Source organism: Pan troglodytes, chromosome 9 (assembly GCF_028858775.2).
Source record: "Pan troglodytes isolate AG18354 chromosome 9, NHGRI_mPanTro3-v2.0_pri, whole genome shotgun sequence".
Classification (NCBI taxonomy): Eukaryota; Metazoa; Chordata; class Mammalia; order Primates; family Hominidae; genus Pan; species Pan troglodytes.
Genome location: NC_072407.2, coordinates 42,976,972 through 43,049,060, shown reverse-complemented (window position 1 = coordinate 43,049,060; position 72,089 = coordinate 42,976,972).

The window sequence follows — 72,089 nt, the reverse complement described above, 5'->3', positions numbered from 1 at the left end:
AGTCAATAAATTTAAAGGAGTTAGAGAAAGAGAAATCAAGTTCGGAAAGAGGTTGGAAGCACATTTGACAGTGATGGGGCATGTACTAACATTTTGAGAACTTATTGGTTATTGAAGAAGGAAGGACACTTCAAATTTGAAGACAGCTTACAAAATACAAAATATGAAAAGGAAGAGATAAATCTGGAAAGTTACCTAAAGACAATTTAATAAGACTGACAACAAAGGAAAAGGAATGTGAAGGTAAATATTGAGTCAATGGATCATGATTTGGGAGAAAATAATATACTCATTAATGGAAATGAAAAAATAGAGAATAACTTTATGAGAAGAAACAAATAGACATATTTGATATAGTAAAATGAATACATGTTTGACAATATACCAAACGCAATTAGAAATCAGTACATTAATCAAAGTCAGAAATGTAAGTTTAATAGCCTCTCATAAGGAGTAATTTTTATTACAGAAAGAAGAGTAAATGATTATAATGGGGCCTGAGAAATTATCCATTCTAATAGAGGGAATACAAAAAGACAAAGAAATTTCAGAAATGATTATCAGGCAGAAAGAAAAAGAAATAGAAACAGGCTGGGAACAGTGGCTCACACCTGTAATCCCAGCACTTTGGGAGGCTGAGGCGGTCAGATCACTTGAGACCAGGAGTTCAAGACCAGCCTGGCCAACATGGTGAAACCCTGTCTGTACTAAGAATACAAAAATTAGCTGAGCATGGTTGCGGGCGCCTGTAACCCCAGCTACTTGGGAGGCTGAGACAGGAGAATTGCTTGAACCTGAGAGGCAGAGGTTGCAGTGAGCTGAGATGGCGCCACTGTACTCCAGTTGGTGACAGAGTGAGACTCCCATCTCTAAATAAATAAATAAATAAAAATAGTATCTTTAGCTCGGGCTCCATTAACAAAATCTGAGAAAATTCCAATCTCCATCTTCTTTCTGATCTTAATTTTTCAATTTAAAGTTATGATTCTGCCTGGAAATGGTCACCGGTCTTCCTCTTCATGGTGGTGTCTCTTCTTCTCGAAACCCAACGCATTGACTTCTGAGAGCAGATGCTGATACCGTCCTCCTCTAGGACCATGTGAAGCTGAGTATTACCCTAGGTTCCCATGTTCTTTTGGCACTTTTCAGTGGCATATTCTTTGTCACTTTTTAGTATGAGATAAATATTATCCACCACTTTTAAGTATAAGCTATCCCCAAATTACCATGCTGAATTCAGGGATAAGTCTCTCCTGTATCTGTATTCTACTCTTGAAAGATACCCTTTTAAATCTATATCTACTCTCTTGTATCTTTATCCTACTCTTTCTTGGTGTAGCAACTTTCTGTACCCTAAACTTTTCTTTTGTCTCTTGTTTAATTAATTCAGTAGTATTATACAGAGAAAATGCAGCCCTTTAGTTTGAATCTTAATTTTTTACACTTGTTTCTTGGAATCTATCTTTCAATTACCCATGGAGTAGGAGGCCGAATAGCATCTAGCAGGTTAAACTCAATACATTACTTCTTTCTATTGCTAGACCTAGCCTATATATCTTGTTTTGTGATTTGTTTCCCAGCTTTGGAGATAAAAAATGTTAATTGTTCTCCAGTGGGGTCACGCTTTAACCTGCACTCATTATCTTTATAATAGGATTAAGAAGGGGTATGTCTATGGGTTTTCAGAGTTGACATTTACGACATTCTTGCCAATAATCCATTTGGTGGATAGAGAAGCCAGAGGTGAAGGGTAGGGGTGAAAATTTTAGTAAAAAAATAGAGCTAGGAGTGTAGACCACCGGAATAATAAACTGAAAAGAAAGAGGCATCAACAAAGTTCATTTGGTTGTTGTACGGTTTATATGCTTGTAGTTGCAAATAAAAAAAAATCAGCACTACTCTAGCAAATAATACAAATTAAATACTATGATTATACAGTGATATTTCATGTATCCTAAAGAGAGGAATGCAGGTAGGTGACGGAAAAACACTAATAGGAAGGTTTAGGAAATTACTTAACCACTTTACCCAATTCTGTCTCACCTTTTCCCTCTCTTTTACTCTCTCTGGAGAATATTTTTTAAAAATAAAAAATTATTTTCATATAGTAAAAATGCTCACATTAATGTGAGAGGAATGTGTTGTTTGAAGCACCATAATGTCTGAATTCATTTAATATTCAGAATAAATCTATAAAGGTGGTATTGTTAACATCAACACAGATGATGAGAAACTGAGGTGTAGGAGACTCAAGGAATTTGTCCAAGTGCGCCAACTGGTAAGTGGTGGAGTAGTAAATACAATACCAAGCAACCTAACTCCAGGGCTTACATTATTAACTGTTTCAAAAGTTGAGAGAGCTTTAAGAGTATTAAAAAAAGGAAACATACATATGAAGAACATTATCTTTGGCCGGGCATTGTGGCTCACGCCTGTAATCCCAACACTTTGGGATGCTTAGGCAGGCAGATCACCTGAGGTCAGGAGTTTGAGACCAGCCTGGCCAACATGGTGAAACCCCATCTCCACTAAAAATAGAAAAAATTAGCCGGGCATGGTGGCAGGCGCCTGTAATCCCAGCTACTTGGGAGGCTGAGGCAGGGAGAATCGCTTGAATCCGGGAGGCGGAGGTTGCAGTGAGACAAGATCGCACCATTGCATTCCAGCCTGGGTGACAGAGCGAGACTCAGTCTCAAAGAAACAAACAAACAGAACATTATCTTCAGTAGATTTGGATTGGAAGTGTACAGGACACTGAAGATTTGATTGAGCAAATCTTCAGATACTAGTAAAAGTAAAAACAAATAAACCTTAATAGAATCATTAAATAAAATTGAGGGTCACTAAAGGAGCATTAGAACATTAATTCATTTATACATTCAACATTTCTTTTTTAACCTCCATCGTATATCAAACCTTGTCCTTGACACTGGGAATACAGCAATGAACAGGAGAGAAAGCTTTATTGTCTCATAGAGTTTATATTTATTTCTAGAAGACAAATATAAACAAATAAAAACTTAATAAAAGTGCTAATTATGAAAAATAAGTGGTAGAACAATGACATAGCAGGGTGCTATGGTCTTAATAATTGAAAAGGAAGAACACTGATTTACTTAAATAATGATAGAGTGCATCACTTTGTGGAAGGTATTTCAATTTTGACCTGATAAATGAAAAGGAACTGGCTTTGGGATGATCCAATGTGTAACTGCTTTTAATAAAGTAAGAGATTCAGTCATTAATTAAGAATCTGATGGCAGAAAAAATAAAAAATTTAAAGGAATCTGAAGCAGTTACAGTGGCGAGTGACACTGGTTATGTCCCAAATTTGAGAAAAGAATCATCTAGCAAAAATGAGGGACGACCAAAAGCTAAGTTGATTTGTCAATTTTTAATGGTTATGGTTAACAATATCTGACTTGTAAACCTCACAAGATAAAGGTCACATATGAGCATCAGTAAAATACGGAATACATTCCAATTTTATGTAAAAAGTAATGGATTAATTAAACTTCATAGACTGAAAATCTGACTACATCAATAACAAGTTTATGTAAAAAGTAATGGATTAATTAAACTTCATAGACTGAAAATCTGACTACATCAATAACAAGTGAATAACACTTTGGAGATATTATTGTGGAGGTTTTGATGGAACTAAAAAACAGAATAGTCTTAATAATATGTTTTGGAAGATATTTTTGTTTGTGTGATTTTATACATTATAATGCTTTTGGGGATTCAGACTTTTGAAAACACTAAAAACTTATTTATACTCACCAATAGAAATAACAAAATGTTAGATAACTTCATATGAAATTTGGAGTACTTAAACAAGTGCTCAATTTACTGCAGAATATTACTCATCCCAAATGACAGTAAACAGCATTTCATTCTAGTGTGGGATTATGTTACAATCATGCTAAAATTAATCAACCTTTCTTGATTAATCTAAATTATGTATCATTCTCCTGATTGCAATCACCTATCAAAGAATCATTTCCACAGTAATTTATATAAAATATAATCAGTGCCAGTGAACCAAAAACTGGAGGTCTATGAACCTAAAAAAACTAGTTGAGTATTTCCCATTACCCTCACCATAAAAACAAACAAATGGTAGGATGGACAGGAATAACCTAGTTTGGAAGTTCTAGTTGTTCTTCACCCCACCATGAAACCTATCAAGCACAATCAAACCAAAATCAGATGGTAATTATATTAGAGACCATATGCCGAGTCACATCATCATCAGATGATATTATCACTTTTAAAAAAATTTGCAGAAACAAAGCTGTTTTTATCACAATAGTTTGAAGGGCTTTAATTGTACATTGTTCTCACTTTACTAAAAAACAAGTTTAACAATGTAAATAATCTTATGTACTTGAAATGATTGAAATGAAGAGGTCCCTCTCAGCCTGAAGAATTCATTAAAGTGTGGTTCAAGACAGCCAAAATTATCCTGATCTTTATCACATAGGGTTTATTTGTCTAAGGATACTAATACCTCCATTTTGTTTAATTCACATCACCTATCCACCTGAGTTAAATTACCCCTTATAGAAATCTATATTCCTCCAATGAAAACAATGTGGTCCAGTGGAAACTGTTCTTAACCAGCTAGAAAAAAGTAAAATCAAGTTCTGCGATTAACAAGTTCTATTACCATTGTCAAGCAATGTTATTCCTTTGGGCCTCAGTTTATAGACAAAAGGAAATAATAAATTCCATATTTCTTAAATTATGTCACAATATGAAAAGGCAAAATAATGATTTGTCCTTATACCAAACCTGTTGAAAATTAAATATATGAACTTCCTTAAGATTCTTCCACAAACACATTACCTCTGTTAACATTTCGGCTTGTTGCTTACAAGACTGACAATCTATCATGGGCTGTTGTCTCCCTACAGTGAACATATCCCTGCAAAAATTAGAGAAGTGAAACAGAATTATATATTCTAGAACTAACAGATTGAACAGATTGAAGTCTATCTTGAAACTGGTGTGTGTTGAGTGGGTGAGGGTTGGTTGGTGGTACCTGCCACGTGGAGCAGATGGAAACTGGAGGGAACAGAGAGATAATGGATTGAAGGAAAACTGTTATGCTCTGCTCTTGACTTTGGCCCCTGGTGCTTTGGAACAATTACTGCACGCTTCTTCACCAGGGAAATCACTAGCAACAGCCCAGTTGCTTTCCTGTTAGTGACAAAATATTATAAGGGCAACACAAAAGGCTATCTGAGGGAAGAGTTGATGAAGATTGTTAGGGGTTAACTGGTCTCCCCAAGACAGACACTTCATCATCTCACCTTCCAATCCAACTTAGGATTGATAAAGTTTAACCAGAGAAGATTACCTTCTCCAAATGTTACTTCTTGTGTGTGTGTTTGTGTGTGTGTGTGTGTGTGTGTGGTAAGCCATGTAAAAAGATTTACCTGCTTTGTTTTTTTCTCTCTACATAGAATGAGAGCTGTATATTATATATTAAACTCAACTAAAGTTGGTGCTTGAACAATATGGTTGTTAGTGGTGCCAACTCCTGCACAGTAGAAAATCCATGTATAACAACTTCTGACTCCCTCAAATCTTAACTATCAATATAACCCACTGTTCATCAGAAGCAGTATCAATAAGACACAGTTGATAAACACTTACTTTAGATGTTACGTGCATCATATACTGCATTCTTACAATAAACTATAGAAAATGAATTGTTATTAAAATCAAAATAAAGAGAAAATATATTTACTATTAATTAAGTGGAATGAATAATAATAAATGTCTTCCTCCCCATTATCTTCAAGTGGAATAGGCTGAGGAGTAGGCGGAAGAGAAGGGGTTGGTTTTGCTCTCTGGGGGCAGGGGGCAGAAGCAAAAGAAAATTTGTGTGTAAGTGAGCTTGTACAGTTCAAACCCTGTTCTTCAAGGGTTGACTGTACTTACTTTTTAAGAACTGTAAGAAATAGTACATTTTCTTGCTTCTGGGATGCTGACATATGCAGACACAAAAGCTACAGCTACTATTTTAAGGAATGTTAATTAATTTATTTCATATTCATTAGGCATCGAATATAGACTAGGTTCGATACATGCAATATAAAAGAAAATAAAGAGTTTCCAACCTAGAGGCATTCACAGTAGTCAAGTAGTATAACTGCAATATCATGTGTTGTGCTATGTGGAGATACGTACAATTACTATGGAGTCCATAAAATAAAGCAAGTCTATTTAAAGAAGGCAGGAGAGACTCGCGAAAAAGATGACATATTGTTTTATTTGAAATAACTAGAAATTTTGTGAGTGACTAAAGCCCAATAGAAAAGAATTGCTTCAGGTAAAGGGAGCAATATAATCAATGTTATGAAGACAGAAAAAGGACGTGTATGCTTCACCTGAGACACTGATGCTAAGCTACCTATTACCTGTACATGAAAGCAGCAGTAAGACAATGCCAGAAAATAAGGCTGCAGAGGTTTAGAGAAAAACGTAGGATTGTAAAGGCCCTCAGATGCGGTACTGGTGAGTGTGACCGTGATCTTATAAAAACGTGTACATCAAATATTTAGGTGATATTTCTAAGTCTGATATTTGTCCTTGAGAAAAATTGACATGGAGGGAAGAGTAAAATGGAAGAATGTTAGAGAATAAAAAAGGAAATTAAAATGATCTAGGCAAAAGGTGGTGAGGAATTAGACAAAAAGAAATAATAGGGATGAATGAAAATGGCTGATTGGATGTAAAAGCATGCATTAAATATGGACCTCTGTTATCTACTGCAATATTTATCATGGAATAGACTATCAATATGTGCTGTAGGAAGAATGAATTTGGACTTCCAAATGGAAGGCAGAAATTGTCTAGTAACTCTTCCTCATCGTCCCACCTCCTAACACTCTTAAGATTTATGCCTACTCTTCTTTATCCTTAATTTCTTATTAATCTACCATTTTTTTCCTCTTTTTTCTTTTCCACACTCCAGAGTTTGGTTCCTGACTTGATGTAGTATATATGGTCATAGTCACAAGCAAGTCTCTGTAGAGAAAGACTTCAGAAACATTCCTTGGGAATTACAGAATGTGTTTAAAGTAGACTTTCCACATGGAAGGGATGAGGACAAAAATCTGAATCCATTTTCTCTGCCTCATAGAGGAAGGATGTTCCCAAACTTTAATACATGAAGTTCCCCACAATTTATCTTATGCTGTTGGAAATTTATTCTGAGAGTTGATGTATTAGCCATAAAGTATGCAATAGATTTTTATAGCTGTGGATAGCTAGCACGTTGGAAGTGTTGGTTTCAAAGCAGCCTGACAAATTTTTATAGCTCGAAAAGAAAGAAGGACATTGAGGTAATGTGTTTATTAGGCAAAGAGAATTATTAGTGGTAACCACAATATTAAGAAAATTTAATAAAATTAGTGACAATAAAAAAACACAATCATGTGATAGCTGAACTAAAGTGAAAATTCATATATAGAATTTCAAAACAGCTATTTAGATTTTATTTAGTTCAATCAAATTATGCATGCTTCAGGGTTACATTTTAAATGTTGTATTGATGCATAATACATGTACATATTTATGGGGTATATGTAATATTTTGATACATGCATATAGTGTGTAATGATTAAATCAGGGTTGTGTTGGGAACATTTAAAATCTTTAGCTATTTAAAAAGTATACAATAAATTTTTGTTAACTATAGTTACTTTACTGTGCTATCGAACACTAGAACATATCCCTTATATCTAATTGTGTGTTTGCACCCATTAATCAACCTGTCTTTGTCTTCCCTCCCCTTTCCTAGCCTCTGTTAACTATCTACCCTCTAGCTCCACGAGATTGACTTTTTTAGCTCCCACATGTGACTGAGAACATGTGATGTTTGTTTTTCTGTGGCTTATTTCACTTAACATAATGGCATCCATATCCATACAAATTGCTGCAAAAGACAGGATTTCCTTCATTTTTATAGTTGAATATAGTACTCCATTGTGAATATATGCTACATTTTCTTTATTTGTTTATCCATTGATGGGCACTTAGGTTGATTTTGTATTTTGGCTGTTGTGTATAGTGCTGCAATAAACATGTGAGTGCAGGTACCTGTATACATTTTTGGGAGGGTGGACAGGGTTTTGTTCTGCCACCCAGGCTAGAATGCAGTGGCATGATTGTAGCTCACTGCAACTTTAAATTCCTGGGCTCAAGTGAGTTTTCTACCCCAGCCTCCCAAGTAACAGACTACAGGTGTGTGCCACCATGCCTGGCTAATTTTTAATTTTTTTTTTGTCAAGACAGGGTCTTGCTATATTGCCCAGGCTGGTCTTGAACTCCTGTCTTCAAGCAATACTCCTCCCTCAGCCCTCCAAAGTGCTGGGATTAAAGATGTGTGCCACTGCACTCAGCCTACTTACATTTTAGACACAGTCATTACTTATTTCCAGATACAGTCATTCTGCCAAGGCAGAAAATAAGCCAGAGAAGTTTTACAATTTTTTATAATGTACTATTTCTAAGTTCTGCTATACAACTTTTGTGTCTTCCCAATTAACCATTTAGCAAAAACAGTTATTATATCTATCTTATTCTTTAATCTGGTAAAAATGCTGGATTTTATTCCTGTGCATATTTTCTGATAAATTCCTAAATAAATATTTTCAAAATAACATTTACTTGATTTTTCAGACATTTTTGAAACCTCTTTGGACTTCTTCATGTTATCACTTTTCAAGTTGTGAAATAAAGACATGAAAACAATAGCAACAAGCTAAAATGTGAAACTTGAAATGTAATTTGATCTGTGACAGTTCTCTGATTGACTGAACATCTTCAGATTGACTAAATATATTTAGAATATCTTTAGATGGAATGGTCTATGACCAAAAGCAGGACATCTTGACAAAAAATATAAGAATGCAAAAAGTAACAAAGTTAGTCTACGTATTTTTGAAGTAAAACTTCTGTCATTCCCTGCCACCTACCTTGTGTCTTAAATTTTGAAGGAGGAAAGGAGGGTGAGAAAATTATACAACATATTCTATGTCCTTTTAGAGATTATGATGGAATAAAACAACAAAAAAATCTGTATGTGGAGTCCTGCTTTTTAATTCACATTGATACTCCAATATCCTCTCCTATGAAAGGAAAATAAAAGCTATATTATTTACATGTCATATGTATGAAATGAAAAAATAAAGTGAACATTCTTTCAAACTATAAAGTGGTATACAAATAAAAAGTATTATAGAATAACTTTATGTAAATAATGTAATAATAATGTAAAATTTCTTCTTACATAGCCTAGATAACATTAAGTACATCTGTCTAGTATCCTTTCTTACATTCTTACCCTAAAGGTTTCATTCTGAGGACTCATTCCTAGAGTTTATATGATGAGATCAAACAGCTCTAACAATCCCCTTAAAAGCGCTTGCTGCTCAAGTAGATTATTTTTCAGCTCTTTCAGCTCCAACTGATATTTTTCATCACTTTTCTTCACCTTACTGAGTCCTACAGAAATTGTGGAATATTTATTTGGTACTGGTCAGGTATTTTATTCATTTGTTTTTATAATTTTCAAGAGTATGTTTTGAACTCCAACAAAATCGTGTAGCTCCACACATTCTCAGAGACGGATGAGAGGTCACTTGCATATTTCAAGTCCCCTGATTTCCTGGGTCATCTCAAAATATTTTTTATGTTGTCAATGAGGAAAATCCCTTCTGACTCCTTCTCCCCAATCCTTTTAACACATTGCTAGGAAACTGAATACTTCGTATGTCTTCGCTCTCATTCAAAGAACATGTTTTCCCCTAAGAATTAGTAGGCAAATGCACTGTTTTCCCATTTACTTCAATCCATTCAGAAAGAAAATCAAAACAAGCTTCTTGTGTTTTGTTACAGTTTTCTAGCCTCTCACCCAATATATCCATTAATAGTAAGTAACTTCTGCTCAACTCATAGGTTAACTAAGAGCATAGTTACTGGAACTTTTTGTCTTTAGGCAATCATTTTTATAATTACAGAAGCTACCTGAAGAGGATAAGGCAATGGAAAATCGAAACCTACCAAATATTTAAGCAGCCTGTGTCAACAGAAGCTGCCAACCCCTGAATTTTCAATTCTCTAGAGCTGTGCTGCTCAAAATGTACAGTAAAGGACCTTTTTAAAAAAAAAATAATAAAAAGATCATTTCTTTTGTGAACCAGAATTGGTCCTCTGACTCATGACTAGCACACAACTCACATCACATATCCCTCACCAGGTGACAACAAGGAATTATTCCGTAGTCTGTTCTACAAGAAGAATCCTCTAATAACACACATGGAAGTTGCAGCAATGAGAGCTTATTATAAATTTTCTATATATATTTTCTCAATTTATTTACTTGTCTTACATGGTCCAGTGATACATAGTTCACAGAGAAGTGCCATGCTAAGGACCATCTTTTCAGTAGCAGTGTGAAAGGGGAGCTATTCTAAATATTCCTTGAGGTAACTTAAAAGGAGTCTCATTTCTATTGAGATAACAGTTGACCAAAAAGTCGCTTTGATATTGTGATAGATATAAAGAGCCAGATGCTCCTGCAATTTTCCACATTTCCATCCTTGCTCTACATAAACAGAACAGTTAAGATTTTCAGATCACTGAAACACAGATAAACTGCCATAAGAACCCACTTTACAGAGCTGAGTAGGATTTCAGCAAAAAGTTCATAGCGAAGAGCCCTGGAGGAAAAATCAACAGAGGGTTAAGGACTCTACTGTGTTGGTCAATAATGGTGTAGTCTTTTCCCAGTCAATTTACCTCAGTGAATTACGCTTCCTTATTTATAAAATAAGATGATAAATCAGATTATCTGCCTACTAAGTCCTTTTCAGTACTATAATTATAAATTCATTGTTCTACTTAAAATCCACAGTCTCCCTAGCTACATTTATGATAACAAAGGTTTCACATCAAAATAAATAAATAACATTTTCTACATCCATTACTGGTGTTTCCCTAGAATAACATTCCATTTACAGAAGCAGTACTGAAGAGAATAATATAAAGTAGAAAATGCTGTCTATTATGTAATCATAGGAATTTACTAAAATGTCAGTTTCCTGATTAGGATTGTGAGTCATGTTTGAGTCTCTTAATTTCAAAGAGATGGGATAAAACACCCTTCAAAAATTAGAATTTATCTTCTTGTATGTTTAAATCTAGATCTGATTTCATGTTTCCTTAGTTAATTACAGTACAATAAATGGGGCTATGGAAACAAGTAGACTTCTTTTACTCTAGTCTTTCAAATAAAGGGCTCAGCTCCACAACTTGCCTTTATAAAGAAAGACTATATAAGACAGGAAAAATAATCCAGTTGAAAATAACTCTGAGAAAAAATTGAAGGATCAAGGTACTAAAATAAATTGTTGTCAAGACTGGGAGAGAAAATAAAGACTTCCTGTGAACACTAAAGCCATTAGGGACTCTAAGGCATATTGTGTTGAGCTGAGAGCAAATGAAGGAGAAAATGTATTGGAAGAGCTATTGGAAATTGTCCAAAAGGAATTAAAAGAGAATTTTGTGACTGTCCACAAAAAATAAGAGGGTTGAAACCAGAGATGGAAAAATTTAACGGATTTGAGGAAAGATTATTTTCTACACAATTTGTTGGCATAAAAAATATGTATCCAACAGAGCCATAATGATCTATAGAATATACTTCAAGCCAAGTTTCAACCCAAGTATATTAGGCCCATGCAGTTCTAGAAATAGATATTCTAAATATTCTAAGAGTAAGATAGGTAACATGCCTTATGTTTTCTGAATAGTATGATAATCTGCAATCTCATCCACTCCCATGTTGTATTTGTTTGTTGTTCTGCTCGACAGTTTAAGCTAGGAGACAATTCCAATAGCTCACCCCTTTAATGAGTGAATGAGGATTTATAGTGCTGACAATTTGGGCCAACAATCTTTCTCAGAGAAATCAGTGGAAATAATTTTACTTTTGTAAAACTGTTACATATAGTATGGATTATGTACGCCATTTAGTTAATCGTTAGAATTTCTCAAATAAAAGGATACCATCAAAGACTTTCCCAAAGAAGCTGTTTAGATGTCATAATTGAATTTTCAACACAACACCTTATTATATATCACAAAATGATACATACCTGTGAAAATGAACCATATAAACACAGTTCTTACTTATTCAGATAAAAGCTTTATATGAGTTGTTCTTTCAATCAATTTTAACTTATATGATATACATTATTCACTCATTTAAGCACTAGGAATAAAACCTCAAGATTTCCACTTTTTTATCTTGACAAAGCACACAAATCAAATCTACCAGCCTTCCCCTTCTCTAGTAATTAATCCATGGTTAACTCCATCTGACTTAGAATTCCTTAGCTTTTGCACTGTGTTTTTGTATATAAATAGCTATGAAACAAGTTAAATTTACGTCTCTCTCAGGTATCGCTGAATATGCTCCAATTGGTTGAACTTAAATAAATTAATAAAAAATCTGGCATCCAGAGAGGAAAGACAAGGCAAAGCTCAGAAGGAAGTGAAGACTATGTGGTTCTTATTTAACGACAGAAATTCAGTAACATTTCATCTATAGTCCCACAAAAAGTAAAGAATACGCGTAATGAGTGGGGTGATGCAGCTGAGAGATTTCTAAGGAAAGTATTGGAGGTGTCATCTTGTTTCTTCTAGCCAGTACAGTAAAATTCAAGAAGAGAGAGATAAATGAAAAACACTGTTAAGCAAAAGGAAGCCAAGATTTGATGTTGTCATAAATCCTCAGCCCTTCCAGATGACCAGAAATACTAAAATTAAGAAATAACTTTCAAGAAAACATAAAATCCAGTGCGCTTCTTGGAAAACTTAGTCAAAAGGTGAAGCCAAGGGTGTGACTATAAAACATTTTATTAAAACCTCAGTATATTCAGTCATACAGAAGGCCCTTTAAGACATCAGAGCTGTGCTTCCAAGATCTCCTTAAACAACTGAACAGAAATCTTAAAGACATTGTCCCTGGGCTCTTTCAACAGAACCCCCAAAACAGAGGACTGTCTTCTCTACAAGAGATTTGTAGGTACTGCTTTTGTCAAATGGAGCTAACACCAATGATTGCAGAAGACACACAAACTTCTTTAAAAAATTAAATGTGGAGAAATATCATTGTTTGGAATAAGTATCATAGAGATCATAAAGAATGAGGAGAGGCCTTTGGACCCCAGAATACAGATTCCTCACAGCAATTACAACCCCTAACCAAAATGAAAGTCCTAAGCCAATCCCCTTTCCCTGATCTCTCAAGTCCGTTTTGGAGGCATCTTTGAAAGCTTACTTTATTCTCCTCAGAACCCCTCAACTGCATAAGTAATAAACCTTTTTCCCCTCATACGATGTGTGTGGTGTCATCGGCTTTGACAGCAAAATCACATTTTGAGTCAGTAAATGAAAGGAGATTCAAATTAGCACTTTAGTTTTTTGAATATGCTTAGGTTTAAAAAAAAAACCTTTCAGTTTCGTACTTATAATTTGTGAAAGCAGTAATAAAATTTCTAAACACAGGAAAATTGAGTGGAATGTAATCTAAGCCCCGGTATTGATTAAGGCCGTAACAGTGATCAGTTGGTGCATTTTAGCAACATTAATATGGTGATTCTACACTTTGAGGACTTCATATCCAGTATTATTGAAATTATCAGTTCCATATTTTGCTATTATAGATTTGGCTAACATATTAAAAAAATCTTACAGTTGGTTTGCCTTCATCTGCTAAAGAACAAAATATACATACATATACCACATGACTCACAGAATGCATCAACAGCCTTGCCACTGCACACTGTCTTTGTATAAGACTTTTTTTTTTCAGTAGATCCTAAGTGGCGGTTTTATTAAGCTGACATTTTCCTTTTTTGAACTACGTTACTTTGGCAAGTACTAACATAATCCTTTCTACATAACAGTCTCATTTTATGACAAATTACAGAATAATTATTACTGCTTTATCAAAAATATATTCTTCAGTATAAATGCAGTTTTCAAATGTTGGTTCGTTTCTTCTCGATATTTATTATATCATAGGAATTTATTTCAAATTTTATTTTATAATCCAATGGAAAAAGAATTTAGTATGCAAACATTTACCTTAAAAGTGCTTTTTAAATAAAATATGTATGATGAAAATACATGTAAAAATTTAACTTCCATCTTTATTTTATCTTACTACATGTTCTCATACTATAGGTTTTTTAAGTTCATCCGTTTTTTTTTAAGCTAGCAATCATATCTTGATAAATTGTGAAATGTCCCTTGAATTCTTTACTTTTTGTTTTAATTATTATTATTATTATACTTTAAGTTTTAGGGTACATGTGCACAATGTGCAGGTTACACATGTATACATGTGCCATGCTGGAGTGCTGCACCCATTAATTCGTCATTTAGCATTAGGTATATCTCCTAATGCTATCCCTCGCCCCTTCCCCCACCCCACAACAGTCCCCAGAGTGTGATGTTCCCCTTCCTGTGTCCATGTGTTCTCATTGTTCAATTCCCACCTATGAGTGAGAACATGCGGTGTTCGGTTTTTTGTCTTTGCAATAGTTTACTGAGAATGATGATTTCCAATTTCATCCATGTCCCTACAGAGGACATGAACTCATCCTTTTTTATGGCTGCATAGTATTCCATAGTGTATATGTGCCACATTTTCTTAATCCAGTCTATCACTGTTGGACATTTGGGTTGGTTCCAAGTCTTTGCTATTGTGAATAGTGCCGCAATAAACATATGTGTGCATGTGTCTTTATAACAGCATGATTTATAGTCCTTTGGGTGTATACCCAGTAATGGGATGGCTGGGTCAAATGGTGTTTCTAGTTCTAGATCCCTGAGGAATCGCCACACTGACTTCCACAATGATTGAACTAGTTTACAGTCCCACCAAGATTGTAAAAGTGTTCCTATTTCTCCACATCCTCTCCAGCACCTGTTGTTTCCTGACTTTTTAATGATTGCCATTCTAACTGGTGTGAGATGGTATCTCATTGTGGTTTTGATTTGCATTTCTCTGATGGCCAGTGATGATGAGCATTTTTTCATGTGTTTTTTGGCTGCATAAGTGTCTTCTTTTGAGAAGTGTCTGTTCATGTCCTTTGGCTACTTTTTGATGGGGCTGTTTGTTTTTGTCTGGTAAATTTGTTTGAGTTCATTGTAGATTCTGGATATTAGCCCTTTGTCAGATGAGTAGGTTGCGAAAATTTTCCCCCATTTTGTAGGTTGCCTGTTCACTCTGATGGTAGTTTCTTTTGCTGTGCAGAAGCTCTTTAGTTTAATGAGATCTCATTTGTCAATTTTGTCTTTTGTTGCCATTGCTTTTGGTGTTTTAGACATGAAGTCCTTGCCCATGCCTATGTCCTGAATGGTAATGCCTAGGTTTTCTTCTAGGGTTTTTATGGTTTTAGGTCTAACGTTTAAGTCTTTCGTCCATCTTGAATTAATTTTTGTATAAGGTGTAAGGAAAGGATCCAGTTTCAGCTTTCTACATATGGCTAGCCAGTTTCCCCGGCACCATTTATGAAATAGGGAATCTTTTCCCCATTGCTTGTTTTTGTCAGGTTTGTCAAAGATCAGATAGTTTTAGATATGTGGCATTATTTCTGAGGGCTCTGTTCTGTTCCATTGATCTATATCTCTGTTTTGGTACCAGTACCATGCTGTTTTGGTTACTGTAGCCTTGTAGTATAGTTTGAAGTCAGGTAGCATGATGCCTCCAGCTTTGTTCTTTTGGCTTAGGATTGACTTGGTGATGCGGGCTCTTTTTTGGTTCCATATGAACTTTCAAGTAGTTTTTTCCAATTCTGTGAAGAAAGTCATTGGTAGCTTGATGGGGATGGCATTGAATCTATAAATTACCTTGGGCAGTATGGCCATTTTCACGATATTGATTCTTCCTACCCATGAGCATGGAATGTTCTTCCATTTGTTTCTATCCTCTTTTATTTCACAGAGCAGTGGTTTGTAGTTCTTGAAGAGGTCCTTCACATCCCTTGTGAGTTGGATTCCTAGATATTTTATTCTGTTTGAAGCAATTGTGAATGGGAGTTCACTCATGATTTGTCTCTCTGTTTGTCTGTTATTGGTGTATAAGAATGCTTGTGATTTTTGTACATTGATTTTGTATCCTGAGACTTTGCTGAAGTTGCTTATCAGCTTAAGGAGATTTTGGGCTGAGACAATGGGGTTTTCTAGATATACAATCATGTCATCTGCAAACAGGGACAATTTGACTTCCTCTTTTCCTAATTGAATACCCTTTATTTCCTTCTCCTGCCTAATTGCCCTGGCCAGAACTTCCAACACTATGTTGAATAGGAGTGGTGAGAGAGGGCATCCCTGTCTTCTGCCCGTTTTCAAAGGGAATGCTTCCAGTTTTTGCCCATTCAGTATGATATTGGCTGTGGGTTTGTCACAGATAGCTCTTATTATTTTGTGATATGTCCCATCAATACCGAATTTATTGAGAGTTTTTAGCATGAAGTGTTGTTGAATTTTGTCAAAGACGTTTTCTGCATCTATTGAGATAATCATGTGGTTTTTGTCTTTAGTTCTGTTTATATTGCTGGATTGCATTTATTGATTTGTGTATATTGAACCAGCCTTGCATCCCAGGGATGAAGCCCACTTGATCATGGTGGATAAGCTTTTTGATATGCTGCTGGATTCAGTTTGCCAGTATTTTATTGAGGATTTTTGCATCAATGTTCATCAAGGATATTGGTCTAAAATTCTCTTTTTGGGTCGTGTCTCTGCCCAGCTTTGGTGTCAGGATGATGCTGGCCTCATAAAATGAGTTAGTGAGGATTCCCTCTTTTTCTATTGATTGGAATAGTTTCAGAAGGAATGGCACCAGCTCCTCCTTGTACCTCTGGTAGAATTTGGCTGTGAATCTATCTCGTCCTAACTGCATACAACTTCCTCTAGGTGCACAGGTGTGGCATTTCATTAATAATATCATCCTCTGAAGACATTCATTTGACACACTCATTCAGGACATAAAAATACTGACAAAGAAGCCCACAAAAGAAAGGATAAACCATTGTCCTACACATAATGCAAAGCCTCACCATCTCAATTAAATTTATGTAAATCATTTTAGGGAAGCTGAGGGTTGCTTCATCCCTGACATTGCCAAGAAACCTGTCGGGTATTGACAATTGACTATTGACTCTCTCAGCACTCATACTTTATTTTAGGTTCTTTCTGGTTTGGGAGACAGCTTATTCCTTATTTACAATTTGGGTTAAGCCTATTTAAAATGCTACTGCAAATTGACCCACTTTGAATGGGCCCCCTTCTAATAAAAAGCTCTGGAATGTGTCCAAATTGCAATACAATAGGCATTCCATCAATGCTTTAGCAATATCTTTTCATGTTTCCTGGAATCTCTGGACCATTCAAGAGGGCCATATGTTGCCCATGGGTTTCTGGTACAAGAACTGCTCTCCTCATCATTAAAACAGCAATTGCTGAACACATAACTAGACTCTCCTGTAATCAGAAAGTCTCATAGGCCATAAGCTTGTGACACTGTACCTAAGTTATATTTTGGGTAATAGAAGCAGCACCCCATAGACTCAGCAAAACTGAGAATTCCTTGCTGCAATTTAGAGCCAAAGTTGGGACCTCTGGAATATCCCACCTGCAGGAGGAGGAGGAGGTCTCCCCTGTCTCCAGTCTCTTGCCAGGTGCCACAGTGCTAAATAAGGTTGTCCCTCTTGCAAACCCATTGGTTACTTGGGGAGCCCTTTGAGATCAAATGAGTTGACAACAATGGGGGCTCATATACTTTATAGGAGGCATTGTTACCACAATACATAATGAAGCTCAGGGGAGAGCTGCTGCTTTTCATTCTTTTACCACTTTAGTCTCAAAATCAAAACAAAATTTTGGATGAGAGTCTATCCTGCTTTTGTCCTGTAGCTATGAAATATGATTTGTGTTTATATCCTCTATTTTATTCACCTATTGATAAAGAATCAATAATCACAAATATTGTGGTTACTATTTTGAAGTCTGTGTTTCAGTCCAGTATTTCAAAGTCTATAACTAGCATATACTACTCTTTATAATGATGTACCTTATTAAGTTTAATCACTTTTAACTTGTTTAATATTGTCTTCCCCTGAAAGAAACATTGTACAACTCTTGCTTTTGAGTGTCTATTAACATATACTTTAAAACAAGGAATATATTTTGTTGCAAAGTAGGCAACCTGCAGCATTTGAATAAAACAACTTTCATTCAGTTTACTTAAAAACATAGTAATATTTTCTGTCAGTCACATTTCTTTCCTTAGCATGATACACTGAAGAAATTTACATTTCATTTTAAAAGTGTTTTAATATTTTCAAATTATTTCAAAATTACAGAAATTTGCAAGAATAACACAAGTAATTATTTGTCCTGAGCAACTGGACAAAATATCTGTTCCAAAATATGTCATATTTGCTTGTCATGTCCTCTTGGTCTTTTTCAGTCTAGAACATCGTGATCTAACTTTGACTGTCAGGACCAAAATTAGTTTTTGTTTTGTTTTGTTTTGTTTCTTTTGAGACAGTTTTGCTCTTGTTGCCCAGGCTGGAGTGCAATGGTGTGATCTCTGCTCACCGCCACCTCCGCCTCCCAGTTTCAAGTGATTCTCCTGCCTCAGTCTCCAGAGTAGCTGGGATTACAGGCATGCACCACTACACCTGACTAATTTTATATTTTAAGTAGAGATGGGGTTTCTCCATGTTGGTCAAGCTGGTCTTGAACTCCTGACCTCAGGTGATTCGCCCACCTCGGCCTCCCAAAATGCTGGGATTACAGGCGGGAGCCACTGTGCCCAGCCAATTAGTTTTAATATTATAGATCAATTACTTTGTAGAATTTTCCTACATTTGTTTCATTTAATGTTTTTTTCATGATGTGATTCAGATTAGACTCTTTGGCAGAAATATCACAGAAGTGATGCTGTTCTACTAATTGGATTCTCTCATGTGACACGATTTTGATTTGTCCCAAATCCCATGTGGTTTGTCCCGTATTAACTTTGATTATTTTATTGAGAAACCTTTATGTTTTTCTTTGGAAAAATTACTCTTTTCACTATTATAATTAATAAGTCTTTTATATGAAGGTTGTTTGTGACTATGTAAATATCCAATTCCCTATCAAACTTCCACACACTTATTTTAGCATCTATGGATATTAGTTGGCTAAATTAATTCCTGCTTGATAGATGTGGAATTATGATCATCTAGATTAATCTTTCTAGATAATTAGATTAGCATTTTACTGTAAGAAAAAAATTTCTCTTCACCCTGTAGTTTATTTTATTTAGTTTCATAAACATGGACTCATGGATTCTTTTTGTATTCAGTGGTTTATAATCAGTTACCACTATTACTTAATAGTATCTGAGATTGCCTCCAGTTTTGCCAGTGGATACTTCAAGTTGATTTGGGGTCTTTTTTCACCTGTATTCATTATTTTTGAGCACTTTCTTACTCTTAGGCACAGCATGATATTCAAGGATCATCATGTGTATCTTCTACCCCAGCCCTGGAATGTACCATGTTTTAAAATAGTTTCATTCCTTTCTGTGGACAATCAAATTTAGAAACGAAGATCTTGGCGATAGGTTTGCAGACAGATACTGAGGTGTTGCTACTCTTAAAGCTCTCTCAGTGAACACAGGCTCACACATACACATCTAAATTAATTTTAATATCTCTCCATATATACTGAAAACTTTGAGTTAAACCAATACTTTCTATTTTGATTCACTATATATGACTCATTCGAATTTCCTACCTTTGCATATTTGCAAGTCCCTTCCATAAAGTCAGAAAATTAGCTTCCGTTTTCACTAGTACATTTACTTATTTAATTAATCTTCCTATATGTAAATATTTATATTTACTCATGTAATTAATATATTTACTTATTTAATTAATCCTCCTATATGTAAATAATCTCCCATCACTTTGGACAGTCTCTCAACCACAGGTGACCCCCGCTGCACCAGCTCAAGCTCCAGCATTCCATGCCCTACCACGCAAATGATACAATGCACTGGATTGCTGTTGTCATCACCACTCACCAAATACAAATGCCCCCCAAGTGAACTGAGACTCTTAGCCAGGTAGCTGCTATGATTGCCCCCATGCACAGTACATTTTTTATTCCACGTGGGCTATGACACACTTCACCAGCACCCTGCTACCACCACCACCATTATGTCGCATTTGCATAGATGCTTTTCTAACCATATCTCCCTCAACGAGACCCATCCTCCTAAATTGTTTTTGGCTGAAGCATGTCTTGCAATGCCTCTACCCATTCACTTCCCGACACCTTCCTCACTCTGTTTGGCTCTGACTCCCTGCACTAGGATGTTGCTGTCTTCAGCGTCCTCCGCACTGCCATACACCTCATTCTATTTGAGTTTTATACCACAGCTCAGGCTGCAGTAATGAACCAAGATGAAATATCTCTCTCTAACTCTATTTCTTTATCTGTGTAAAGTTGATATTCTTGGAATTGTATTTCTGGTTAATTCCTAAATCTAATTTGGGAATATCCAGAATTTCATCATTAATAGAAAAAAAAAGTGTTTTTTTTTTTCTTGTTTTTTTTTTTTTATTATACTTTAAGTTTTAGGGTACATGTGCACATTGTGCAGGTTAGTTACATATGTATACATGTGCCATGCTGGTGCGCTGCACCCACTAACTCGTCATCTAGCATTAGGTATATCTCCCAATGCTATCCCTCCCCCCTCCCCCCTCCCCACCACAGTCCCCAGAGTATGATATTCCCCTTCCTGTGTCCATGTGATCTCATTGTTCAATTCCCACCTATGAGTGAGAATATGCGGTGTTTGGTTTTTTGTTCTTGCGATAGTTTACTGAGAATGATGGTTTCCAATTTCATCCATGTCCCTACAAAGGATATGAACTCATCATTTTTTATGGCTGCATAGTATTCCAAAAAGCATAAGAAGAAGGAAGCCTTTTAACATTATTTTGAAATTACTTTTTTAAGTATATCATAACTTGTCACCTTACACGTAGCCACCCAGCATTGTTAATGCCCATGAATGCTAATTAACCGTGAAATGCTTACTACAATGTTTTTCTAGTAGGCAGCCTCAAAATGTCCCATTATCGTGATTAAATATTTATTGAAGTGTGTCCTCAACACTAGAAGAAAGGTACAGAAAAAGGTTTCCACTTTAAAGACATTCTTTTACTCAGAAGTGGATAAAGGCAAGTTTTGTATCCAGAATTTCTTTTCTTATCTATCTTACGTTCTTATTCTATCATACTTTATCTTGTATTTATTTATGATTCTTCTACTTATTAAACAAACAAAAATTTAAATAGTTTCAATTAGAAAAAGCTTTCTGGAGAGAACTTTTGACAGTGGCCACCAATTACTTAAAATCCACCCATATCCTTTGATGTCCTTTATAGGAATTTACCTTATTACTTAAAATAGTTCAATCACTATGTACTATGTGATCAACCTCTGAATCAAGGCTTTTCAACATCAGCTCAATTCACATTTGAGCTAAAGTTTTCCTTGTTGTAGGGGCTGTCCTATGCATTATGAGATGTTCAGCACCATTCCTGTCTTCTACCCACCAGATGCTAATATAATTAACCACCCCACATCCCACATTTGTACAATCAAAATGTTTCCAGGTATTGCCAGATGTCTTATGGCATGGCAAAAGCCTGTATTACACCCATTGAGAACCATTGCTCTAAATACAGAAAGGTACAGTGGTTTGGAACATTGCAGTACATTACATATTATTTTCATGAAGTGCAGAATGTTTTATAAAAGCCTGTGAATAACAGGAATTGAATATAAGTAACCCTATGGGACAGGCAGGTAGAGCAAGTGAGTAAAAATTGCCAGTGGAGACTTTGGTAAACTGGGAGCTTAAGGCATATGCTTCAACTAGAAGAGGCTGCTGTCTTTACGTTGTTATTGTCAAGTACTACAAGAGTCAAACACAGATCCAGTATTGCCAGTTCCAATGGTTATTCAAGGAAAAACACATTGGGGAATCTTCCTATGTTTAAAATATAGAGAAATAATCCATTTTTCAAATACTATGTTTTGGTTACAAAACAATTTTTTAAATTTTAAATTCATGCTGTTGTGACCTCTGATACACTGTTAAGTGATAACGTAAATACAAAATTATACATCAATTTATAGAATTTACCTGAGTTATGTAAATGTATATATTTATATACATATATACGTAAACATACATAAATACTTCAATAATAGCAAAACTTTTAATATTCTTCAATGGATAGTTATTACTTTCATAATAAGAGTCATAATTGCCAACACATTGCTTATAGCTATGACGAAGCTTTGATGATGATTTTTCTGGAGAGAACACACGACCATCAGAGCAGAAGACCTAAAGGACTTGGGAGTTTAGGAAGCAGAGATGGACCAGAGAGAGGAACCCTTCAGTTTTTATGAGAGCCTAAATTTCACTGGCACCATGTCTCTTCTCTCACATAACAGGTGAAAGTCAGAATATGGAGGAAACAAGAAGTGTCAACTACCTGAAGAAAACTTAACAGGATATAACAGCTGCTCACTGCTAATCTTCCTATTATGGCCAAATAGAAGCTGAGGATATCATTCTACTTTGTGTGCCTCAGGGTTTGAAAGAAGAAAATGATTCCAAGGGTAAAGACAGTACAACACGAAACTTGGAGCTTAAATCAAATCCTGATATAACTTGATCAGAACCTTCTCTATAACTATGGTTCATTCTGCTTGTGCAAAAATTTTAATTCCCTGGTAAATGGAAGAATGGGGAGGGAGAAGAATCATTACAAGGAATCAATATCCCAGAATCTTAAGACAAAAACTTCATCTGGAACCTAGAATAAAATTAAAGATCCCTGAGGCTTGAGGAAATACTAGTGACAGATATATGTGCTGCTTTATGTGGGAGTTATTAACATTCTAAGAGAGCCCATGTGTTCACAGTTCGGGTCCCTCCCTCAGGAGGTGACTTAAGCAGCATATACTGGAATGAAAATAAATTTTTCTTGTTGGACATACTAACCAGGGAGTATTGCAGGATCTGAACAATCCATCCATCTTAATATGGAAAAGTAATTATTTCACTTTTTTTCTTTTTTGAATTAGTAATGTTTACAGGTCAAGTCTTCTTTCCCTCCTCTGGAAAGAAAGCTACAAACAACATTTAGTTAATTTGGATTTGGAGTCTAATGGGTCTTTGATGTCTACTGTAGAAGATAAAAATGAACTGGGTTTGTTGAGTAGATCAAGAAGGAAAAAAAACCAAAGAAGAGAGAAACAGAATTTCCTAACTTGAAGAAGACATGTGAAGATTGGAAGTGAGGGAGCCGAGAGAACAGACCTAGCGAAAGACTGGTCAGCTGGCTGCACTTCAAAGGTGGGCGAGTCTCCTAAGAAAAATGGCTACTTTCGGTAAGACCTGGCCAGAAGAAGCCATGGAAAAGACTCTCTTGTTCAATAATTGCAGAGAACTAGTAACAACATGCTGGACCTAAATGAATCCTTTTCATGGGGAAAATGAGTATCACAGTGGTAATTTTTATGGGCAACTGACAACTTGACATAACCATTTCCTCCACCATTTCATTTTAAGAAAGATCCCCAAACCTGTGGTGCAACTGTAAGGGAAGCCCAAGAATCCCCGAAGTGAAATTTTCAGTCAGTGTCCAGGATTGTGCAGCTAGACTTTGCTTTATTAATACATAAAGAAATGGAATATTTCTTCTTGACTTCGTGTATTGATACTTCTTCACCTACTCTCTCACTCTTCACACTTTTTTATGTTCTACATTTTCTAGTACGTGCATGTATCATTTTGGGAGATCAAAAACAGTTCTATGAGCAAAATCCAATTGTACAAATTATACATGATACCCTTATCTCTTTGTTTTCAATGAACACAAGCTATTCGTGACTGGAATTTTAGAATGACAACATGTAGGTAAAATTGACGTTACCAACGCCAATATATATTTTCCCAATGATTCATGGCAGTATGTAGAACTCACTGGAAATAAAACTATAGCTAATTAATCCTATTTTGAAATATAGAAAGTTTGAAGCAATGAACACATTGTATTTCTCATACACACTTTCTTAATTGTATGCTGCTCTATAGCTTTGACATGGGTATTACTTTCCTCGACATTAGTGTTATCATATTATTCAGCTTGAGGGATTAATAAGCACTACATTTTTGAGAGGCTAACATTTGGCAAACAATAGAAATAAGAGATTTCAAATGAAAATGAAAACAGAAAGAAATACACAATAACATATTTACTCAGAGAAAAAAATGCTTTGATGGCAAACATTTCAGTTTTTCAGTTTATGATTTACATATGATCTTTAGAAAGCAATCGGCCAGACGCGGTGGCTCATGCCTGTAATCCCTGCACTTTGGGGGGCCAAGGTGGGTGGATCACTTTAGGTCAGGAGTTCGAGACCAGGCTGGCCAACATGGTGAAACCCCATCTCTACTAAAAATACAAAAAATTAGCTGAGCATGTTGGTGGGCACCTGTAGTCCCAGCTACTCAGGAGGCTGTGGCAGGAGAATCACTTGAACCCAGGAGGCGGAGGTTGCAGTGAGCCGAAGTCACACCACTGCACTCCAGCCTGGGCAACAGAGTGAGACTCTGTCAAAAAGAAAGGAAAGAAAGAAAGAAAGAGAGAAAGAAAGAGAGAAAGAAAGAAGGAAGGAGGGAAGGAAGGAAGGAAAGAGAGAAAGAAAGAGCAGGCAAGCAGGGAGGGAGGAAGGGAGGAGGGAGAGAGGGTAGAAGGAAGGAAGGAAGGAAAGCAGGGAGGGAGGAAGGGAGGAGGCAGGAAGGGTGGGAGGAAGGAAGGAAGGAAGGAAGAAAGGGAGAGAGGGAGGGAGGGAAGGAGAAAAGGAAAGAATTCAGCTTCCTCTTCTTTCTTTCCCAGTGAGGGCACATGACATCTGCCTTGCTTTGGCCCAAAAACAAGACAAAGAATCTGTGACCATTTTCCATTATTTTTACACCTACATTATAACAAATATATTTGAAATAATTCTTATCCCTGAATTGCTTTACCTCTTATACCCCAACTTTAATCAGAGATTAATTAAAAGAGGCTCCATTAAGAAATATAATTCATATGCTTCTCAGTGTACATACATTGGGATTATCAATGAAATATTGAACTTCTTGTTACATAAGTACACAGAGATATGTTTATTTGTGTACAGATATGTATAATTATGTGTGTAGAGTATGTGAGTGTAAAAAATACCAAATGATCAGTATTTCTGATTTCTATATCTAGATTATTAAAACTTACCTGTATTATCATCCTTCTCATATAAATATGTAGAATAAAATATTCATCTACATTTATTAGACATTCTTAATAGAAACTACATGTGTGTGTATATATGTGTATGAACCATATTTGTTTGTTATCTTCATTTAGTGTATGCACTTGTATTAGAGACAGCTATTTTAAAATTTTTTAGATGTTTTTATTTGTCTAGAATATGTAGATAAAAGGATATAGATTTTAATTATACAAATCAATACATTTTTTACAATGGAAAAACACTTATATAACCAGCATCCAGATCAAGCACTAGAGCACAACCAGCACTTCAAAAGCACCCGACGACGTTCTGCCTTTCCTTTTACTACCACATTTCCCCAATAGCAACTACAATCCTAACTCCTAACACCCATGTTTTGCCTCATATTGAAACTTATATCAGTGGAGTCATTTATCAAATATTCCTTTTTAAATTTTTAAAATAAGATCAATTTTTATTTTGGATTCAGGGGCTACATGCAGAGGTTTGTTACATGGGCATATTGAGTGTTGCATGGGTATATTGAGTGTCACATGGGTATATTGAGGGTTGCTGAGGTTTGGGATGTGAGTAATCTCATCACCTAGGTAGTGAGCATAGTCCCCAACAGTTAGTTTTTCAACACTTTTCCCCCTGCCTGCCTCCACAGTCTTGTAGTCCTCAGCGTCTATTGTTGCTATCTTTATGTTCATGAGTACCCGCTATTTAGCTTCCACTTATAAGTGAGAACACATAGTATTTGGTTTTCTGTTCCTGCATTAATTTTCTTAGGACAATAACCTGCAGCTACTACTAAGTTACTGCAAAGAACATGATTTCATCCTTTTTTAATGACTGTGTAGTATTCATAGGTGTATGTGGATCACATTTTCTTTATCCAATCCACCATTAATGGACACCTGAGATGATTCTGTGTCTTTGCTATTATCAATACTGCTGCAATGAAAATATGAGTGTATGTTTGTTTGTTTGTTTTTGGTAGAAAAATTTATTTTTGTTTGGGTAGATACCCATTAATGTGCTTGCTGGGTTGAAAGGTAGTTCCATGTTAACTTTTTTGAGAAATCTTCAAAGTGTGGTTGAAATAATTTATATTACCACTAACAGTATATAAGACTTTTCAAGGGCCAACTTAAGGCCAATCTGCATTGCTTTAAAAACCGTTAACATGGGGAACTCTCATTAGTGAATAACATCACAGCATAAATTAGGTTTATTCATTTAACAGATACACATTGTTAAATTGCGATCCTGAATTCTGCCACAAATCCAGTAAAAGATATTGTCTTTGCCTTGGAAGTATGCATAAGCATATTGAGGAGGAGAACAGTTTTATAAGTCAGTAGTTATGATAAAAGTTCTATGATATGCATTTGTACAAAGCGCCACAGAGTATAAACTCTGCAAAGGAGAGCCAAGGGGGAATTCTATTAGACTTTCCCTCCCCACGAGCACAATGTATTACAGAATTTAGTATAGGCTAAACATTTTTCCCTCTAGATGGCATGGGTCCTACCTAGATTGAAAGGACTAAGAACAGCACAGAGCTCAGTGCTAAGTCTTCAGACTTAATAAAATATTAAGTCTCACAATGATAAGCATGGTCTATTTATTTTTTCCTGAGTAGAACAGGAGGCAACAGGAAAATAAGTTTTTATGGTGTGTTCAGCAAGATGTTACTCCTCTTTTTGTATAAGATTGGTCCTATTGCTGACATTTTCTATATGTCACACAGCTTTTTATGTCACACAGTTCCTCAGCGTAACCTTACTTGCCCATGCTCCATATTGAATCATGGACAATTTAACTCTGACAGTAATCTCACTTCCAGCTGGGAACTGTCTTCTATGCGCCCTTCTAGCTGAACCAAGAAAAACATTGAGAATGATTGCGTGCAAGTATTCATGAGGTCAATTTAATGACGAACCATTCTGTGACCTTAAATGTGATAGATTCTGGAAGAAGACACAATATTTATAATTATTATATATAATTATTTCATGCTTAAGCCAGTGATATTCAAACATATTTTAAGGAACAACAACTTGCAGTGGCCATCTTATTGTGATTAACAAAAGATTACCTGAAATGTTCTTTCATCACATTTGCCTGGCAGGCTTCTTTGACATTTAGCTTTCAATTTATACATTACTTTATCAGCCAGGCCTTTCCTAACCATCAAAAGCAGTATCTCTTTATTACATTGCTTCATTTTTTTGCTATAACATTTATTTTCTGGGCCTTTTGAGAAAGCTGTACAGAATATCAGCTAAATATTGAGAATATGAAATAAAACATGTATTTTTAGGAAATTAATATTTGTGTTAAATTAATATTGAACTGAGTTTGCCATAATCCAGCAGAATTATCTCAATTCAACCATAGTGTTGCTACCTTTATGTATTGTAGATATGGAGAGTATGTGTCAGATTTTCATCTCAAGAGTAAGTAATGCTGCTAAAATAAATTGGAAAAACAATGCCTTGGCTCATAGGATCAGAAATTCTGTGCTATCATGATATTAGCTGAATTAGATTTTGTTATAATGATTTTTACAATTATCATTGTTTGTGTTCTGACCCACCTTAAAGTCCTTAAATAAATTTCACATTTTAGCTCTTAGTTCTACAGGCCAGAAGTGTCACTGCACTTGCCTGGGTTCATTGCTTAGTTTCTTACAGACCCATCTCTACATGTTGTTCAGGCTGAATTGTCATTGGAGAAAATCTGCCACCATGTTCTTTCTTGTTGTTAGGAGAATTCGTGGGTTTTTTGTTTGGTTAATTTTTTTTTTTCAATTCAAGGACTGAAGTCTCCATTTAATTAATAGTTCCCGGTCAGGTGTGACTCCCAGTTCCTAGAAGCCACTCATGTTCCTTCCTACATGGCCCCTCTCTCTTTGAAACAACAATGGCATGTAGAATCTTTTTCATTCTTTGAATCTCTGACTTTCTCTACTGCTTCTAATTTCTAGAGAAAACTCTTTGCTTTTAAAAGACTTGTAATTAGGTTAGACCCACGTGGATAATCTCCTTTTCTTTACATCAACTGTTTCATATAACATAATCTTATAATGAAAGTAAAATCATCATATTTACTATCCAAAGGACTTGAAACTCATATATACCAGGGGACAGGGAATCTTAGAAGCCATGTAAGACATCTGCTTACCATACAAGCAACTATAGGTTATGTATTCAACAAAGCAGGGGTATTAAAATAAAAATATTTTAGAAATAAATTGAAATTTTAAAACTGTTCTAAGTTATCTTTGTAGGAAATATCAGGATTTTACTGAAGTGTGTTATAGTTGCGTATGTGTGTTCACTTTGCCTTTGTTTTATTTTATTTTTCTTTTGCTTTGGTTGTTTGCTTACTTGTTAAATTATATGTGAAGGACACAAGTGATATTCTAACTTCTGACACAGTTGCAGGGCCAGTTGGTGCACTATTTATTCAGAACATCAGAAAATATGCGTAATTCTCTTCTTCTTTTGAATCATGAACAAATAAATATAGTTGTTGATATGCTTTTCCTTAGAAGACACACATTACAAGGTCAGAATACTGAATATACTATAAAATTGATAATGTATTGTGTTTACAGGTATTGAAAAGCATTCTAAATACTTCCACATCCCTATGGAAGAACGATGTCAACTTATTTGAATGTTCTATGCTGCAAGGAAAGTTTAGGGTAGACATTTAATTACTTTTTATTATAAACTAAAAGTAGACACTAATAGAAATTGGTTTACAGTAAAATACCTAGAAATACCCCTTACAGGTTAAGTAACTTGATTCAATTTTACTTACATCTCTAATAATAACCTGACACCAGTAACCAATGGCTTGGATGAAAATACCCATAAATTATCATTTGTGTATAGAACAGGATAGAATGAGACTAAACATGATATTCTAAAATTTATGTTTATTCATAAACACAGTCACAAAATAGATGCAGGAGGTTGCACCTGTTTAAGGCACATACTTTCCCAGATTGCAATTAACTCAGTCTCATCATCTCCTCTAGATGAGATTTCTACAGTGGGATGGAGTTAATTAAATGAATTCTATGAAAACAATTAGTGTTTGTGGAATATGGAAACAGAACTGCTCTAGTAGGTGTATATGAAGATATTATATGGAGTTTATTGCATAGTTTTTCAGATTTCGGACATTACTAACAAGAAAAAAACATTCATGGTCATGCATGCAAAAATCTCCCTATGTAGGCATGATATTATCATATTACCCAAGTTGATTAATGCTTCAGTTGCAAACTAAAGGCAAAATATTCATATAACTTTCTGTTTCTACAAGTAAAATGAAAATAAAATAGCGTTTTCCAAAGTTACACGAAATGTCAAGTAAAAGTGGTTTGCAAATTAAATTAACTAGAAAATTGCCTCAGTTTTCCAGTGATACAATCTCATTTTCTTCCCTGAATTGTTATGAGATAAAAAATGGTCTTATTATTAACTCTTACTTTATTTAACTACAATCAAAAGGAAATTGAATAACTTTTTAAAAAATGAAATGGTTGTAATTGTCCAAAGAGAAATTTCCAAATGGAACCAAATGCAAAATTTCTGGTAAATATACAAAACTCCCTTGAAGCTAACAATTAAATGACCTACTTTGCATGTACTTTAATAGTTTTAGTCAATCTTGTTATAATTTACACAGAACTTCATTACTAATTCCAGCAAATCATAGAAAATCAAATTCAAAGAAATCATAGAAAGACTTTAAAGTTACCTATCTTAACATAGAATTCACTCATTAGCTTTCATTATTGTTTCTTCTGGACAGCTGCATTTGTGGTACCAGGAATGTTTGCAAATTTAACTCAGTAGAGAATAAGCCAAGTCTATCACCTACATGATAGAGTTACAAACACTTGAAGTTGGCTAACATATGTTTGTGCATAATCAAAACATATCACATTATGTATTTCTTATGTAACACATTTGCTAGATTTTTCACCTTAGTTGCTCATCTCTGACCAAGTGCTCACTTACTATTGTTGCTTTCAGATATAGAACCAGCATTATTAAAACTCAGGCTCCTGAGCAGTGTAGCCTGGAATCTGAATGGACACTACCTTTTGATCCTAGCAAATTACATAAAATTTTAAGGTTATATTGAAGTTATCTTCTTTTGGACAGTGTAAGACATAAATGGTATTTTGTTTCAGCTTGACTTTCCGGCCCTTTAAGAATCAACCTAATCCTACTAGGAATTATATATCAGAGTATGAACTCTCTAGTTTCCTAACTTTATAATTAACATGCAACAAGGCATCTAATCAAAGCATCTCTTTCTCATTAGTACAGTCCTGACAGTTTCATCATCAGGTGGTGAGTGTTCCAGCAAATTGTGTTGCTATCCTATCAGATATGTCAAAAACTTGATCTTCTTTTCCATTAAGTCAGATTAGGGATAGGAACCAATTTCCATTATAAAAATGTGAATGAAAACAAGTAATGCTTTTCCAACAAAATTTTCTAAGAGAAAATTGATTTAAGCTCACATTATTCTTCCTATATATTCTACATGAGCCAAGTATTTTTAAATATTAATTGAATAATTCAATATTGATGAACTGTGAAAATTTTTTAAAAATTTGAAATCAATTAGCTATTTGGTTACAGTAAATTTTGAGGTATTGCAAAAATAAAGACAAATTAGCTATTGGAGCTTATTCATGACTGTGAGTGGCATAATTATTTTAACAGTTATGGTTATTTTGGGATAAATTATATTTACTCTTCCATTTATTACCTCATATATTACATAATCCTGTATTTATTTATCTCATAAGCTATTCATAAAGCTATTAGGAATATCTGATTCTGATCATTAACTGATGAAATTGCTCCTTTAATTATGTTTATAATATATGTAAATATATAATATAAATTATATTTATATTGAAATATTGTTAAAGGAGATTAAATAATAATTTTATCTTTTCACTGTCATTTTAGATTCTACATCTTCATTGCTGATTTATTTACAATACCCTTTCTGGTCTTCAATCTTGTTTCAAAAATTTGGTTTATATGGAAACTCACCTAATTACACGGGGATATGACTCTTCTCAGAGAGTTTATAAATAATCACTTTGCAAGGAAAAATATTTGTGTTTATATCTGTAAAAACTATTTTGTAATAATAATACACCTGAAAAGAATGCAATTAAAAATCAATTGACCCAGAAGAAGCTGATAAAAATATGAATAAGATCCCAAATTGAGAGAGACTTGAAAGTTACAGTATTCATAAAAATTTCATAAAGCTATGCCCTCTTATCATTTTATCTATGATGAAAAATAAAAATGGAAATAAAATCGTTACTAATTTAAAGGTCTAGGAAGCTCCTGACCTTTAGAAAGGCCAATGGCAATCACATGTGTTAGCTTACTATTGGGCAATGTGCAAGAAGGTGTCCTGGAAAGTTCAGGTGTGCTTTAGTAGTGTCAAATTCCAGAACTGATTGTTAGGTTTTAATAATGGCTATTGCAAACACTTCGCCTGTAAATTTTGTATATGCTGTATGTGTTACTTAGTATTATAGGATCGTTCCCTTTTTCAGCTCTCTAGTTTTAACTCTTAAGGAGTGTCTTTATACATTTTTAAGGTTTTATTATAATTTTTAAAAATATGGAAAAGTAAAATGATAGTAGAATAATAAATCCACACCTTCTCCATCTAGATTTAACTATTTTTAGTTTATTTCTATAATTTATTTCATTGTATGTGTATGTGTGTGCACCTGTGTATGGGAGAACTGTGTTTTGCTGAACCACTTCAAAGTAAGTTGTGGACATTGCACTCCATTCCTAAATATTTCAACATATGTCTCTGAAAAATAAGGATATTATGTGACATAAAATGACGTTATAAGCTCCAGTAGCTAGTTTGTTTTTATTTTTGTGATATCTCAAAATTTAATGTAACCAAATACTAATTGATTTCAAACTTTTTTTAGTTTTCACATTAGTTCATGTGATGAACAATATTAACAGTATGAAAATGAAAAATATTAACAGTACTTCCCTAATGTCCTCTATTATCAAATTGAAATTTAAATATACCCAATATGTCATAAGTTTCTTTTCTGAAGCTTTTCTTTTCGTGTCTACCATTATCTAATCAAGATACTCACAAATGTGTTTTGTCTCTTACTCTAGAACAGTTCCTACTTTTCAAAGTTACATTGATCTCTTGTACAGTTTATACTAATTTGTCTTATAGAATGTCCCATAGTTTGGAATTGTCTGACTGTTTTTTGAAGGTATTGTTTGATTTGTTCTTCTTTCCTCTGTATTTACTTTAAACTTAAGGCTAGGTATGAGATTACATTGTAATTTTAACATGGCAAAAGCTCAATATCTGCATCAATCAGCCACTGTGCTTGAAAAATTAATAAATAAAGAACATAAAGTATACTTTTAGGCCAAACAAAATAATATATGGGTTACCAAGGTTTTTAAATGCCCAGTTACATTTAACAAAAGCAAATCAAATTTAAATGTTCCTCTATTCAGTATTAATAATTGACATTTAAATATAGCATTGCTTTCTGTATCAGTTAAATAGAACTATAATATCCCAGTGACTATTTATGTATCTTTATCAATAATAACATGCTGGTAATAATAATAACATTTATCATGAATTAATGAAGGTAATAGAATTCGTTGTGAAATGTTATTGAATTGACTTTAGATAATAATATTACAGATTAATATTTTAAAATTTTATTTAAATACATTACTAGATGTATATCACTGTTTTCTATATCTGATAAATAAGATAACTGTTTGCTTCATCATTTTATTTTTTCTATTCTGCTTCATTTTATGTTATTTGGTCTTAGGTGAGTTTTGTTATCTTTAATCAACACCAAGTCCTACAACAATATAAGCCTTGCAAAAATGTTTCCTTTTTCCCCTGCCTGGTAATATTTTTGTTTGTATAGATGTATCAGCTTTTTCAAAGTATCACCCATTAAGACTGTGTGTAGACACATGAATTGTTCTATATGGTTTACATACATGCCCTTAACTGTCTATCTTTGAGATATGAAAAGCATACAAATACATGTATAGTCAATGTGAAAATTTTGAAAATTATGTTAAAGTCAAAATAAGCCAAATTAACAGAGTAATTACCTCATTATGAGTGTGTAGACATATAAACTCAAAACTCTAGTGAAAAAGACACATGAATACTTTTACTAGATGAAAAACAAAGGAGCCCTTTTTCCAAGCAGCAGTGGGATTATGAACAAAAGCATCATGAACAAGATGAGTTTCAATTTGTTTTTGTTTAGTTGTTTCAGCTCATTCCTTAAAGAATTTTGTAGAAAATTAAGAACTCTAAAGCAAGCATAGAGCTCTTCATTGTTTCTCAGAATAGTAACCACCCAGTAAATATGGGACACCAAAGGAAATTGAAAGAGTTCCATCAAATACACAACTTTTCTATATTAAAAGGAGGAAAATATAACATGACATATGGATGATGAGTCATATGCCATTCTCCCAACTTGAGAAAAATATGTTTTACTTAGCTGATTGATTGAATAAACAAACTGAAACTGATTGAATAAATCTACTGAAACACAGACTTATATAGTTTATATTTTTATTTATTTTGAAAATAATATTCATTTGCATTTTTTATTATTTTAAAATGGAACTTATACAATCTTTCTATAATCAATAGGATTTACTGGAGAAAATAGAAGTTGATAGACCACTATATGGTCTGCTGCTCTATACACTCTTTACTCTTTATGTGTTCAAATTTATTTTTTATTTTGTATTGAGACAGATTCTCACTGTCACCCAGCCTGGAATGCAGTGGCACAATCTCTCTCACTGTGACCTCAACCTCTCAGGCTCAGGCGATCCTCCTGCCTCAGCCTTCTGAGTAGCTGGGATTACAGAAGCGCGCTACCTCGCCTGGCTAATTTTTTGTATTTTTGGTAGAGACAGGGTGTCACCATGTTGCTGAGGCTAGTCTCGAACTCCTGAGTTCAAGTCATCTGCCCACCTTGGCCTCCTAAAGTACTAGGATTACAGGCTTGAGCCACTACTCCCACCCTGAAATAATTTTTCAGTAGAATAATACCTTTCTACCATTTCATTTTCCTGCTCCAAGAAAGCACATTCTTTCTTGTGAAAGTCACACTCAGTCTCTGCCACTTTACACTGGACTTTTTTAGACAAAATATGACTTTTGTAGCTCCTGGGAAATAAAGTTGAGATAAATCAGGATTGGTTAATTTAACTGCCCAAATACCTTAAACTGTATAGGTGATGTTCGTGTATACTTTGTAAATGGTGATCCAATAATTTATCAAAGAGCAATTGATCCCATGTTATAATGCTCAACTAAAATAGAAATATCAATGTCAATTTTACTGCCTAGAGAGAAAATTTCTTGTACCCTAAATCGTAAAATATTTGACGTTCTCACAAAAATATCAGAGGGCATATTAGTTATGGTAACTCAGACATCCAAATATCTCTGTGGATTTAATACAATAGGAGTTTATCTCTCCTTTACACAAGTGCCAGATGTTGATATCTTCCAGATGCTGTCTCAGATCATTCCAGGACTAGGCACTGCTCAAATGTGGCTCTGCTATTTTCAACAATTCTAGGCAGCAACAGGATGGGAAAAAGTGGATGAGGAAAAGAAAGCTTGTTTCTTAATAATGTCAGTCCAGAAACAACAAGAGCAACAACATCACATTAATTCACAATGTTTGGGAAATAATCACAAGGCCATACTCTAATGTACCCTAATTACAGCACCAGCCTGGGTAGCTGCTTCTTAGAAACATGTCTACAAAAGAGAAAGGGAACATGAATCTTTAATGGACAGTCAATAGTCTCTGCCACAGTTGGAAATTTGAAGAGCTTCATAAAGTAGTGAACTTATACCCTAGTAAGTTTATTTTCTGGTTCACTTATTTTACTATATGTAACTTCAAGCATGAGAAGGCATTGTAGAGCCTTCTACATGATTATATAACATTGTGTACATGTACCCTAAAACTTAAAGTATAATAATAATAAAATTTAATAAATAAATAAATAATGGTAAAAAAATAAAAATAAAGAAAATAAAATTCATACTAAAAAATGTGATCATATATAATCACGTAATATATCACAAGCAAATCATGTAATATATGATAAGTAAAAAAAATCTATGGGTTATGTAATTTATTTTCAGCTTTTTGTGGCTAAATTTTTAAAATTAAGTTTTGTTTTATTTTGTTTTCAAAGAAAACTGAGGTTGGCACATTGGGAAAAGAAAAGAGTATTATACCAAAGTGGGATGTGAGATGATGGATATGGTAATTTGCTTCACTATAGTAACCATTTTACTGTCTATATGTATCTCATGGCATCATGTTGTTTACCTTAAATATTTAGAATAAAATTTATTTAAAAAAAAAGAAAAGAAAGAAAAGAGTGTTATAAACTGAAGAGTGGTGATAAATGAGCCTAGTTCTGGCTTGACTCAAAACTTGTTTGAAATCCCAGCACTTTGGGAGGCCAAGGTGAGCAGATCATGAGGTCAAAGAGATCCAGACCATCCTGGCCAACATGGTAAAACCCCATCTCTACTAAAAAATACAAAAATTAGCTTGGTGTGGTGGCACACCCCTGTAATCCCAGCTTCTCGGGAGGCTGATGCAGGAGAACTGCTTGAACCCAGGAGGCAGAGGTTGCAGTGAGCCAGGATAGCGCCATGGCACCCCAGCCTGGTGACAGAGCGAGACTCCATCTCAAAAAATAAAATTAAAAAAAAATGAAAAACTTGTTTGAATCTCTTTAGAGTTAAGTTAATCATGTAAAGTGAAATATTGTTTTACGTGGTCTCTCTCTCTCAGTTTTTTAAATTTTCATGATATTCTGGCCGTGCGCAGTGGCTCACTCCTGTAATCCCACTTTGGGAGGCCAAGGCAGGCAGATCACCTGAGGTCAGGAGTTCGAGACCAGCCTGACCAACATGGAGAAACCCCATCTCTACTTAAAATACAAAATTAGCTGGGTGTGGTGTCACATGCCTGTAATCTCAGCTACTCAGGAGGCTGAGGCAGGAGAATTGCTTGAACCTAGGAGGCAGAGGTTGCGGTGAACTGAGATTGCGCCATTGTGCTCCAACCTGGTCAACAAGAGTGAAACTTCATCTTAAAAAAAAAAATTCATGATATTCACCAATAATCAGGCCAGTCACAGTGGTGTTCTTTCTGTTTCTTGGACATGTAGAGCTCATCCTCATTTTTGTCCTTTCTATTATCTCTGATGGCAATTCTTTCTCCCAGTTCTTTCTTTGCCTAGTACATTCTCAAATGTTGACACTTCAGAGAATTGTTTTCTAGTCATTTCATCTAAGGTAAGCTTCCAACGCACACAGAGTGTGTCAGCAAATATAGCATTCCTTTGAGCAATTTTGTCTGTTCTTTTGTAACATTAAGCAATGCTAGTGTTATAAGAACTCAGTGGAAGTAGTGGGAACACCTGAGAACTAGAATTTTTGGACTGTAATCACTCATAGTGCAACCCTAAGAGAGGCATCCTGCAATCCTGTTTGTCATTGTGTGCCAGACCTTCAAAGGAGCCAAGTCTTGTCATTCAAATGCTCTCAGCTGAAATGAATTGTGACAGTTTACGTAATCTATTGTGTGTTAGGGAGCATCTGTTTTAACCATGTTCTATGTAATTAGGCTCTCTGCCACTTTTCAGAGGTTTTAGGTTTATTAACAACATTCAAATCTAGTAAAGTGATGTCCCATGCTTTGTATGATGATTTTCTCCAATACTTAGCAGAAATAAAATTGGAATTTCAAGGCAGCAGGAGTATCCCAGGATCTATTATTGCCCTTTGCTGAGAAAATCAAAATGTTTTTCCTAGGTTTTTGTTTTGCATAACTGTATAAACTAAGATTTTTGAGTTTTTAAGAATTATAGTTTCTCCTGTAGTATCGATATTTTTATTGAAAGTTCAAATTAAGCTTTAGTTTTTCTTAAAAATATATATTGAACTCCATTCATTAAAGAAGATCTTGATGTTCTTTCATGCACTAGATATTATCCTAAATTCTAGATAAAGTGTTACATGACACATACAATCTTCTGTTGAAGAAAATTTTGACAATGGAGAGGAAAGAAACTATTTTCAGATAGTCGCATAGGCTATGTATAAAATGAAACATGATGATGTGATATAGAAATGGACTATGTGTATGTTTAGAGATTAATTCAGATGAAGTAACTAGAAAATATTTCTTTGAAATGTCAACATTTAAAGAAGAACCAGGCAAAGGAAGATCTGGGAACAAAGCATTGACATTAGGGATAATAGGAAGGACACAAATGAGAATAAGCGGTACATGTTCAAGAAACAGAAAAGACAAGAGTGTGACTGGCTTGATTGTTGTGAGGGCAAAGAAGTACAGGATGTGGTGAAATGGGTGGGCAAGGACAATGACTTATATGTCTTTTGTTGACTTTGGAAAGGAGTTTTTAATTAGATCTTAAGTGCAATAAGAACTCACTAGATGGTTGTAGGTTGAAGTATATTTATTTATAAAGATAGCTTCGGCCGGGTGCGGTGGCTCACGCCTGTAATCCCAGCACTCTGGCAGGCCGAGGCAGGCAGATCACGAGGTCAGGAAATCAAGATCATCCTGGGTTAACCCGTCTCTACTAAAAAAAAATACAAAAAATTAGCCAGGCATGGTGGCGGGCGCCTGTAGTCCCAGCTACTTGGGAGGCTGAGGCAGGAGAATGGCGTGAACCCGGGAGGTGGAGCTTGCGGTGAGCCGAGATTGCGCCATTGCACTCCAGCCTAGGCGACAGAGGAAACTCCGTCTCAAAAAAAAAAAAAAAAGATAGCTTCTACATGAGGACAGGAGAGGCTCAGAGAGAGCAGTCAAGCATCTATTATCACAGTCAGGGTGTGAAATAATGGCAGCCTGAGTTAATGTCATTGCAGTGAACACAGAAAGGAACTATGAAATGCAGTGTGTATCAGGAGGTAAAGCCAACAGCTTACTAATGGATTGAATGTGGTGTGTGTTAGAAAGTAAAAAAACTATAGCTGACTCCTGGGTTTTTGGTTTGAGCAAACAGGTAGAATAGTAAATCTACTCTGATGGAGAAGCCAAAGGAAATAGGTTTAAGAGTAAATACATAGATAGAGAGGTTGCCTTAGCAAAATCAATTCAATATACAGTCCTCCAAACCTCCATCTGAGGTTAAATAAATTTAAGCTGTATCAATTGACATGTGTCTGTAAACTTAATAATTATTTTCGTCTACAAATAAAAAGAAAAATAGTACATTTGGCACAGTTTCACAATAAAAATAACCTTAAAAGAAAACCTTTCTTAAGTGACATATCACCCCATTAGTAGCTATAGATTTTTCTCTGTCCCAATGTTAACAGAGGTATAGGAGCTGCCATTTTTTCTGAAATTAAATATTTAAAATCTCTCATTTCAAAGAGTAGAATTTCCTCCTTAAGGATAATAAGAAATATTCTCAATTATTTCAATGTAGTTAGAAGCAAAATCATTATCACTAACTTTTCTTTCATCTTACATGTGGAGAGATGCCTTTTCAATATCTTAAAAACTTGTGGAAATTTCACCTTCCCCAAATTTACCTACACCTTGTCTTAAAATCATAGACTTATATTTATGTAGAATAATGTTATGTTGTAAGCATTGTAATAGTAATAGAAGTATCAGCGACTAGTGATTACCACATTATCCTTTTTTGAGAAAATAGAAGAATGCAGGCCAGGGTGATGATTAAAGAAATAGGCAGGACAGAAGATCCGTCAGCATTACTGAATGATATAACATACATTATATCTAAAACTGTCTTTAAAGCATGGGTGACTTTTTTTTTTTAAAGTTTGCAATATGTTATAAAATTTATTTGTGTTGTAAACATACAGAAAACACAGCTTCACATATTTGCGCTCATGAGCTTATGAAAAAAGAGAATGTATTTAGTATGGCCAGTCTTCCAACTAATCAGTGCTGGCTTCAACAACAGGCATAATTTTGAGAATCGTTTGCACATAAGGAGGAAGCCAACTTGTTGAGCTCTCAGGGGAAAGGTAGAAGAATAAATGATTTATATATTTTTTAAAACAGGTGTTTGATTAAAAGACAAGGGTAGGCATGAATATGAGGGAAGGATTTAGGGCAATAGAAATGACTGTGTCTGTGTGTGTGCGTGTGCATGTGTGTGAATTAGTAAAAGTTCCTAAATTTTGTAGCAGGACAGATACAGGGATAGAGGTAAATTAAAAAGAGCTGCTTTATGCAACTAAGCAAGAACTTTAAAGAGCAGTTATTATTACCTTTACACTACTAGTGGGGATGTAAACTAGTACAACCACTGTGGAAAACAATGTGAAGTTTCCTTAAAAAACTAAAAGTAGATCTACGATTTGATCCAGCAATCCCATCACTGGATATCCACCCAGAGGAAAAGAAGTCATTACACGAAAAAGATACTTGCACACGCACGTTTATAGCAGCACAATGTACAAGTGCAAAATATGGAACTAGCCCAAAGGCCCATTAATCAACTCATGAATAAAGAAAATGTGGTACATATATACCATGGAATATTACTCAGCCATAAAAAAGAACAAAATAATGGCATTTGCAGCAACTTAGATGGAGTTGGAGACCATAATTCTAAGTGAAGAAACTCAGGAATGGAAAACCAAACATCCTATGTTTTCACTCATCAGTGGGAGCTATGAGGAGACAAAGGCATAAGAATGATATGGTGGACTTTGGAGACTCAGGAGAAAGGGTGTGAAGAGTGTGAGGGATAAAAGACTACACAGTGGGTGCAGTGTACACTGCTTAGGTGAGAAGTGCACCAAAATCTCAGAAATCAGCACTAAAGAACTTATACATGTAACCAAACACCACCTGTTTCCCAAAAACATATTTTAAAAAATCCTTATCTTAATCACATTCACAAAGTCCCTTTTTGCCATGGAAGGTAAAATATCCATAGGTTCTGGGGCATATGGTGTGGACATCTTTAGGGGTCATTATTCTCCATACCATATTTGGTTTATTACCTGTCTGGTGAAATCTCAGAGCAGAGGCTACACTTTATTTTCACGTTCCTAGCTCCAGCACAAGGAGCTTAGTAAGCTTTTGTAGGCTGAATAAAGTGATAAGTGAAAGTTAAAAAAAAAAAAAAGTAAGTGATATGGTTTTGCTGTGTCCCCACCCAAATCTCATCTTGAATTGTAGCTCCCATAATTCCCACATGTTGTGGGAGTGATCCAGTGGGATATAACTGAATCATGGGGGTAGTTTTCCCCCACACTCCTCTTGTGATAGTGAATAAATCTCATGAGATCTGATGGTTTTATAAGGGGAAACCCCTATTGTTTGGCTCTCATTTTCTCTTGTCTGCCACCAGGCAAGATGTGTCTTTCACTGTCCACCATGATTGTGAGACCTCTCCAGCCACATGGAACTGTGAGTCTATTAAACCTCTTTTTCTTTATAAATTACCCAGTCTCAGGTAGGTCTTTACCAGCAGTGTGAAAACAGACTAATGCAGTAAATTGGTACCAGGTAGCAGGGTACTGTTGTAAAGATACCCGAAAGTGTGAAAGCAACTTTGGAACTGGGTAACAGACAGAAGTTAAAACAGTTTGGAGGGCTCAGAAGAGGACAGGAAAATGTAGTAAAGTTTGGAACTTCCTAGAGACTTGTTGAATGGCTTTGACCAAAATATTGATAATGATATGGACAATGAAATCCAGGCTGAGATGGTCTCAGATGGAGATGAGGAACTTATTGGGAACTGGAGTAAAGTTGACACTTGCTATGTTTTAGCAATGAGATTGGCAGCATTTTGCCCCTGCCTTAGATATTTGTGGAACTTTGAACTTGAGGGAGATGATTTAGGGTATCTAGCAGAAGAAATTTCTAAGCAGCAAAGCATTCAAGAGGTTACTTGGGTGCTGTTAAAAGCATTCAGTTTTAAAAGGGAAACAGAGCATAAAAGTTCAGAAAATTTGCAGCCTGAAGATGTGATAAAAAAAGAAAAACCCATTTTCTGAGGAGAAATTCAAGCTAGCTGCAGAAATTTGCATAAGTAATGAGGGGCCAAATGTTAATCATCAAGAAAATGGGGAAAATGTCTCCAGGGTATGTCAGAGACCTTTCTATCAGCCCCTCCCATCACAGGCCTGGAGGCCTGGGAGGAAAAACTTGTTTCATGGGCCAGGCCCAGGCACCCCCTGCTGTGTGCAGCCTAGGAATTTGGTGCCCTGCATCCCAGCCACTCTAGCCATGGCTAAAAGGGACCAAGGTGCAGCTTGGGCCATGGTTTCAGAGGGTGCAAACCCCAAGCCTTGGGAGCTTCCATGTGGTGTTGAGCCTGTGAGTGGATGCAAGTCAAGAATTGAAGATTGGGAACCTCCGCCTAGATTTCAGAGGATGTATGAAATCACTTGGATGCTCAGGCAGAAGTTTGCTTCAGGGGCAGAGTTCTCATGGAAAACCTCTGCTAGGGCAGTGCAGAAGGGACATTTTTGGGTCAGAGCCTCCACATAGAGTCCCTACTGAGGCACTGACTAGTGAAGCTGTGAGAAGAGAGCCTCCAGACCCCAGAGTCACCACCTACTGGAGCTGTGAGAACTGTCCTCCAGACCCCAGAATGGTATATCCATCTACAGCTTGCACTGTGTGCCTGGAAAAGCCACAGACACTCAATGGCAGCCCATGAAAGCAGCAGACAGGGAGGCTGTTCCCTGCAAAACCACAGGGGTGGAGCTGCCCAAGGCCTTGGGAGCCTACCTCTTTCATCAGTGTGACCTGGATATGAGACATGGAGTCAAAGGAGATTATTTTGGAGCTTTAAGGTTTGACTGCCTCACTGGATTTCAAACTTGCATGGGGCCTGTAACCCCTTTGTTTTGGCCAATTTCTCCCATTTGGAATGGCTGTATTTACCCAATGTCTGTACCCCCATTGTATCTAGGAAGTAACTAACTTGCTTTTAATTTTATAGGCTCATACACAGAAGGGACTTGCCTTGTCTCAGATGAGACTTTGGACTGTGGACTTTTGAGTTAATGTTGAAATGAGTTAAGACTTTGGGGGACTCTTGGGAAGGCATAATTGGTTTTGAAATGTGAGGACATGAGATTTGGGAGGGGCCAGGGTGTAATGATATGGTTTGGCTGTGTCCCCACCCAAATCTCATCTTGAATTGTAGCTCCCATAATTCCCATGTGTTGTGGGAGGAACCTGGTGGAAGATAATTGAATCATGGGGGCAATTTTTCCCACATTGTTTTCATGGTTGTGAACAAATCTCACGAGATCTGATGGTTTTATAAGGGGAGATCCCTTTTGCTTGTCTCTCATTTTCTCTTGCCTGCTGCCATGTAAAATGTGCCTTTTCACTGTCTGCCATGATTGAGAGGCCTCCCCAGCCATGTGGAACTGTAAGTCCATTAAACTTCCTTTTCTTTATAAATTGCCTTTATAAATTTTCTTAACAAATTCTCTTTATCAGTAGTATGAAAATGGACTAATACTGTAAGATTATTATCTAAGGAGTTATCTTGTAAATTAAGTATTAAAAGGCAATTTCTATTAAGTCATTTGCAGTGGTATAAAGGTGTGTATAAACATGCCAGTAAAAAAGAAAAAAGGGAAGTTTTTTCAAACTGTTGAATCATAATATGGTCTGTAGAAGGGTAGGAATCATCTAGAATACTCCAGTCAATGGGATCTAAAATGGCAAAGTCAGAGAACTGAGACATAGATGTGATTGCAGAGATCTAAAACTTTTTTAAGAGAAGAGTTACCAAGAGAAAATTTAGTGAAATAGACAGAGACAGTTCATAGACATATTTTAAAACCTGAATAATAACATATAGCATTTTTATGTAACTGATGTTGTAAAATCTTTAATAAGTATTCTAAGTCCATTGGGGTGGAATCTTTACAACTGCTTAGTGCACACACTTTTGGGTCCAGTGTGTGTGTATATGAAAGTAAGGTTTTTACTTATATTGCTGCAATTTATATCTTTGCTGGTTTTTATTTTTTGCTGTTGTTGTTTCATTGTTTTAATAGTTGTACAGGTAAATGTAAACATTCATTATGGATATAATTCATCAATTTTAAACATAACATTGTTTAATTTTCTCAAATAACTGGATATCATTAGATTCATATAAATTTTTAAATTATAATATATTTCTGGTGAATTTAAGCTCATCACTATAAAATGAAACTTTTTGTTTATTGTAGTGTTTTATTCTATAAATATTTTTTAATCTGACATTAATAGCCAATTCTGACATTATATTGTTTAGCATATTCTGCATGTTTTAACTTTATTTCATTTTAAAACATACATATGTAAATTTATACATTTATGTGTAAAATTTTACGTATGTTTTATTTTCACCTTTTTTGCTTTTATTTTGAGGTGGAGTCTCGCTCTGTCGCCCAGGCTGGAGTGCAGTGGTGTGATCTCGGCTCACTGCAAGCTCCACCTCTGGGTTCATGCCATTTTCCTGCCTCAGCCTCCCAAGTAGCTGGGACTACAGGTGCCCCCCCACCACGCCCAGCTAATTTTTTTTTTGTATGTTTAGTAGAGATGGGGTTTCACCATGTTAGCCAGGATGGTCTTGATCTCCTGACCTCATGATCCACCCGCCTCCCAAAGTGCTGGGATTACAGGCGTGAGCCACCGTGCCCGGCCTATTTTCATCTTTTAAAAAGAGCATATAGTTGGTTTTGCTTTGGAATAATCCTTGTAGTTTAACCAGAGAATTTATTCTATTCATAATTAATATAATTTCCATGTAAGTTTGATAACTAGTATCATACTTTGTGCTTTTTATATGTCTTGCCTATTCTATATTTCTTTTTCTCTTCTTTTTTCCTTTATTTGGGTTTACTGAACATTTTCAAATTCATTCTCTCCTCATCCACAATATAGAATGTATTTATTATTATCACTTTAGTTATCTGATAAATTATGATACACAAATCCCCTTACCAAAATGTAAAATTAATCAATCATGTCCTTCTCCTCCTAAACTAGAGAAGACTCTCAGAATACTGCTATATAACTCACTTTCCTGGCTGACATGTAACTGTTGTCATATAATTTAATTCTTGTTTTACGCTGGGCTACACAACAATTTAAATAGTATTTATTTTATATAGTTAATATTTACTTAAATTTTCCCATATAGTTTCTAAATTTTTTAAATTTTTCTTTAATCTAAAATCTACCATTTGAGATTTCTTTCATTCTTCCTGAGATACCTTGTTTTATGTTTCTTTTAGTGTGATCTGCTGGTGGAAAACTTTCTGATTTTTTTGTTTTTTAATATGAAAATAGTTGTATTTTGCTTTATTTCTTGAAACATATATTTAATGGGTTTAGATTCTGCATTTAGAGTTAGTTTTTTGAAGGTGTCACTCCACTGGCATAGCCCTTCTATTTTTGCTGTTGTAAAATCATTCAAATTATATTATTTGCCAGTAATCTGTAAAATTTCCATCCCTCCCTCTCTCATCCCTAACTTTAATTTTTTTTTTTTGGTTTTGAGTTTATGTTTATGCAATGTTAGTATAATACAGCTGGATGGGGATTATGAATTTTTTATTTAGTTACTTAAATTACTGTGGACTTGATGGCTTCATGGAATAATATCTTTTATGAGTTAGTAAAATTATAAGCCACTGTCTTTTCAAATAATAATTTTTGGTCTGATTTTCTCTCTTTCTTCTTCCAGAATTCCACATGGATATATATATTAAGCTATCTCAAACTGTCCCAGATGTATCCTAACTTCTAATTTTTCATCTTTCATCTACTTATGTCAGAATTCTAAAATTTTTCTTGTAGTGAATGAGAGACAACACACAACATAAATGATCTATCCTGGTGGAAGCCATCCTAGGCAAACTGTCTAGATGACTTGTTAGCTGACTGCAGTCCCATGAGAAAGCCCACCTGAGACTCAAAGAACCAACCTAGTCCAGCCCAAACTGCTAATCCACAGAATTTATGAGCTAAATAGATGATTGCTAAGACATTATGTTTAGAGAGTTTTACTGTACAGCAATAAGTAATTGCTACAAACTTCCCCAGTCTCAATGACTTGAAACAATGTACAATTATTATTTCTCACATTATTATGGGTCTGCTTGAATGATATACTGGTGTGGCTCAGACTCAATTGATCATAGCTTTTTAGTCAGCTAGCAGGTTGGCAGAGAACTGACTGGCCTAAGATGGCTTCATGCACATATATGGTAGCAATCTTGTTCTTAGAGCCATCAGTGACTAGGCCATGTGTATCTTGTCATCCAACAAGCTACTCTGGAAAAGATCACCAAGAAGGATTCCAATAGAGACATGTGTGCAAAGTCTCCTGAATCTTAGAACTGGAACACTGTCACTTCTGCTGCATTCTATAAGCCATAGCAAATCACGAGGATAGCCTATATTCAAAGAATGAGGATACAGACTCCACTGTTGTTACTAGAATTATGAATATACAGTGGACACATAAGCTCAGAGTGTTAAATAACTGGGGCCATTTTGTAATCTAATGTAGTTTGCAATATTGCCAAAGTGAGAAATACAACTCAGCCTTTCTAGAAATTATTTCAAACATCTTTCCATTATAAAATAATGCTTAATTCTGGTATTTATCTTTACATTCATACTTGAGGAGTAAAAGTTTGTTTATTGAAACTGTGTGCTCTTCCATATTCCCATCAATTTCTGAATTGCTATTGAATGGTGTTGACTGACTATTCAGTATGCTGGTGTATGTAGAACACTGCGACAAAATTAGAGAGAAACTGAACATGTGCTGAGTTAATTAGTTCATGATTTGAAGAGTCAACACATTAATAATTTTAGTCTTTATTACACATACAATTTCAAAAGTTGCAAAAATAACTTTGAAAAGATATAAAAGATGGTTTGTTGAAGGCAGTAAAGAACTAATATTTTATGATGTTTTGGAAGAAAATTATATCACATATGTGGCAATTAGAGAAAATCTCACAGTGAGCCCTAGCAATTTTGAAAATGAAAACAGGAAGAGAACTGCAGGCTGCATGGGTACTGAATCTTTTTCAAAAGCTAATCAGTCCTGGTATTTCTACTGCCCTTGGCCAAACATTGCATTAATGAGAATAATCATTGTAATCCATTACATTTGCAGAGCTCTTTCACATATTTCCTCTTGCTTTATCCTGAGACCATCTTTTGAGGAAGACACCATAGCATATTATAGATGATGAAACAGACATTTTGAAACAAGTCTACAGCCAAATGAATACTTAAACTCAGGAGTTCTCTATTCTCCTTCAGTGCCTTTTTACTACGTCAAGCTGCCTAAAAACTAGGTCATTAAGATATTCAGGTAAGGTTTTTATGGTTTTAGGTCTAACATTTAACTCTTTAATCCATCTTGAATTGATTTTTGTATAAGGTGTAAGGAAGGGATCCAGTTTCAGCTTTCTACATATGGCTAGCCAGTTTTCCCAGCACCATTTATTAAATAGGGAATCCTTTCCCCATTGCTTGTTTTTCTCAGGTTTGTCAAAGATCAGATAGTTGTAGATATGTGGCGTTATTTCTGAGGGCTCTGTTCTGTTGCATTGATCTATATCTCTGTTTTGGTACCAGTACCATGCTGTTTTGGTTACTGTAGCCTTGTAGTATAGTTTGAAGTCAGGTAGCATGATGCCTCCAGCTTTGTTCTTTTGGCTTAGGATTGACTTGGTGATGCGGGCTCTTTTTTGGTTCCATATGAACTTTCAAGTAGTTTTTTCCAATTCTGTAAAGAAAGTCATTGGTAGCTTGATGGGGATGGCATTGAATCTATAAATTACCTTGGGCAGTATGGCCATTTTCACAATATTGATCCTTCCTACCCATGAGCATGGAATGTTCTTCCATTTGTTTGTATCCTCTTTTACTTCCTTGAGCAGTGGTTTGTAGTTCTCCTTGAAGAGGTCCTTCATGTCCCTTGTAAGTTGGATTCCTAGGTATTTTATTCTGTTTGAAGCAATTGTGAATGGGAGTTCACTCATGATTTGGCTCTCTGTTTGTCTGTTGTTGGTGTATAAGAATGCTTGTGATTTTTGTACATTGATTTTGTATCCTGAGACTTTGCTAAAGTTGCTTATCAGCTTAAGGAGATTTTGGACTGAGACAATGGGGTTTTCTAGATATACAATCATGTCGTCTGCAAACAGGGACAATTTGACTTCCTCTTTTCCTAATTGAATACCCTTTATTTCCTTCTCCTGCCTAATTGCCCTGGCCAGAACTTCCAACACTATGTTGAATAGGAGTGGTGAGAGAGGGCATCCCTGTCTTGTGCCAATTTTCAAAGGGAATGCTTCCAGTTTTTGCCCATTCAGTATGATATTGGCTGTGGGTTTGTCATAGAGAGCTCTTATTATTTTGAAATACGTCCCATCAATACCTAATTTATTGAGAGTTTTTAGCATGAAGGGTTGCTGAATTTTGTCAAAGGCTTTTTCTGCATCTATTGAGATAATCATGTGGTTTTTGTCTTTGGCTCTGTTTATATGCTGGATTACATTTATTGATTTGTGTATATTGAACCAGCCTTGCGGGCATTACCATTCAGGACATAGGCATGGGCAAGGACTTCATGTCTAAAATACCAAAAGCAATGGCAACAAAAGACAAAATTGACAAATGGGATTTAATTAAACTAAAGAGCTTCTGCAGAGCAAAAGAAACTACCATCAGAGTGAACAGGCAACCTACAAAATGGGAGAAAATTTTCGCAACCTACTCATCTGACAAAGGGCTAATATCCAGAATCTACAATGAACTCAAACAATTTTACAAGAAAAAAACAAATAACCCCATCAAAAAGTGGGTGAAGGACATGAACAGACACTTCTCAAAAGAAGACATTTATGCAGCCAAAAAACACATGAAAAAATGCTCATCATCACTGGCCATCAGAGAAATGCAAATCAAAACCACAATGAGATACCATCTCACACCAGTTAGAATGGCGATCATTAAAAAGTCAGGAAACAACAGGTGCTGGAGAGGATGTGGAGAAATAGGAACACTTTTACACTGTTGGTGGTACTGTAAACTAGTTCAACCATTGTGGAAGTCAGTGTGGCGATTCCTCAGGGATCTAGAACTAGAAATACCATTTGACCCAGCCATCCCATTACTGGCTATATACCCAAAGGACTATAAATCATGCTGCTATAAAGACACATGCACACGTATGTTTATTGCGGCATTATTCACAATGGCAAAGACTTGGAACCAACCCAAATGTCCAACAATGATAGACTGGATTAAGCAAATGTGGCACATATACACCATGGAATACTATGCAGCCATAAAAAATGATGAGTTCATGTCCTTTGTAGGGACATGGATGAAATTGGAAATCATCATTCTCAGTAAACTATCGCAAGAACAAAAAACCAAACACTGCATATTCTCACTCATAGGTGAGAATTGAACAATGAGATCACATGGACACAGGAAGGGGAATATCACACTCTGGGGACTGTTGTGGGGTGGGGGGAGGGGGGAGAGATAGCATCGGGAAATATACCTAATGCTAGATGACGAGTTAGTGGGTGCAGCGCACCAGCATGGCACATGTATACATATGTAACTAACCTGCACAATGTGCACATGTACCCTAAAACTTAAAGTATAATAAATAAATAAAAAAAAGATATTCAGGTAAGAAGAAAACATTGGGGTGGTAAGGCTTATTATTTTGGAGTTGTCTAGAAAAATATCAGTGGTTTAGATTAAGAATCTTCTTGTTCTGTATAACTTGCATATGCTCAGCCAAGCACTGAGAGTTTTAAGATCCCAGTGAGATATTTGGTGAAATGGAAAAGATATATCTAAAGCACTAAAAGGTATTTAACTTCCATCTTTATGAGTAAATCTATCCTGAATTCTTAGTATAACACAATTCAAGTAAAACATAAACACTTTAATGTTTCTTAGCTAGTGAAATATTGACAAGTTGCCTAGATTTGCTGTTGTCTGAACATTTTACATGGACTTATATGTATGAATGGATTCATTATATATATATAATTTTTGTGTTTGTGTTTATGTATGAGTTGCATGCTAACAAGGATTTGTTTAGTGGTGGTGTGTGATATATTTGTTTTTCAACTGCAGGTAATTTTAACTGTAAAAAGAACAGTGGGCCAGACATGGTGGCTCACACCTGTAATTCCAGCACTTTGGGAGGGTAAGGGGGACGGATTACTTGAGAACAGGAGTTCCAGACCAGCCTGGTCAGCATGCCGAAACCCTGTCTCTACTAAAAATACAAACAACAACAACAAAAAATCAGCAGGATATGGTGGCACACGCCTGTATTCCCAGTTACTCTGGAAGCCGAAGCACAAGAATGTCCTGAACCTGGGAGGTAGACGATGCAGTAAGCCGAGATCATGCCACTGCACTCCAGCTTGGGTGACAGAGCGAGACTCTGTCTTGAAAACAAAAACAAACAAACAAAAAAAGAACAGTCATCAGTCAACTCTTAGGATGCATTATTTCAACTTCTTACACCATAGCATTTTGTGCAGCTTAAGAAAGTGAACTAAAAAAGAAGAAAAATAAAATAGCAAGAATTTTATATCATAGCAATCTAAACATAATACTTTAGACTCTTGATAATGTCTTTATTTATGTCATTTGATTGAACATTTTCTGCCCCAAATAAATCTATAGATCATAGAAATTGATTTACTAGCACCCAATTTAATATAAGAGGATTTAAAACACACAAAGACTTGACGTATCTTTTTAAAATTCCCAGAAGTGTTAAAGGTAAAAAGGTATGTGTGTCATGTAGTAACCTCGATATTTTATTTAGTAATGTATTATAGGTTTGCATTTTGCAACAACTTTTTTTTCTACTGTATTCTACGACGGTATAAGCATTACAAGTTAAGTATTCAAAGGTAATTTTAATTTTTAACGGACAAGTTAACTTACAGTTATATCTGCTTAAACACTTTCCCATGATAAAATATTGATAATCATCACTTACGTGAAACTTTATTCATCCATTTTTTTCTGTGTATAACAAGCCTTATCTGAAGTAGAAAATAGAAGGGAGTACAATCTTTGATTCATCTCTTACTAGTTGTGAATTACCTTAGGCAAGTTGCTTTACCTAATTCCGTCTATTTGTTTTCCATCTCTGAGTTTAGTATAATAGGATTTTTTGAGGATTAAATGAGGTGTTATATGTAAATCATTTAATACAGCACTTAGAAATATAATTCACATTTGTGTTATTATTGATATATTTATGATCGTCCTCAGCCCTTCAATAAAGTTTAGCCTTTGTACAGTTCTTCACTAGTATTTCAAATCTTAGGGTATGATGTCAGTCATAATCTGAAATTGAGGTTTTTATTACAGTTATGGCTCTGTCTTTAGATGGAAACACTACTAGTTGATCTTACAATAATCTTCAAGAAAAAGCACATTCGAACAATAATTTCCACAGCGTCGAGTTTATTCAGTAAATCATATTACATATAGTTGCCCAAAGAGTCGAGTTTATTCAGTAAATCATATTACGTATAGTTGCCCAAAGAGGGAAGGCTCCTAATTTACCATTTTAGATCAAGTTTTTTGAATTTTCAAAAGAATACCCAATCCAAAAAAATTAAAAATGACTATTCTAGGTAATAAAGGTATGCTGTCCAAAACTTTCTGCAATAATGGAAAGGTTCTATGTCTGTGATCAACACAATTGTCATTAGCACTTTAAGTTTGCCTACTGAGACTGAGAAACATGATTTTTAATTTTACTTAGCTTTAATTATTTTAAATCTGAATTTAAATAGCCACACATGTGGCTGGGGGCTACTGTATCAGATGGCATAGGTTGACAGTCTATTCCTGAATCAGGCCAAAGCATCAATGCACCAACTCTCAGGACTATATTCTATTCTATGGTGCCAACTGTTGGCACCATATTCTATTACCAATTAAATAATTACATTGAACGATTTATACTTTTTACATGATTTTAAAATTTATTAATACAGCTAAGTAAAAAGGGTTCCTTGGAGAATCTCCAGCCAGCCTGAGCACTGGGAGGATGGAGTGGGGCCTGAGGAAGCTCCCACCATTTGCAGAGGGTAGGAGCCTGGCCTCTCCTGTTCCTGGGTGGGGACCTGAGATTCAATCTGTGAGATGGGGGTCTGTTAACAGGAACCCCTCTTGCTTGGCTAGGAGTCGTTTTCCTTTTAGCCCAATAAATTCTGTAACCCCCTCACCCTTCAAAGTGACTGTGTGCCTAACCTTTCCTGGTCTTGTAACAAGAACCTGTTTTTTTTTTCTACAAAACTATTTTGAGAAATAACAGGAAAACCAGCCTTCACTGCAGATTCTACTTATTAGGATGCTCAGTTTTTTATGCATTCTCCTCTACTCTCAGTAACAGACCACAGATGACATTTATCTCTTACCACACTCTCAGGAATAAATGTGCTTTTCCTGAGCAACTAGTTTATTTTAACTTATGAACTCTATGATGAATTAAACTTTGTTTCTCTCTTTCCAATGCCTGATGCCTGTCCCAAATATAAGACACTCTTAGTGACAAAAATCAGAAAATGAATATAATTTTCACACGAATTGACCCCAAACAGTATTGATACTTTCAGGTATTGTTATTTTTAAAATTAAAAATATTTAACATTAACATTTGATCATAAAGTTGAAGCATTATAAGCATAGGAGGCATTATTTGATGCAAACGAATGAAACCCCAGGAAATCTATGATTAGGCTTTTTACCTCTCATGCCTTACCTAATTAACATGCTATAAAAGAAGTAACATTACATCAGTAGAAAATGACTATTTCAATTTAAGACTACAGAAGAATCTCCATTGCCTCTTTACTAGATAATTACTGGGTCATACATTAACTGTATGTTTAACCTCTAAAGAAATGTCCATGGCCAGGCACGGTGGCTCATGTCTGTAATCCCAGCACTTTAGGAGGCTGAGGCAGGCGGATCATGAGGTTAGGAGTTCGAGACCAGTCTGGCCAACATAGTGAAACCCCGTCTCTATTAAAAATACAAAAAATTAGCCGGGTGTGGTTGTATGCGCCTGTAATCCCAGCTACTCAGGAGGCTGAGGCAGGAGAATCGCGTGAACCAGGGAGGCGGAGGTTGCAGTGAGCTGAGATGGCAGGCGCCATTGCGCTCCAGCCCGCGCAGCAGTGCGAGACACAGTTTCAAAAAAAAAAAAAAAAAAAAAAAAAAAGTCCACACCATTTTCCAAAAGAGCTGCATCATTTATCATTTCCACCAAGAGTATATATGGACTCCAATTTTTTATATCCTCACTAAAACGTGTTTTTATCTGGTTTTGATCAAAGCTATCCCAGTGAGTGTTAAGTGGTATCTCATTGTGGTCTTCATTTGCATTTCCATGATTGCTAATAATATTGAGCATATTTTCATGTGCTTATTAATCATTTGTATATCTTATTTGAGGACTTGCCTTCTCAGATCTTTTGCCCATTATGAATATTTTTCTGAAGGAAGAAAACAAGGATTAGAAACATTAAGTCACCTGCCCAAGTTTATGCAGGTAATGAATCAAGTATAATATAACTTATCTGAAACTCAATATGCTCTGAGGATCTGAGGTCTGAAGGACTACATTTATTCTGTTAATCAACTACTTCCCAATTATTAACATACCTGAACAGAAGACATTCATATTTCTGGAAATGTTTTCTACATTAAAGAACAATTTTGGTGTTTAATAGCAGCAAATACTACACTATTTTTCATTATGAAAAGAAGTCCACCAACTCAAAGTCTCCAAATGATAAACTAAAAATTAATACAAATACTTTTTTCAGATTTCTCAGAAGAAGGAAGGGGTGATGATCTGTTTGTGTTAGGGCGAATGCAAAGGGCAAGTAAGTGTGTGCAGTTAGAAAGGAGGTTTCACTTGATTCCCTTCGAATTCCTATTTCCTCTAGGCAATGAGGACTTAGAGAAAACACAGTTAGGTAAACATGAATACTAAAAATGGGACACCTTTCTATTCAGTACAAACTCCTATCAAAATCTTTTCCTATCTTTGGGAATTGTAATGATCTTTAATCTTTCTGAAAATGGCTTGTTGAGCTGAAAGCTTTTAGGACAAGAACAAATGCCCTCCCAAGAAATATTAGCACAGCCTGAGTGTCAGAAAGAGAGCAGGGTGCAAAGCACAATGTGTGAAGGTGATTAGATAATAGAGACAGGTCCTGGAAGCCATACTCATGAAGGACAAAAAACATTTTCTATTCCAAAACTGGGTTGTTAATGTTTTGCCACAGAACACAGAGCATTGCGTTTCTCATTCCACTCACTGGCAGCAAATTTTGCTGTATGTCATTCTGGATTGTTAAAAAAAAAAAAAGTGTGATGCCTTCCATGATAAATCTAAGCATGTCAATCATATTTGATTAAACTTAGCAGCAGCAATAGCTTCTAGCGTGCTATCAGTCCATCTCTATTTAAGATTATTATTATTTTTTTTACCATGGGTTTTGAGTTATCAGAAAGCATTAGAGCTCTATATTTGTGTGACATTTCTGGAACCTCATATTTCCAAAATGTATTATGCTGTATGATGTGAAGCAAAGTTAAATAGGGAATGAATTTATTCATGAGGGAAAAGAGGTTAGGGTAACTTGCATAGATCATGCAATCTAGAGTTAAATAAAGATAGAAAGGATGCAAATCCATGGTAAAAGCTTATTAATGTTTTTATGATCAGGTTATAAAGAATATTAGTTTTGCCTGTCAGCATGAAAGATAATCATGTGAATTATGGGAAATTCTTCTTGAGTTCTTAACTCTTTATCTTCCAGATTTTGTGTATAATTTATCTACAATATTTTCTATTGTACACTAATCTTTCCTTCCTTACCCTTTTTCAATTATAGCTAACTACAACCATAATGTAAAAATAGTAATTTTAATAAATATTGCATAATTTGGGAGGCCGAGGGGGGAGGATCACCTGATGTCAGAAGTTCAAGACCAGCCTAGCCAACATGGTGAAACCCCATTTCCACTAAAAAATACAAAAATGAGCTGGGCATGATGGCGGGTGCATGTAAACCCAGCTACTCGGGAGGCTGACGCAGGAGAATCCCTTGAACCAGGGAGGCAGAGGTTGCAGTGAGCTGAGATCACGCCCTACTGCATGCCAGCCTGGGCGACAGAGCGAGACTCCGTTTCAATAAAATAAAAGTAAATAAAATTTGTCAGGCAATTTGCTGATCTGCTGCAATGTAGTGCTTTACTTAATATTCCCTGCAGCTCAATGATGTAGATAATGCTGTTACTCAGTTAATGAGATAACCCAAGGTTAGAGCAGATAGCAACTTACCTGCATGGTAAATAAGACCACTACTAGATTGGCTTTGTTTTAACTAGTAATAGTTCTTAGTCAAATTCTGGCCATGTATATAAAGATTCCTCTAGAAGTTTTCACCTTGCAGTGGAAAGGATCTGATATTAACTATACTGCAGTTATCAAGAACCACTACAAATAGCACTCTATTATAATTGTCTAATTGTTTGACTCTCTTCCCTCAAAAGATATCACATTTGGGTGGGCAAGAATGGCATGTTGTTCACAATTGTATCTTGAAATTGAACACAGTAATAATAAGCATTAAACATTCATTGACAAAACAATTTTAAAAGAAGCACTGATGAAGGGCATGAGCAACTTCATGTCAACTCTATCACACCCTGTCCTTCCCCCCAACATGTTGTTCCTATTTGACAAGACTTCTGTGTGTCATAAGATCAGTTTCTCCTTTTTAATGCTTTATTTTCTGCTGAGATCTGTATTTCTCCCAATACCCTGGAAACTAGGGTAAAACAGTAAAATTCCATGAAATGCATTTTAGATCATAGCCCCTTTAGTTAAAACCATTGTTTAAGATCCTACCCAAAGAAAATTACTTGGAATTACAACAGCACCTTTCAAAGTTGGAAGTATTACTGCTATTTTGAATCCTCTGTAGTCATTTCTCTTCTACCAGCTTGAACCAAGACAAAGTTCACTTGCCACCATATTATGGTGGCCAATTATATTTCCAGTTCAATTTCTCAGCTTTGATCTTATTCAGTCTCATTTCCACTTCCATCAAAGTTTACAAATGTGACCTTAGTACTCATACAGGGGATCTGAGTGACATAAATTTTCAGGTACATTAATATTTTTGCTGAAAATGGGTCAGTATACATTGAAAGGATCTGTTCTTTTTTTTGAGAGAGAGTCTTCCTCTGTCGCCCAGGCTGGAGTGCAGTGGCAGATCTCCGCTCACTTCAAGCTCCGCCTCCCGGGTTCACGCCATTCTCCTGCCTCAGCCTTCCAAGTAGCTGGGACTACAGGCGCCCGCCACCACGCCCGGCTAATTTTTTGTATTTTTAATAGAGATGAGGTTTCACCGTGTTAGCCAGGATGGTCTGGATCTCCTGACCTCGTGATCCGCCCACCTCGGCCTCCCAAAGTACTGGGATTACAGGCGTGAGCCACTGCACCGGGTCTGAAAGGATCTATTCTAACTAGAGTCAAATTTTAGAAACAAAGTGGATTTTACACTTTCCTTTTAAAATACTTTAATTGAATTTAAGAGGAGTGAGTTCAAAAATAGGAATTAATTTTAAAAAGCATTTAATGAGTAAATAAATTCCATTACTAAATTTAAAATGTTAACATAATGATTTGCTACTCAGTTCACCATTTTTTTTTGACTCAATCTTTTGGTTTAATTAGCTTCTTTTTTTTTAAATTCCTAAATTGAATTTATATTATACTTGTACAAGTCCACCCTGCAGATATAATGAATGCAATAATGGATCTATTTGTAGATAAGAATTACTCTGTGTATGCTTTTAAGATTTATTCAAGATAGTTAGAAATAATTGCTGAGAAAGAAAAAGGAAAAATTACAAAAACTATTAGAAAAGTGAACTTATATAGTGCGTACATGTGTGTGCATGTGCATGTGTTCATATGTGTGGATGTGTGTTATTGTATATGAAGAGGTTCTTGTTGTGATTTAATTGTGGAATTTAAAGGTAATATAGCATTTTAGATATATTTGGCTGCTTGTTTTTTTCAACTAGTAGTTTGGGAAATTTTTCAATTTATTCAGATTTAAAAATTGGGCTTAAAGTGACTTAGAGTCTTCCTATTATAATTTGTTATTCATTTGATAATTTATTGTTTAAGGTGGTGACACTGTTTTATTATATTAATTATCAAGGGAACTAATTTTACTACTACAATATAGAAACCAGCCAAAAAATTACTGATTTAATGATAAGTAAAATATTTAGTTTCATTACTGAGGCACTAAGCCTTTTACTGCTGAGCTCAAATCTTAGCTATTAAGACATAGAAAATAGATGATATAGAATTTTCCCTTCTTATATTATATAGACTAGAAGGTGGAGTCCACAAAATTGATTTGTCATCAACTTAATTAATTTTACATTAGTCAACCAACATATTTTAATTAATTTTTAAATTTTACTTTGTAAATACTTAGTTTTATAGCATTAACATCAATTAATTTTTATTTATTTTTTAAATTTTACACTCTAAATAATAATTTTGCAGCATTCATGTAGAAATTCTACAATGTGTGCTATTGTAATTGATATAGTTGTTAACTCACACAACTTCTATTTATTAAAAAATTGAAATAGATTAATGTAAAATGAAAAATAAACCTATAAAAAAGATTAAAATTAAGAATCATGTAATAAATGAAATATTTATGAGAGAAGATAATTATTATATTCTAAGATATAGGCTGAAACAAATAACCAAAATTGAGTACATAACAAAATTTGAGTTTTCCAGTAACCAAGTAAAAGTGGAAAATCCTAGTTAGTTTTCGTAGTTGCATTTATGTGGCACATGGTAACTCATTAGAAAGACATTGTACCATTTTTGTAACCTGAGAATATTGATCTTTTGGCCCATTGTATAAGTGGCTATTTCTGAGTAGCAAATATTCCTATACTCAGTGACTTATTGTTTTAAATAATTTACATTTATTTAACTCATGAATCTGGAAGTTTCCTAGGGATAGTTTGATCTAAGCTAGGTGCAGTGGAGTAGCTCTGCTGATCTTAGCTTGGTTTGGCTGACTAGCTTCAGGAATGTTCTTTTCTGATGGCAGAGGTGCAACCTGAACTTTCAAGTGCATTTTAAAGCTATATTTGTACTATGTCTGCTACGAGCACATTAGCCATAGCAAGGTACATGATCTAGCCCTAGTTAAGGAATGGGAAACCCCCTCACACCACCCCACAGTGGAAGATCACTACAAAAATACATAGAGAAAGGTATGCGTGTCCAATCATGTTACTGGAAGAGGGTGGAGAATTACAATAGCAATCTTACCTGTCACAGTCATATCCTGTCATTCACTTAACAAACAATTACTGAGAAATTAATATGTTGAAAAAGCGATACATGTGCAGAGGATACAACTAGGAATAAAATGCAAAATTCTTTGGCCTCACAGAGCTAAACTTTTATGGGAGGGAAAGAGAAAATAAAATACACAAGTGAAACACTTACTTATTAGATAATGACCAATACTGCAGAAAACACTATAAAGCAGGAATGAGGAATAGGGAGAATCGAGAGGTAATATTTTAAATAGAATTGTGAGCAAAAGACACACTGAGGAGGGAATATTTCACTAAAGACCCAAAGGAGGTGAGGGCACTACTAATATAGATAACTGAGATTTCAGGAAGTAATCTAAATTGAGAGAGAATTAAATGAAAAGTACCCCCAAACTGATGCCAGTCCACTTATGCAAAGAGGGGGAGTTAGTAGGAGATGTGACCAGAAAAGTAAAAGTGAAAGGTAAAATAACATATCTATATAGAGTGGCTTTATAAACCACCGTAAAGGCTTTGATGTTTACTCTGAGTGAGAGCAAAGGCAATAAAGGTTATTGCGACATGATCAGATATAAGTTTTAACAGGCTCATTCTGCCGGTTCTATCGAGCATAGAGCATGGGCAGGCAAAGGAGTGGCAGGGTATCAACATTATTGCAATAATTTAGATGAGGTAGGATGATGGCTTGGAGCCTTGGACCAGGGCCATAATGTGATGGTGGTGAGAAATTGTCCAAGTTTGAATTTCTTTTAAGGAAGAATTGATAGGAGTGGCTAATGGATTGATCGTAGCTCAGAGAAATAAAAAGCCTGCCTTCAAATTTTTGGTCTGAGCAACTATGATGTGTAAGTGAGCATTACTAGAAATGGAAAAAGTGTGATTAGATGATGACCAGGAGCTTGGCTGTGGACATTTATTAAAGTGGAGATGCCAAGTAAGCAGTCCTATATACCAGCCTAAATATTCCTGAGGAGGTGTGATGTAACAATGCAAATAGTTGAGTTATCACCATGACATTTAAGGATGTTTAAAACAATGAGTATGCAGGGCATGGTTCTCAAATACAATTTTACCAGTACAACATATTAATCCATTACATTTAAATAAACAAATATGTACTGTTCACCCACTCTATTTAAGACTGTGCTAGGCTCAAAGTACCTATAATATCTAGCATACTACCTTATAGTTCTTAGGTGTCTTGTAAGGGATCCATAATTTTGTTTAAGCCTCAACTAAGTGGCTTGGGGTTAAGAAAGGATTTCTGTTGCAACATTGGAAATATAAAGTAAGAAGGATAAAGCTATAGAAGCCAAGCTGAATGAGCTAATAAAAGATAATGATGATCTGATGGAAGGATCTCACTAAGCATGCAGATGCCCAAGGCCTGCGCAAACTCAAATGATTCCCAACTTAGCCGTTTGGGAGCCTGAAGTGTGTGGATCGCTTAAACTCAGGAGTTCGAGACCAGCTTGGGTGACATGGCAAAATCTCGCCTCTACAAAAAATTCAAAAATTAGCAGGGCATGGTGGTGCACACCAGTAGTCCCAACTACCTGGGAGAATCACCTGAGCCTGGGAGGTAGAGGCTGCAGGGAGCCAAGATCACACCATGGCGTTCCAGTCTGGGTGACAGAGAGAGAGAGAGACACTGTTAAAAAAAAAAAAAAAAAAAAAAGGCAGGCAGGAAGGAAGGAAGCATGGAAGGAAGGAAGGAAACGAAAAAAGAAAACGGTCACAGGTTTATGTTCCATGGCCAAGAGTCTATAACTGTAAGTGGTCTGGGAGTTGTCAAACTTGATCCTAGAGTTTGTATACAACAGTATTTTGGCAGAGCTGGACTGAGAATATGCAAATCTGACAACAAGGTGAATCAAGGCACAGGGATGAGCAAGGATTATTAATAGGCATAGGATTCCAGAAGGCACCATTCAAGTCACTTGAGAGACATCTTAAAAGCAGTCTCAAGAAAACTAGCCCATTCTAGTCTCTTACTTAAAGTTCAGTCTCTGAAACACTTGGGATTTCCCTCTGATTGGCCTTTCTCCAATTACAGAGTGTTATGATATTTCACTTATATTTAAAAAGCTATAACACTTTCTTGCTCCCACTTCAACACACAAGTCAGGACGGCAGGGGTGATTAACTTGGTGTGTGTTTTACAGATAAGTAAGGATTTTGAACTAATCTGTACATAGGGATATTTGGTCAGGCCTGAAGATTTAATTGAACTTGGCATTCACACAATTAGTTTGGTTTGTTTACTTTCTTATATCATTAGCAAACTTATTAAAAAGGAGATACAAATAAACTTTGTGCCAATTACATAAGAAAATAATTGGATTTTATTAACCCAGGAACTCAGGCAATCAATTAAGGCAGGGGTACTCTGGTCTCAGTCACCTCATTATTCTTTATATGCTAATTTAATCACAAATACTAATGGATTGTATAGAAATGAGACACTTTATTCCATTAAACAACATATAAAAGCTCTTAAAGTGGCAATGCTTGTTTCCTTGACAAAAAAAAAAACTATTTTTGCTGAATGAGGTGTTTGCTTTAAAGTAGAAAACCTCTTTCTGAGCTATGATAATGGGTTCTTTATAAATTCTTGCTAAAATAACTAACTTTAACAAATGACCCTTTCAAGTTTCAAACTTGACAATTTTAATTGGATTATAAACTAAAACGATAAAAAGAGATCAAATATAGGTTCAAAGTCCATCTATTAAACTTACTACCTAAATGGTAATAGGAAAGATTGCCTTTGCCACTTCTCTGTGCCTCAGCTTCTTCACTGTAAACTGGGGTTGCTCATATTAGCATTGGCCGTGAAAAATTCTGGTGAGGGGAAAATACAACAATGTATATAAAGTTACTGGCACATACTAGGTGCTCCATAAATGTTGCTTTTTTTCTTTTCTCCCTGTCTCTTTTTCTCAAGTTTAGGATGCACGCCCTCCACGTTGTAGTTGGTAAGAGACTCTTTCGAGATTTTCATTCTTAAAACAACAGTGTTGGGGTTCTTCAGAACAATCAAGCCAATTAATCATGAGCCAACAGTACAAATATAAAGATTATCTAGAAGCTGTGGCTATTTTACTTTATTCTTCTATCAAATATTTCTTCGTTACCTACCAAGTACCAGTATTGCATGGAAAACCTGATTCTGAGGGTGGATAAATACTGGCATTTTTCTGCCCTATTTCAGCTTATACTTGAGTTAATAAGTTAGATGATTTTTAAAAAATGTATAATAAATGTTTTGGTATAGGAAAGTGTATCAGGGTCTTTCTGAAATCCTGTCTCCTGTGCTGTTACCTGGAAACTCATTCTAGGCAGTAAGCTGGAACAATTGCAAGGCTGATTTTAAATGTTATCCTTATCCCCAGAATCACAGAAATTTACTGCCTCTCATCTAATGTCTGAAACCTTTTGTTCTATATGTTTTACTTTATTTGCTACATGATTACAGTGTGGGGAAAATTGCTATAGAAATCACTGTTTTATGGGTGAAAATGGACATAATTTATTTAATATTCAATTAGACACTAGAGAGGGGCTTCAAGATGTTTGACTAGAAGCATTTCACCTTGCATCCTCCACTTAACCAAAATCTGGATGGACAATCACACTTCAAGTACATTATCGAAGAGAAGACACTGGAATTCAACAGAAAAGTGACAGGAAACCCCAACAGCAAGGAAGGAGAAGGAAGAAAAGCAGCCCACTTGGCTGGGATCAGCTCAGAGCTAAAAATGAGTTCTCAACATGAGGAAAAGGTAAGTTAAAGATCTCCAGTGGCCCATATCCCCAGGGAGGATTTGTGCGATCCTGGCCATGGGAGAACCCCTGGACCCTCCTAAGTCCTGAAAACAACATATGGAGCAGGCAGGAGCCTGTTGGACAGAACTGCTCCAGGGAGGCAGCTCACGCTGGGTCCCACATCCTTTCTGAGACCTAGGTGGCTAGAGTGAGGTACCATTTTGCATTCTAGCTTTTAAGAGAATGCACACTGTGCAGGGGCCCAGTGGTGCCAGGACTGAGGCAATAAGGAAACTCATGCTGTTACTGCTGGGATGAGGGCACAAGCGGAGAATGAGCTCTCAAAGCTGAGGCTGAGAAGTGAGCAAGCACCCTGCGGACTTAGACTGGGTTGCCAAGGTCCCCAGGTTGTTTCTTGATCTTAATTGTGAGCTGGCCAGGGACTCCTGCAGGTGGGATTGAGGTGCAAACTAGGTGTGGCCTACTGCCTACCACCAAGGGTGGGTCATGAGAGGGACAGGCATTCCCTACCCTCCAGCCCAGGCTGTGGCCACTGAGGCAGGCCCTACCCTTTCCAGTGGTAGTTGACTCACACATTCCTCCTGGGGCCTGAGGATGGCCCGGCCCTGGTCACCATGGCTGATATCTACTGTCACCACTGGGGGGCCTGAACATAAGTCTGCCTACCCTGGTTTTGGTTTTAACCATCCCCTATCCTGCTTGAAGATAGAGCACATAGCTGGGGTCCTGGGATTGTCCAAACCAATCCACCATTTGGGTCACCTGGGCACTTTTCTCCAGGCCTGAGGTTGGGCCTAAACTTCTCACTGCTACCATCTCAGCTGCACCAACCTGCAAGAACCACTTGTGAGCCTGAAGACTGGCCCACCCAGCCCATGGCAGCCACCGCCAACTCAACACACAAGGCTCCAGACTCACAGAATCATCCAGCCACTGCTACTGCCATCTCTCAGGCCACAGCAGCTTCCCAGGGTCCCAAAACCTGCCCGCCCACCAGATTCACTTTTAACACTACTGACATTTGAGCAGCCCAGTAATCACCAACACCAGTGACAGCGTACACTGCCCTAGGGCACAAGGACAAGTATGCTCAGCCCCCTGCTGACACCATGAAAGCCTGAAGACTGGCCAGTCCACTGCATACCTTCACCACAGCCTCCTCTAATAACTGCACCCTAACCCACCAGAGAAATCACAGATACCACTAATTCTGTTTATAACCAAAGAAATAATTCAAAGATTACACTATTGCACACAACCAGAATAAAAGCCAAAGTGCCCTACTTAACCAACACCAAAGATACATCTTCAGGAAAGTCCTCCTCTGTGATAGGAAATTTAAACATATGAAGAAATGACTTTATACCACATGTCCAGATACCAACAGAAGGACACATGAAAAAGCAAGGAAATATGACATCTTCAAAGCAACACCATAATTATCCAGCAATAGGCAAATATTGCTATATTTAAGGAAGTTCTTCAGGTAGAAATGAAAGGACACTGATTGCTAACATAAGAACATATGAAACTGAAACTCACTGGTAAAGATAAATATATAGTCAAATTCAGATACCCCACTATTGTAATGATTAAGTGTAAATTATTTATACCTCTAGTATGCATGTTAAAAGTCAAAATAGTAAAATCAACTATAGCTACAATTATTTTGTTGATAAATATACAACATAAAAGGATGTAAATTGTGACATCGAAAATATAAATTTTGTGGGGAGGTAGAAGTCCAAAGTTTTAGTATGGGATTAAAATTAAATTAATCAGCTTAATATGGTCCAGTACAACTATAACATGTTTTTATGTAAATTTCATGGTAGCCACAAGGCCAAAAAAATATATAGCATATACACAAATGATAAAGGGAATGGATTCAAATATTAGCCCTACAGAAAATCAATACCAATTCTTGAATAGTTAGAAATTTAACACACTGTTTACATATGAAACTTATTCCAAAGTAACAATAAATTATAGTTTCTTGAGGTATAATGGTAGGCTATTTATTTGGGATCTATGTTTCTCTTTTAATGTGGGCATTTACTGCTATACACTTTCCTTTTGTAACTGCATTGGCTGCATCCCATAGATTTTGGTATTCTGTGTTCCCATTGGCATTTGTCTCAAGTTATTTTTTAATTTCTCTTTTGATTTTTTCTTTGACTCATTGATTTTTCAGGAGAATGTTATTTAATTTCTACATATTTATGAATTTTTCAAAATTTCTCCTCTTGATTTCTACTTTCATAATATTGTACCTGAAAATCATAGTGACATCATTTTAATATTCTTAAGTTTGTTGAGAATTGTTTGATGCCCTACTGTGGTCTATCCTGGAGAATGCTTCATGTGCACTAGATAAGAATATATATTCTGCTGCTATTGGATGAAAAGTTCTGTATGTCTGTCGGATAGATTTTGTCTTAAGTGTAGCTCAACTCTAGTATTTCTTTGTTAATTTTGCATCTGGTTGATCTGTTCATGATTGAAAGTGGAGTATCCAAATTACCTATTATTACTGTATTGTTATCCATTTCTCCTTTCTTGTCCATTAATATTTGCCTTATGTATTTAGGTGCTCTTATTTTGGATGCATATGTATTTAAGATTGCTATAACTTCTTGATGATTTGACCCCTCTCATTAACTAGTAAATGTTTATTTCTCTTGTGATAGTTTTTGCCTTAAAATCTATTTTATCTGATATAAATATTGCCACCCCTGCTGTCTTTTGGTAGTTGTTTGCATGGAATGCCTTCTTCCATTTACATTCAGCCTATGTGTGTTCTAAAAGTTAAAGTGGGCCTCTTATAGGCAGCGTACAGTTAGTATTTTTTTTAAATTTATTCAGCCACTCCATATCCTTTGATTGGCAAATGTAAGCCATTTACATTAAAAGCTGTTATTGATATATAAGGAATTACTGCTGCCATTTTGTAACTTGTTTTCTAGTTGTTTTGTAGAACCTTTGTTTCCTTCTTCTGTGGTCTGCCTTTGTGATTTGCTGATTTTCTGTACTGCTACGCTTTTAATTCTATTCCCTTTATCATTTATGTATACCCTATGTTGTTTTGTTTTGTGGCTACCATGAAGCTTTTGTAAAATACCTTATAAGCTGATAAAAATTTAACTTTGGTCACATACAAAATCTCTGGACTTTTAGTGTCCTCCCAAAATTTGTGTTTTCGATGTTATGATTTATATGCCGTTCTCTCCTGTCTTGCAAGGTTTTTTTTGTTTGGTTGGTTTTTTTTTTTTTTTTTTTTTTTTGCTGAGGAGTCTACTGATAGTCTAATAAAAATTCCTTTGTATATGACATGCTGTCTTCTTTTGATGCTTTCATAATTCTCTGATTGTAATATGCCACAGTGATTACCTCTTTGAGTTGAACTTGTTTGCTGACTTTAAGGCTTTATAGATCTTGATGTTCGTATCTCTCCCAAGACTTGGGAATTTTTCAGCAATTATTTCATTAAATAAACTTTCTGTACTTTTTTTGTCTCTGTCCTCTGGAACTTCCATAATGCAAAAATGTATGTTTTCACTTAATGGGGTCCCATAAGTCCAATGGGCTTCCTTTATGCTTTCTCATTATTTTTCAAGTTTTTCTCTCTAGGTAATTTTAAAAGATTGGTCTTAAAATTTACTGACTGTTCTTTCTACTTAATCTAGTCTGCTGTTGAAGCTCTTGGTTGTCCTTTTTATTTATTTCTATTGAATTATTCAAGGTTGGGCCCAGTGGCTCACACCTGTAATTTCACCACTTTGGGAGGCCGAAGCAGGAAGACCACTTGAGCCCAGGAGTTTGAGACAAGCCTGGGCAATACCGTGAGACCTCATTTCTACAAAAATATAATTTAAAAAAAAGAATTCTTCAAGTCCAAGGTTTTTGTTAGGTTCTTTTTGATTATGTATGTTTCTTTGTTGAATTTCACATTCAGATTATGAATTGTTTTCCTGATTTCCTTGAAGTGTCTATGTGTAGTCTCTTGTATCTTGCTGAGTTCCTTCAATATCATTATTTTGAATTTCTTTTCTCACAGTTTGTAAATTCCTTTGTCTTTGAAACCATTACTGGAGATTATTTTTTTCCTTTGGTGGAAAGCAGAGTGCTACAGGTTTCAGTTCAGTTGGCAAAGCGGCCTAGTTCAACCAAGGCTCTATTTCTCTGCAGTGTGGGTTGAGGAATCAGCTCAGCCCTGGGAGGAAACCTGTTCATTTAGCACAAGGCTTCTATTCTCTAGAGGGCAGAGCGCCATGTCACTCAGGCACCAGAGTGTGACTGCTCTTCTTGTCCAAGGCACCTGTTTCCTGGGGGGCAGGGTACTACCTCAACTCAAGCACTAGGGGCTGTGAGTTCTCTAGATGGACAAGGCACCCATTCAAGAAGGGAGGTGCCACTTTCAGTCAAGTGCTAGAAGGTGTGACTACTCTTCTTGGCCAATGCATATATTCCCTGGGAGGTGGGGCATCACCTCAGCTCAGGCAGTGAAGGGCAGGGACCAACAAAAAAATGGAATGGAGAAGATTGAGTGACTTTATGACAGCTTGGCCTCACAGGGCAGGGTGTAGCAGCAGCCCAATTTAAGGATGGTGGGCCACTGGGCGGGTGTGGTGCAGAGTTGATAAAGTCTTTGGAATGGAAGAGTAAAGTGGCTACTGTCTTCCAAGGCAGGACACACTCACTGTGGCTCTGCTTCTAAGTTGGCACAGCACAATAGCAGCTTGGGCTGTGGTGGAAGAGGCACAGCATTGGCTCATTTTTTGTTGGGAGCATAGCCATGTGGACTTTGGGGAGCATCTCAGTTGGGCTCAGTGTATGTGAGGAATGCAGGAGTCTTTAAAAAGACTGTTGGTATCTGCAATGGTGATAAAATCTGCTGAGTTCCTGTTTAGCTTTTCCCCTCAGGGAGAAGTCCCTCCTGGTTCCAAGCTGATCCTGACTTGGGGTTTCCGTGAAAGAGGTAAAATGTTTTATTCCCTTCCCTATGCAGCCATCCAGTATTTCTTTGCTCCTCAAAATTTCCGCTACTTCTTTGCTCTACGCTGGCACTGTACTTTAGTTACTTTCACCAAACATAGTTGTTTATTCATAGTTTTGTTTGTTTTTATTGGGGAAGATGAGTGGTAGGAACTTCTAGTTGGACATCTTATTGAACTTATTCCACATTTTCTTTATCCCTTCATCCCTTGATGGGCACTTAATTTGTTTCCATATCTTTACTATTGCAAATAATAGTGCAATGGATATTGGAGTGCAGATATCTCTTTGGGATCATGATATTATTTTCTTTTAATATATACCTACAATTGAGATTGCTTGATCTTATAGTATTTCTATTTTTGAATTCTTGAGGATCACACATAATGTTTTCCATGGTGAATTTACCAATTTACATGCCCACCAACGATTCCTTTTCTCCACATGCTCACCCACACTTGATGTCTTTTCACTTTGTTTATAATAGCCGTTGTAAGAGTTGTAAGGTAATATCTCGTTGTGGTTTTCATTTGCATTTACCCAATGAATAGTAACATTTAACACCTTTTGATATAACTGTTGGCCATTTTAATGCCTTTTTTTGTAAAAAGAAAATCTATTTTAGTTCTTATTCATGTTATAAACAGGTTTTTTTATTCATTTAAGTTTTGTAAGTTTCATATATATTTTATATCTTAATGACTTATATATTTCCTCCAAGTTAATAGGCTGCTTTTCATTTTCATCTTCTATTTTGTCAATTGTTTCCTTTATTATGCAGAAACTTTTTAGTTTGATGTAGCCCCACTTATGTTTTTGCTTTTGTGGCTTGTGCTTTTGTTGTCATATCCAAAAACAATATCAACAATTTAAAGAAGCTTTTCTCCTATTTTTTTCTAGGAGATTTATGGTTTCAAGTTTTACTTCAGTCTTTAATTCAGCTTGATTTAATTTTTGTGAGTGTTATAACAGAGGTATCCAATTCTTTCTTTTGACTGTGGATATCCATTTTTTCCACATTATTTATTAAAGAGTCTACTCTTTTCCCATTGACTATGCATAGTGCCTTGTTGAAGATTCATTGACTGTACAAGCAAGGGTTTATTCTTGAGCTGTGCATTTCATTCCTTTGGTCTATGTGTCTACTTTTATGCCAGCACAATACTATTTTGATTACTATAGCTTTGTAATATAATCAAAAACATTGTAATTATGAAGTATGTTGCCTCTGACTTTGTTCTTGCTCAATATTGCTTCAGCTATTCAAAGTCTATTGTGATTCCATACAAGGTTTAAGATATTTTTTGTTCTATTTCTGTGAAAAATGCCTTTGGAATTTTTATATGGATTGCATTTAATATGTATATTCCTTTGGGTAATATGAAGAGGTTAATATTAATTCTTTCAACCCACGAACACGGAAGAATTTTTCATTTATCTATGCTTCATTTATTAATGTGTTTTATTTATCAATTTATTTTATCACTGTCTTATAGATTTCCCTGTATAGATATTTCCCCTCCTTAAAGTTATTCTTAAGTATTTTACTATTTTTGATACTATTTTGATTTTATAAATGTGATTTTCTTAATTTTTTCAGATAGTTCATTGCTAGTGCACAGAATTACAGCTGACATTTTATGCTGATTTCATATCTTGTAAGTTTACTGAATTTGTTCATTATTTCTAATAGTTTTTTTAGTAGTTTTTAAGCCACTTTTTTAAAAACACTGTTTCATAAACTAGTTTTATTTTCTGAACTGTTTTTCTAAATTTTTTTCTAAATAGTTGCTCTTTTGTTACAAATAAATTGCACTTTTATTCCCCCTCACCTTTTACTTTTTTTTTTTTTTTTTTTTTTTTTTTTTTTTTAGGCCGAAACTTGCTCTGTCTCCCAGGCTGTAGTTCAGTGGCACAATCTCGGCTCACTGCAAGCTCTGCCCCCTGGGTTCACGCCATTCCCCTACCTCAGCTTCCTCAGAACCTGGGACTAAAAGCGCCCGCCACCACGCCTGGCTGATTTTTTGTATTTTTATTGGAGACGGGGTTTCACCATGTTAGCCAGGATGGTCTCAATCCCCTGACCTCGTGATCCGCCCTCCTCTGCCTCCCAAAGTGCTGGGACTACAGGCGTGAGCCGCCGCGCCTGGCCACCTTTTACGTTTTTAATGTCATAATTCACACTTTTTTTTTTTTTTTTTTTGAGACAGAGTCTTGTTCTGTTGCTGAGGCTGGAGTGCACTGGCAGTGATCTGGGTTCACTGCAAACTCCACCTCTTGGTTCGACCCATTCTTCTGCCTCAGACTCCCAAATAGCTGGGATTACAGGTGCGCGTTGTGTATTCACTAACAAGTTGTGGTAGCAATAGTTATTTTTAATACCTTTTCCTTTTAATTTTCATATTAGAGTTAAATGTGATTTATACTATACCATTACTGTATTTAATCATTCTAAATTTGAGAATGCAGTTACTTTTATCAGTGAGTTCTATACATTTATATGTTTTAGTGTTAGTAATTCATGTTCTTTTTTCAGTTTAAAGTACTTCTCTAGCATTTTTTGTAAGACAGGTTGAGTGGTGTTGAACTCCTTCATCACCAGATTTTATTTCTGTGGAAAAGTATTAATCTCTTTTATTCCTGAAGGACTGCTTCAGTATTCTTGGTTTGAAGCTTGTTTTGTTTTGTTTTTCAGCACTTTAAAAATATTATCTTATTTTCTCCTTGCCTGCAAGTTTTGTGCTAAGAATACATTGATAGTCTCATGGTGGTTTTCTTGTATGTAAAGTATTCTCTTTTTGCATTTAAAATTCTTTCTTTGTCTTGGATTGTTGAGAGTTTAATTGTAATAGTTTGACTGTAGTGTGTCTCAGTGAATTTCTCTTTGGGTTAAAACTGTTTAGGAATCTTTAAGCTTATTGTCCCTGTCTATACCTCTCCCCAGTTATGGGAACTTTGCAGTCATTGTTTCTTAAATAAGAATTTGTCCTCTTTCTCTCTCTCTTCTCCTCCTGAGAGTTCCATTACCTGTAAATTAGTTCTCTCTTCTCCTCCCGAGAGTTCCATTACCTGTAAATTAGTTCTCTTGATGATGTTTTATAAATATCTTAGGGTTTTTTAAATTCTCTTTTGTTCTCTCTTCTTTTTCCTCTTTGACTGATAATTTAAAATGCCCTGTCTTCAAGTTTACAGGTTCTTTATTCTGCTTGATTAAGTCTGTTGATTATGCTGTTGCATTTTTAAATTTTATTTATTGTATTCATCAGCTGTGGAATTTCTGTTTTATTTTAAAATGATTTATACTTGTTGAATTTCTGATTCTGTCTCTGTATTACTTTTCTGAATCATTTAGTTGTCTATCTGTTTTCTCATGTAACTCACTGAGCTTCCTCAAAACAGTTATGTTTTTTGTCAGGCAATTTGTAGAACTTCATTTGAGGGAGGGGATAGATTTCGGGAAAACTATTGTGTTCCTTTGCTGGTGTCATGTTTCCTTGATTTTTTTATGTTACTTGAATTATTGTGGATGTCTTTGCATTTGAAAAAGCAGTCATCTCCTCCAGTCTTCGCTGACTCACCACAGAAGAGACTGCTTTCATCATAAACCTGGCTAGGGATTCTGAGGCTCTCTAGGATCTCTTCTATGGATATGCCTGCTCCACACCTCATGTTTCCTCTTGGAGGAGAATTTATAAGTTCATATGCCTCCTCTCAGTCCTGTAAAGGCAAGCAGGGTCCTGAGAGCTTCCGTTTGTTTTCCTTAGGGTGGTGCCCCGATGTGGTTAAGTTTGTGTTTCTTCTCCCAGTCTCACATCTTCAGCCTAGTGGTCACCACATGTACACAAGCCATCTGCAAGACACTCACGCTTGCTACCCATGGTGGTGTGCATGGGGAGCTGGTCACAGGTATGAAGGAAGCACACAGAGCATTGACGGGGGTGGAGGGGGGCCATTCCATGAGTGAGGCATCTCAAGCAGCTTATAGGCAGGCTTCCTGAAAACGTCTCTGAAGCAGTGAGTAGGATCCATGGCTCTGTGTTTGGTTCTGCGCCCTGATTTCTGTTAGTTCCCACCTCTCTTCCCTGCTCCCAGACTCTCCCAACCACTCAACTCTGCTAATCACCTCAGTGTTCTGGGTGAGGCATGGAAAGAATGGGCCTCTTGGGCAGCATCCAGCATGGCTGGGCATACTGGTGCCCCTCACTATGCTTGTACTGATTGCCATGGGATAAATTTTGGGCAAAAGTGGTCTCTTTTGGTACAGAGCTGTACCACCTTAGTGGGAGGTATGAGGTAGGTGAGGACTAAGCTCTGATTTTTTTGATCTTGCTCAAATTCCGATCTAAGGGGCCTGGGGAGTCATGCCCTGCAAACCAGAAATTCTCATCAGATGGGGTTTATTTTAATCCTGTATATTGTGACTTACTTTGCAATCTGACTCTGGCATAAAAAGGAAGAAAATCGAAATATTTTACCCCAAAGCATCTTTCTCTGCCATATCTTGAAATGGCCCTGCAAAGCTGTCGCTTGTGGGAAAAAAATCCACATTCTACAGAGAATCCCCTTTACTCTTTGTTTTTCTTTCTTCCTTTCCAGATCCAAGAGATAATCAATTAAGAGCCAGGCGTCCTTTTAGGTCCAATAGGAAACATTTACAACCTGGTCTCTCTGAAGTCTTCTATCTGAGAGATTTCTCTGTGCAATAAAACTTGGTCTCTGCAATCCTATATCTTAACCTAAACATTTCCCTTCTATTAATCCCAGGTCTTCAGATAAACTCAACCAATAGTCAACCAGAAAAATGTTTAAATTTACCTATAGCCTGGAAGCCCCGCTTTGCGTTGTCCCACCTTTCTGAACCAAACCAATGTAATTCTTAAATGTATTTTATTGATATCTCTTACCTCCCTAAAATGCATAAAACGAAGCTGTAACACGACCACCTTGGGCACATGTTCTCAGAACCTCCTGAGGGCTGTGTCATGGGCCATGGTCACTCATATTTGGCTCAGAATAAATCTCTTAAAATATTTTACAGAGTTCGACTCTTTTCATCGATACAGGTAAAGTGAAACTCTTCTTCTTAACCTCTTCAGTGCATCTATTCTCGAGAATTTTGTTCCAATGGTGTACTGGAACTTCTCTGCTGGACCCCCCAGGCTCCCATAAAGGCATTCTGTTTCATTGATGTTTGTCAAAATTGATGCTTCTA